Source organism: Melozone crissalis, unplaced genomic scaffold (assembly GCF_028551555.1).
Source record: "Melozone crissalis strain CALT ecotype California unplaced genomic scaffold, PUWL_Pcris_2 ptg000019l_1, whole genome shotgun sequence".
Classification (NCBI taxonomy): domain Eukaryota; kingdom Metazoa; phylum Chordata; class Aves; order Passeriformes; family Passerellidae; genus Melozone; species Melozone crissalis.
This window is the reverse complement of record NW_026535797.1, coordinates 15313635-15385723: the sequence shown is the minus strand read 5'-3', so window position 1 is coordinate 15385723 and position 72089 is coordinate 15313635. Positions and strand designations below refer to the sequence as shown.

The 72089-nt window shown below is 36.2% G+C and overlaps 1 protein-coding gene across 4 annotated transcripts; it reads left to right on the top strand.

Annotated features, from left to right (window-relative positions):
• The first annotated feature begins 26021 nt into the window (after window positions 1–26021).
• Window positions 26022–66794, top strand: LOC128937214 (heparan sulfate glucosamine 3-O-sulfotransferase 1-like). 4 transcript variants are annotated; one of them, XM_054276639.1, is made up of 3 exons: window positions 26432–26900; window positions 42211–42348; window positions 65263–66794. In XM_054276639.1, the coding sequence occupies exon 3, from the start codon at window positions 65376–65378 to the stop codon at window positions 66303–66305; it is 930 nt and encodes a 309-aa protein (XP_054132614.1). In that variant the 5' UTR covers window positions 26432–26900; window positions 42211–42348; window positions 65263–65375; the 3' UTR covers window positions 66306–66794. The 4 variants fall into 4 exon arrangements, with proteins under 4 accessions (XP_054132615.1, XP_054132614.1, XP_054132613.1 ...); XM_054276641.1 differs by lacking the exon at window positions 26432–26900 and adding an exon at window positions 41773–41847; XM_054276640.1 differs by lacking the exons at window positions 26432–26900; window positions 42211–42348 and adding an exon at window positions 26022–26281.
• The last annotated feature ends 5295 nt before the right edge of the window (window positions 66795–72089 follow it).

The following is a 72089-nucleotide window of genomic DNA, read 5'->3' as shown; positions in this document are numbered from 1 at the left end:
CAAGCAAAGTTTACATGGATTATGATTGCAAAAACTTTGATCTCAGACAGAATATGGAGACTTTGAATTTAAAACAAAGGACAAATGGATGCAACATTTGGGTTACTTGCACCCTAAACAGCCCAACGTAAATATCTGTGAGAATTAGTGCGTAAGAAACTCACATGGCTCAAGTAAGAATGTTTTATCTACATTAATGCTTCCTTAGCTTTGTGCATGATAATCAATCAAACCAGATTTGTGGGGGTTTTATTTCATCATGGATACAGAGATTTCTGGTTTTTCTTATTGCAAGTTTAATAGGAGTAGAGATATTTCAGGTTTTTACACTTTGCTTTTGTTATTATTAATCCCTAAATACTTGAATAGTTGCCGTCCATAAAATGAAACAAAATAACTTTAAGGTTTCCTGTGTGAAATTATTTTTAATAAAGGTGCAATTTGGAGAAAAAAATTGCATGGAATTCATTGTGGGACTCAATGCATTCCTGTAAATACATAGACTATAAATTAACAGACTACAATGTGCTTCCTGACAGTTTCAATGATTAAGACACTGTGAAGAAAAACTTACTCCTTCTTTTTCCTAAAAAATGTTATGTAATTTACTAGGATCAATCAGCACAAACTTCAATTTGAAATGTATGAAAACTCTCTAGTACATTCACCAGTTCATATAGTCAGCTTTTCCTAGGATTTCCCAGTGGTATCTGATGTGTAAAATGTCCATCTATATACAGCATTTTTAGTTTTGCAGAAGCAGAACATTTTCCATGCTGCTTCCTGCAGACATGAGTTATACAGAGTTTGTAGGCAGGAGAGTTTACTGTGCAGAAATGTGAAGATGATGAATGTTTTTTATGTGCTTTTCATGCTTGGTTTCAGATTAATTTATTCAGACTGAAATGCATTTCAGTTCATTATGTCATTTTAGAGTGATCAAAAAGAATGATCTTTCCTTTTTAGAGGCCCCCTAAAGGAATAATTGCAAGGGCAAAGGGTGACATGATATGGTTAATAAATATCCCTGTATGTGTGACTGCTGGGCATCTTCAAATGCATACAGAAAAATCCTCGTGAAAGATGAAGACTGCCTAGATTCTCCCAGTTGCTGTATTTGGTAGTGAGAACTCCGAAGTTCTAATCCATCCTGAGAACAATTGAAGTATTTTCCCTCCATTTCCAATGAAACAGTAATGGAAAATTCTCTCTTTAAGCTCACGCTGCTGCCTAGCAGCTGGCCATTTCTCACCATCTGTTAGTAGCTCTGCACTGATGTGCCTGTATCTCACACACCTTTCTCTGAGAGGGGCAAGGGGCACCTTTACCTTTAGCAGGTCCCTGGATTTCAGTGTGATCACTGCCTTGCAGCAAGGGAGGATGTGCAGAGCACTGCCTGACCCACAGTAACAGAAACTGTACAAAGATTCTGTCACTACAGGAATCTCTTTGCACTGTCGAAGTAACTGAAAATCATATTTTGTGCTGTGCAGTCCGATCCTGTGATGTTACTCTTGAAGCTGCTCCTGAGTTAAACGTAAAACCTACTCCAAATGTGTTTTGTTGAAGTAACATTTGGCATTTCAATAGCCAAGATAAGTGTCAAGAGGTGTTTCTGTTCCAACTACTTTTTACCTTAGGACTGATTTTTTTTTCCTAAGGTAATTTAATTGTTAAAAACACCTTCAGTTCCTATATTAAAATTGTATAATTCTTCAGAAAAGTGGGAATGACTCTACAGCTTCTATGCTTCTGGGGCACCTTTCTTTATATTTTATGGTTTTCATTTTTTATTTACACATTATTTTATTCACATGATTTCATATAAGCCCATAATATTTTAGATATATGTACTTCTGGAAAAAAATTGCTTGAAAAAATTAATAGCTCTTTATTGGCTTGCTGTTTCTTAAGGAACATAATACCACACGTTTACATTGCAGGAGTTAATAATTTATGGCAAATTCCTCAAGGCATTATCAAACTGTGTGAATTTGTGTATCTGATCAAATATTTATTAGTTGCAGTCTCTTCCTACACTGATTTTTCTTTTCATTTATTGCTCTAGGCCTTACTGCAGAACTCTTAGGTGATACTCATGGGCATATGCCCCCAAAAGTAAGGCAATCATTGAAATACCCAACTTCAAAACAACACACTGTTTGAATTTTAATTTTTGGGGGGGATTTTTTTTAAGTAAACAGAAACACTATTTAATTATCTTCTATATCTCATTTACTTGATCTATATTAAAATTAAACAGAAAAAAACTTTCATCATCTAAGCTGCTAATAGATTTAAATTTTGATGGAGTGATGTCCTAAGCTTTTATACTTACTATTTTTTTTATACTTCTGTTTAAGCTCTTCTTATTGTGCTATAATCCTACAGAGAGTGATTTGATTCTTCATTCATTGTTTACATTCTCTGTAAAGGTCTGCCCTCTATTATCCTTTTCCGTAAACATGGTAAGTGTGCAATGAGTCCATTGCACTCAACTAGTCTGAAACTTTGGAAGCAGTAAATGTAATAACTCACAGAAGAATATAAATGAAATGTTGATGAAAAAAGAAATGCAAAGTGTGCAAACATCTCCACCACTCTGTTTCAACTCTGAAATGCTCCTTCCAAAATGTTCATTACAAGAAGGTTTTTCACTTTGTCATATTGGATGGCTTCAAAGGATAGAGAAGTCTCTTCTGGACTGTGATCAGTTATGCTTTGCAATAGGACTTTGCTTCTCTGGGCACCATGCAGCAAGTTTTCAGGATCTCTTTTGTAATTTGAAAATCTGTATGACTATTTTTAAATTGATTGAAAGAAAAAAAAATCCTGGTTTTGTTCAGAAAAATAACATGTCCTGCACTCCTTTAGAGGCATAAGAATCTCTGGAGTAACCTGTTTTCAGTAATTTTGCCATAGAAAATTACCTGTATATAGGGAAAATCAGAGGCACTATCTTTATATCTCATTCTCTTTAATGTTCCTTATAGATTCTCATCTTACCTCAGAGCATATAGGCCAAAATAAGCCATGGAGACATTATGTAAATAATACTTCTTATAATATCCCATAGTCTCTTAAATAGAGACATCTTCAGAATTAAGTTAAATTGACAGACTGCTGCAGAATGCAAACTAATGCACACAGGCAAAATAATCCTGAGTTATGCTTACAAGAATTCACATTTCATAAAGGACAAGAGGGAGAAATTCTTGGGGTAGTGCAAAGACAGACTTGTGAGAGCTATGCATTATTTAGATTCATACAAATAGATGAAGAGGTGCTAAGCCTATGATGAGCCCTAGGCAGCCTTGGCAATTATGAATAAGCATAAGCATCACAAGGAATGAAGCACCCTGCAGCACTCACTGCCATCACAGCTCTGAGTGTTAGACCTTACAGCAGCAGGAGACAAAGAAACCAAGCCCCCCTTGTCCCCTTCTAAAGAAGAATTTTGGTGCTGGAAAAATGATGCACACAATATTGGTTATTTCATTACTGAAATTTTCTTTGTGATAGATGGATGGATGGATGGATGGATGGATGGATGGATGGATGGATGGATGGATGGATGGATCTCCTGTGTGTATAGACAGTCTTTATGAAATGTGAGAAATAATGGTCTGCATTTCCATTGATCACTAGTAATAAAAAAGAAATGTCTACTAAATAATCACTGACTGATACTTTTTATAGCTACATAAACAACATCTGGCCTGATATGCCAACTTTTAATGTTTTTTTTTCTTTTGTATTATCAATCAAGCATACCTATAGACAATTGATATAGCTAGAAGAAATTTAACATTACTCCCAAGATTCCTTAATGACACAGCAAGGTAAAAGAGCTCTAGTCTACAATAATAAGTCAGCTTGGAGAAATAAAAATTTTAAAATTTAAATTGTTAAGAAAACAACAGTCATGCTTATGTTATTCCACTAGTTTGGCCCTGGACACTGATATAAAGGGGGCAGGAAACATTTGGTAGATCTGTTTGTATTTCATGGAGTGTGCTATAATTTTGTAAACTAAGCTGAATTTAATTCCAACATGCTTAATTTCTTTCTTTCTCCAGAGATGTCAATGTGCTTTGTTTTTCATACAGAGATGGAGAGATGATTACTAAATTACTTTCTCCACCTGTTTACATGTGATACTTGGTCTCTAGGAAGATTACTTAAGGATTTACAGGAAGAGTTTCAAAGGTAGGAATTGCAATTAGGTATCTAACACAGCTGAGAAATCCCCAAGAACTCTGTTATAGAAACTGATAAAACACTTGCTTTTCCATAAGGAAAATGCAAATAAATTTATTTATTTGAATTTTCTAATATGAGCCCATGTTTCTAATAAATTCCATCCTATAACTGCTGTAAAAATGGTTTCACATTGAAACGTTTCCTTTATCTATACAGCTATAATTACGGAAGAAGCCTAAACAAGATGAGGGGAAAAGTAGAATTTGTGATTGTAAATGCTTTGGTCAAAGTGGAGAAATGCAGACATGAGCACTCTTATCTCAACATTGGCTATTGTATTCATTTACAATCATGATAATTCATAATTTGATAATTATATCTCATCTTGCAAATGCTGTTAAATTTTTTGAATGTAAAAAATTGTTATATGAGACGAAAAAGGAATGTGACACTATTTCATAGAGGGCTGGGTTTAGATTTTTTTATGAATGTTGTTTTTAATGTTTACTACTTTTTTAAAATCACACTTGTACTTTCATCCGGAAGCATTTTTGAGAGCAAAACAATAATAAATTCCACTTTCTTTGCTGGAACTGTGTGTTTATCCTGTGAAAGGAGAGAAATGGTGTTGGAGTGAGACACTAGAGTTCACTGAGGCTTTCCTCCCTCACCACTTTTAGCTGAATCAAAGAAGATGAAATAGGAAGCTGAGATGATGAAGACACTCACTGTTCCAGAGGAGAGGGCTACAGGCAGTATGGAAGTTACAGGACTAACCATGTTCCTCTCTATCTCCCATTGGGGGGAATCTCCTGAATTATCTGTTCTCTCATCATTCCTAGAAGCATTCCTAGAAGAAATATGAAGAGAGCAGGATTGCTTTTGTACCTTTTTCACTGTTCTGGCAGCAGCAAAGAAATGGAGAGCTGAACTAACTGGCCAAATCCTTAGCTGACTAAAGTTTTGCCAAGAGGTGTCGTAGATACAACTCTTCTGGCATTCCCTGGTTTGTGGTGAGATTAGGAATAAATTATGAAGCAGCTTTGTGCTAGAGGCTGGTGTAGTAGAAGGTCTGAAGAATGACTGATGTCTTTTCCTTTTGGTGTCTAGGGCAGACCTAGGGCCCTTGCCCTCAATCCTTCCTGAGTTTCTGCAGCAGGTTATTTGGGTAATAAGGCTGGGCTGACAAATTACAGTCAAAGTAGCTGGAGTAAATCAGTAACTTTTGTTTCCTCTAAGTGAACTGAACCTTATCCAAAAAATATGCTACAGATCTTAGCACAAGAGGCATAGAGAGTTTTAAATAAAAATTGAGTTGTCATGACATTACAGATCCTATAATATATGTAACAGTATGGCAGAAGTCACAGTTAGGAGGATGTGCTAAAAGTCTAGGTGTAAGGTAATATACTAGCCAGCTTTTGTTTTCCCATTTCTCCTCTAAAATATGATGCCCTGACATGTTTTGGGTTTTGTGGTGGTGGTGTTGGTTTCTCTGTGAGTTCTTACCATTGGCATTCAATTGTATTTTCATTCTGGAAAGAAGCACCTCACATTGGTATTTCTGCTGGTCAGTCAAAAGCTTCCTTCTTGGCAATGTATAGGTGACTACCTGAGCAATTTTGGATGGGTCACACAGAACAATGCAAGGCTCATTATATATCTGTGCTTGTTCTGAACCAGTAATCATGGGCGACAGAAGTCCCTAAAATATCATTTCTATTCCAGGAAGAAAGCAGCAGTGTAATATACTGTCCTCAGCCTCAGCACACAATTGTGATTATGCTGTTCTTAAAACAAAAGCTACTGTCTGTATATTTAAGTATATTCCAAATGCAGTAACACAGTTCACTGGGCCTAAATCTCTACTGTCAGGCATTCAGAGATGCCCTGTGAAATATTTAAACTTGTCTTTTGATGATGTATTACAGTGCATACAGAGGTAAATTATTCTTAAATCTTGCAGGAGAATGTAGATTTGGTCCCAGTTTAGCTTTTCATGGTGAATTTTGTTTTGATAGAATTACTCTGGTATATGTTTATTTGTAATATCAGGGATCCTGTGGCTTCAGCTAGCATCAGAGTTCAGGAAATATAACCAAGTTTGTGTCTTTGCTTGAAAAGGCAGCTAGAAAGCTAAAAGCTCAGTGTGAATGGAAATGTGAATTTCTGTAATTAGGAACATGAGCATAGTAACCTTAAATGAAGGTCATATCCTTCCAAGGAAGTTTATAATAAGGGTGATGAGTACACATGCTGCTGGAACATTACCCTCTGAACTGTACTGCATAGAAGTTGTTGTAATGATTCCTTGGGTTTGTGGAGTTTTTTAATTAATTCAGTGATGGGTGAAATCTCTCGTGTCTTGCTTTTATTGTCTCTTTGTGACCTTTGCCATATAATTATCATCTTTTAATGTTTCACAGGATCTCCCAGTTATTTTCAGTTCCTGGTGAAATCATTTTCACTGTTGGTCCACAGCATCATGATCGACTCTTTAAAGAAATTAGATCACATTTGTATTGTAGCACAGGTCTTTTTTTTTTAAACATGAGTTTAGAGTATTGCTTGCTGAATAGGAATGGTAAAAGTCTGGCAATTTTACTACTTTTCCCTCCCTTTGCAGGGAATTATTGGTGGCTCAGCTGAGATTCACCAATGAAGTCTGTGTTTTCCATGTTCTTTCTTTGCTCAAGTTCCAGTGAACCTAAGTCACTTTGCATTGAAACTGATGAAGATCAGTCACACTCCTCCTCTCACGAGTCCTGCATTACCTGAGAAAAGGTAACAACTTTCTACATTTCTTTCACCAAATAACTTGTGTTTTTCTTATCAAACCATTAATTGGCAATGTCGCATAAATTTTTGAAAGTGTGGATGTGGGCTAATAACAGATATCCCTTTACTAATCACATTTCTCTCCTCTCCCAACAAGGTCAAGCTCCTTTTGTGAATTTCACTTGGCCATTTTATAACAATTTAATCTTGTTTTTCAGCACTTTCTTTCACAACTTACTGTAACGATCTAGTTGCTGTGGTAGTATCCTAAATTTGTATCAGGTGAGTCCTTTCAGATCCTTCTCTGTGTTTACAGATTCACTGATACTAAATATTTGGGGAAGAATATTCCAATTTAGATTTTTGAAAATGGTCCAAAGAAATTAGAAATTCTGAAGAGAATGGTGTGAAAAGTAGATGTGCATTATAAAGGCATATTAAGTAGCAAAAAGATTAATAACACTGGCAAAGTTTATTCAGCAGAAATGTGTCTTATACATTGTTGGGAAGGATTATGGATGTCTTTTATACTTGGCAGAACTAATGGCTATGAGTCAGGCCTGGCTGTAAGGTTTTATGCATGTGCAAGTTTTTTTAAGAAAACCAATTGAGAATGGAAACTTCATTAAAATGACAGCTTTTTTTAATCAGTCCCCTTCACACCTGTCTTATTCTAAAGGGTACGAGAATGATAGCTGACCTTCTGGATATAGAAATGACATTTAAAAATATTAAAAAGTACAGATTAATCAAGTTATAAAAGGAAAACACATTATATCATTTCTTTGTCTTTGGTATTACTGTTTTGCAGTGATAACCTGTCTCAGTTGAAATCTGTGGGAATTTACAATTGATTTTAACTCAGCAAAATGTGCCATCTCCTGACACGAGAAAAAGACTGACAGAAGAGCTTAAGGTATCTGTAGAGTTTTATTTTTGGAAAGAATGCAAATGGACTTCCTGATGTATTCTAACAAAACCAATGTATACTGGGGCTGCTTTTTGTTACTGCTGTAAGCAGCTTTCCCACACTCTGGTTCCAAGGATGTATGCCTGGCAAGTGGGAGGCATACATTTGAATTTGCAGTGGCTAAGGAGAACAAACCCACAGTTTTTATGCTTTTGAACAGATTAGCTTAATTTATGAGTTGTTTTGAAAAAGGCAGGTATCATCAGCCAGCTAATCTTCAGAAGAAAGGAGTCCCAGCTAATTAAGTGCCTGTCTTCAGATAATTTATTCCAGAGTGCAGAGGATGGATGTGTGAAGGTCCTTAATAATGCTGCACTGTCACTGCTACATTTGGTGGCACTTTTGGCTCACCTGCTATGCTGACAGTGATTTCTTTTGGCTAGAACTGGATATCTTCACCCCCTACCCCTCCTCACAGGGTGGGTTTTTTCTGTTAGTTTATTGAGATTTTTTTTCTGTCTTTATTTACTTCTGAGGAGAACCTGGGTACCCAACCTCCCTGGATCATCTTGTAACTCCTTGGATCAACCTAGTAGAATCAGCCACCTAAGTTTTTGCTGCTGCTTAAACTGGATATACTTTTGCCCCTTTCTTTTCATCCTAAGTTAATACACTTGATTTTCAGGGAATTATTTTCTCACTGTCTATAGCTACATCTGTTTTTTTTTAAAAAAAAAAAAGAAGTAAATAATTTTTATATACTACCCTTCTTGCAGGGGCTGGAAGTAAGTCAGATGAACTTGATAATCACAATTGATGTGGTAGTAAGAGTTGTCCAAGTCTTGGCCTAAAATTAGAAGAATAAACTGGAATCAGCCCTTGATTTTTGTCCCAGCTGCATTAATAGTGCTGTCACAAGTTCATTTGTAACAGAGACTAGGCCTGGTTGGAAAAATTCTAGCAAAACATTTCTATCAGAGAGTATTAGTTTGTCAGGACAGGGTGGAAATGTAGCGATTCTGTTCAGTTTTTTAATGAAACCAGACAAGTTTCTGGTAAATCTGGTGTAGCTTCTCAAGAGTTCACCTGACCTCATTGTGTCTGTGGTAGCCCATGGGAAATTGCAGACCCAGGGACTGTGGGGGAATGAGAAACTTTGGGTTATCGATTCCCAGATAACAGACTATATTTAGTTTCCCAATCATGAAAGCAAAAATCCCCATTTAAAATAAAAATTAAGTCTCCAGCAGTTTTCAATGGGAATACTTTTTGCAACAAAAATTTTTTTAAATGCATATATTTCAGATTCTGGAATATGAAATCTCTTTACCTAGAGGAGAATTCAGGGGTGGAGGGGGGGTTGCAGTTTTGTTTGTTTGTTTGTTTTCTTTTCTTTTTTCCCAAAATTCTTGAGGGTGGAGAAAAGGCTGTTGGGTGTTTTTACCCCTGTTATTGATAGGTTTTAATTTTTTGACAGAGCACTGTGCTAGCCAAGTTATCTTATCAGAATTTTGTAACTACCTCCTTCACGCTGTCCTTTATAATTACAATCATCACCATCAGTTTAGTGAGCTTGAAAATGTGCAGGGATTTTTGCTGTATCTCCTCCCACCGAGTGTGTCTAACAGTAGCTCTAAAAAGGCGTTGAACAGAGAGCATGGTAGCAGTCTTAGTATAAAGAAGTCTGCATTTTGTTAAAATATGCTTTAACAAAAAATGGAAAAGAGCATTATCGTTTCCTCTCCTGCTTCCGTAATGTATTTTTTTACTAAGCTGGTGCTTAGGAATAAAACATAACAGGGGACAGAACTGCTCTTGCTTTACATCTGCAATATTAGCAAGAAGAAAAAAAATTCCTGTGATTTTTAGGCAGTTTCTGTTAACAACAAATGCATCAGTGAGTGGTATTGAGGGTTTCATTTCAGTAGTTGAATCAGCTGATAAACTATGGAAACTTTTTTAAAGTGTGAATGTGATTATAAGCAATTCTTAGCAGTAGGAAACAGGAGTGGGATTTGTCAGAATCTTAGCCCACAAATTGTTAAATTATAGTTCCATCAACTTCAATTTATCAGAAATTTTAAGGTAGTGGAAGTCAGTGTATGCAATGTAAAATACCCCAGTGTAAAAACTGAGCTGGATTTTTTCATTTCCTCACTTTTCCATCAAAACTATTGTACCAGTGCAGAATATAACACATTATTGATTTGGGTTTCTCTGCTACCCATTCAGCACCAAGCCAGCAGTGTCCACATTTTCTTTTACTGTATCTCCTAAAAGAAGGTCTGTTTATGCCCTTAGCAGCTGATTCACTCATTTTTGCTCAGCAAATACAGAGAGTTTAAACTATTCTAAGACTGGCATAATGGTTTTAGATTTCTAATATTTTTCCCACTTCAAAATCTACCCATTTATTACAATGAGAAATTACACAAGGTTTCAGTATCTTGGCTTGACACATATTTCGAGCTAGCAAAGCCTTGCTCCATACACATATTTTTCTATACATGTGTGTGTATGGGTAATTTTTTTTTTTTTTTGCATTTTGTGTAATTAATTAATGCACAGTAATAAATGCCTTATAAACAAGCTATGGTAGTTGTAGTCATTGCAACAGAGATGACAGAGTTCTGTGGCTGCATTTAGCTTTTTGGCCTAAAGCCATTTAAAAATAGTTAATGGAATTTCATTTTTCACCCTGATATTTAAACATGATGAATTTTCCCATTAAAGATCCCTGACATTCTCATGTGACAGTAGATGAAGCTGAGTGACATAAGCCTCTGCCCTCTTGTGGCAGATCAGGCTGATGAAGAAAGCAATGATTGGAGATATTTTCTTCAACACTGTCTCTCTTCTTTTCCACGGTGTCTCTATAAAACCATAAAAAGTTTTAAGGGTTCAGCTCTGCAGATGCAGAATTCCTCACCTAGCTCCTAACGGAATCAGGTCATAGGGAGAAAATGGCTGGAGTTCCTGATTCATCTCTGCTATTCAAACTGTGCTTTGAAGACTGGTATTTTCACATTTAAGGAAAAAAAGGAGTTCCTGTGTCATGGAGATGGGTAAATTCTGCCTGCAAAAGATGACTCATTTTCTGCAGCTTTGCAGAAGACAAATCATCAAATATAGGATTAAGTTGTAACAGTATAATCCCATCTTCTAAAGATACCAGGAAGAGTTAAATGAAGGCATATTTGATCAAGGTGTACTTTAATGTAAGTGTTAAACAGAGAAAACTAGAGTGTGAATGTGAAAAGGAATCAAAGGAGTATAATTTGGACATTTGGGCAAGGAAGAAACTCTTCTCTCCTTTGTTGCCCTAGCAGCAAAGTATTTTCCAATAGCTTTTTTCAAGGCACTTGCTGATTCTGCAAATTCCCTTTCCTGTTTCGAGTTTCTGGCATAGTTTGTAGATGGTTCACTATGAGAAGAGGTATAATAGTAGAAAATTACAGTGGCACGCTGGTGAACAGAAGTAGAGAGTCAGGAAGAATTTGTGAGGACAAGCTGAAAAGCTCTGGGTGCATCAAAAGCTATAGGAGGTTATAGTAAAAGAGTGATTCTGGTTAAAATGTAGAAATACAGAAAAACATAGCTAAGGGAGAATGAAGGTCAGGTTTTGCTTGTCAGTGCAAAGCTGCCCTTCCAATTCACTCTTGGAACAAGATCAGAAGGGTCATCTTAGCTCCAACTCAATATAATAAAAAGCTAAGAAACATTCTGAGGGGATAGAAGGAAGAAATAAGAAATTATCTTCAAAAAATTAAATCAAAACGACTCACCCCCAAACAACAACAAAATCCACAAACACAAACAAACAAAAGAATCAAAACAAGTGTCAACCAACCAAGCAAACTACTCCAGGTTCAGCAAGTAGAAAAATAAATTGAAGATAAGTATAATGCTGTGTAAATATATTTATTTAGTAATGGATTTCATTCAAATTTTGTAACATTAGTTCTGTTTCAATCTGGGTTTCAGTTCTTTAAGGTCAGAAATCCCTTCTGTTTGATGAATAAGATGTGACACTCATGTAGCAGTTGATTGTTTGAGCTCAGTAGTGCAGAGATCTCTCCCTCAGATGCCTTAGTGACCACCAAGTACTATGATGTGCTATGACTCAATATCAGCAAATGTATCCACCATAAAAAAACCCCATGAATTGCCATATAACCATATGTTATTCAGATGTCAGATTGCTGAATAAAACTGTCTATATCCAAGGTAAAACAAGAAAACAGCTGAAACCCATAAGAATAGAAAGTAAGAAATACGGGTACGTAAAGTTTGTAAGGCCAGTTTAACAATGTAAAATTTTTTTTTTTTTTTTTTTTTTTTTTTTTTTTGTAAAGTAGCATCTGCTGAATATCCTAGGTAGTCAATGCCAGGAATCAGTCAACAGAATGCTATTGATTTGGGGCCATATGAGGTAAAACAAGAACAAAAGGCAAAAGAGAGGGCAGTGGAGCTTTTGGCATTTTGTGTTTTGCAGAATGTGCTATTTGCCATGTGTGTGTTGGCAGCTTTAGTATTTCTGTAGTTCATAATGAATGGCACATTAATGCCATACTATCCAACCTTGCCACTCTATGTTGGAGAATTTAAGACATCTTGACACCAAAATTATTATCAAAGAAAGAAAGAAATAAAGACATAAAGAAAGGGAGAAAGAGGAAGAAAAAGGAAGGAAGGAAGAGAAAGGAAGAATGAAAGACAAAGAGTGTGTGCATAGACTGAAAATAGGCAGAGTGCCAGCTGACAGAAGAAAACAAGGGCTGTGAGGAGGCGCTGGGACTGAGAGGGCCATACACAGCCAGGGTAGGTAGGAAAGCAGTGGAGAGAAGTGAATGGAGAACACAGAAAAGCCAAGAATTACTCCTGTTTGTAGTAAACTTGCTTACAAAAAGTATTTGGGTTACTGCTGGTTTATACATTTAGCTGAAAGTTTTTTTAAAAACCCTACTGTGGATTAGCATCCATGTAGCTGTGAGCATATTATTATTAAATCCCTCTTCTTCATGTCCTTTGTGTACTGCTACCATGAGCAGACAGCCTATTTTTCAAACATCTGTTTTGATAAACTTGTGAATATTTGCTTACAGTTGCATATATTTAACATTCAAGCACTTTCAGCAACTCTTTGATACAATTAGCTCATAATGAGCAGCTTCCATGCTAGCAACCTATGCTAAAATGCTTATTAAAAACTTTAAAATGTTGAGACTGACTTTAACAAAAAAAGGCCACCCAATCATCAGCTCGCTCCTGGGAGTCTTTCTGAGGTGTTGTTTCTACAAAGCCAAAAATAATTGCTGCAAAAGTTCTGTTTCACTTTAAGCTGTTGTGCCAGGACAGTACCTGAAGGTACCTCAAAGCCTGCTGAGGTTGAGTGCTTTGTGACAGATTCCTGAAACATCATTTGAACAGAGCTTTGACATGGTATATCATAAAAGGTATTTGGAATTTTCTTGGCCTTCTTCATGAACTTTTATCTCGCTTCCTTCATCATCATCAGGCCCAAGGTGCTACCCTGACCTGACAATCCAGCTGAAATAACTAGTTTTGACAAGATACTCATGCCAGGTGAAAGAAGGGAAGGCAGAGTGTGCTTGCTGGCACCACCTGCTGCAGAGAAGGCAGCTGGCAATGGGATCTTGCCACAGGCACAGACCATCAAACAGCGGAACTCGTGCCCCAAACAGGCTTTTTCCTGTGTTTCCTGAACACAGAAGAGCGTTGCCAGTGTTTGAGAACTTTGCCTTAAATCTCTCCTTGAGAAGTGAGCAAGATTTCTTGGTGCAGATCCCTCCTAGAGATCCCAGGAGTCTTAAGAAGAAAACGCAAGCAATAGAAAAAGACTTCAGCCTTGGAACTTGAATTCTTTAGTTAGCTGAACCACAAAAATATAAATAAGTAAAAAGCCTCCCCTTCTCCCCCCTAAACTTCAGGAATGTTTATTACTGCTTTAAGATGCACACCCTAAATGCACTTAATTTGTACTTTGTAACTTCTAGACACTGCAAAATCAAAAAATACCTAAAAGGGACATACTAATTTATATAAACTCTTCTATTAGAGGTTTTATTTCATATAAAATATGAGTAAGAAGGAGTTATTTCAAGTTATGAAATATTTAAAAAGCAAAACTGCTATGAAAAATATATGGAATACATCTGTGCGTGGAAACCCAAGAGATTTAATTTGCTATTGATAGGCCCCTTGGTCCAGAAGCAGCCTTGGTGCTTCCATGTACAAGAAGCAATTTTTGTCTCGACTTGAGTGGCCTTGTGTATTCAGCTTAGATGCTTTACTCCAGCATCCTCTATCTTGGTTCTTTTTGTCTTATTATGTGAATTGCAGTGTACATCACATTCTGTCCTATTGAAAGTTACTGCACTTATGAGGAAATGAAAATTTAGAGACACTTTTTTATAGAATGTGGTGTGCAAATATTTGGAAGTACTTCCTGTTTTCCTTCATATTCAAACACATTTTAGACACTGTTCTAAAATATGCATTGAGAATCAGAGTGATAGAATGTTTTCCCATTTTCTAAATAGACAAGAGTTCTAAATTGTTCAGATTCTACGTACATAAATGAAATCACCAATGCATCTTCAGTATACTTTGTTTTCTGTGATTAGCTACATAATTACCATAATTGCCCATTGTATTCAATGCATCTTGGTAACAGTCTAACCGCTGTTATATTCCTGAAAATGTCATATTACTAGTCATTGTCAACCCCAGGGCATATGTGCTTGGCATCATAAATTATATATCATCTCAAAGAGAAATAATCAGTTTATCCTTGGTAACTTGGCTAATTTGGGGGTAGAGGAGGAATCTACTAAAAATTTTCTCTCTCGAAGCGTCTGAGTATTTCTTTAGATCATGATTTTGCATATGTCATGAAATAAACTTCTGTGAATAACTTGAGCTAAATTACCCACATTACTACTTGAACAAAACATCATCTTCCTCAGCAGACAGAAAAATAGGGTACACAATAATTTTTCTAAAAACCATCATTAAAAAATAAGCTTTGGTCATTAATATTCAGCAAAAATTCTGAGGCTGGTTCTTCCACTGTTAGATAAATTAATGTTAGCCTTTAAAGGCAAAAGTGATTTTTTCCTGCCCTTTCTCTGAAGCAACATGAGCCAAACATGAGCCATGAGGTAGCTGCAGAGCTTCAGTAGCTCCAACACTCACAGCAGTCCACAGCTCCTGTTGGGAAGATGCTTTCCTCTATTCAGCTCAAAACATACGAGACTGACACTGTGTGTGTTGGTAAAACACAGGGTCAATATATCCTCTGTCAATATCATCTCATTTAGTAATTCATTTGGCCATTTAGTCATTCATTTGAACTCAGTCTTTTAGTTGGTTCAAGTCAGAGTTCTACATTTGTTGGAGATTTTTCATCTGTCAATACACAAGACAACAGCTTTGCATATTCAAAACTCTCAAGCACCCAAAACTCTCAAACACAAACAAACAAACAAAAGAAACAAAAAACCAAAGTAAAATTAAAATTTTACTACTTATGTTTATGGTTTTTAAGTGTGCTTAATACAGTTAAACTACCTTAGTATAAGAACATTACTCTTATAATTATTTAATGTACTTATTAAATGAGGATGAGTACCTACAGTTACCACTCCAACATCAGCTGGGTTTTGAGGCACTAACCAGTCTGAAAAATGAGAGTTTGGATATGGTTGGATATGTCAAAATTAGGTTGGATATGTCAAAATTGAAGGCATATGTTTAGATCTTTGTAATTATCTCTACCTGTGGAGTTAATAAGCAATTAAGTCTGTCTGCAAAAAAATCTGAGGCAAAGAGATCCATTATTTTCTGTGTCAACCTGCATGGTAGCCTTTGCCTATGAAATATTTGTAGTGGAGGGTTTATTTGCTCCTATGAGTTTAGTTTTGTATCCAGAACACTATGTGGTACCTAAAAACCTGGGAATGCAATTATTCTTTGTGGTTGTTGGAGGGGACCTAATTAAGCAGGTCTCCACTGTTACAGGCACAGATGTTAAAGAATTGACTGTAACATGAGCTATGTATCCCAAACTGAAAGCCAGGTTGGTATCTAGAGGATTATGTTTATTATTTGACAGTAGAATCAACAACAAAGCATATAATTAACATCAGAAGAAAAGAGATACCTTTATTTTCTTGTTTCAAGTGAATCCTTTTTCTTTGACAAGTATGGTAAGTTGTTCTTTTAAGGTTAACCTGCTCTTTTAAAAACTGAAATCATCACTGAGTAAGCGTCTTTGGTGGCTTAGAGGTCAAGAGGGGTGGATTCTATTTAGTTAAAATATTCCATAGTGCTCTGAAGTGTTAAAATGACCCAATTACTGTATATACTTACCAAGAAAAAAATCCAACTGAAACCTCAAAAACTACATTAAAACTATTGCAGTGACCTAATACCAAAACCCAAATGAGTCAAGGGCCACACTTTTGAAAATTACTGTCATTTCCTCAATATAAAATGTGTGTATTTCCTTGTTCACCTCCAGTGACCAATGGTTTCAATGAAAAAGTCTCAGCTGATTTCTACAAATGCAGACAGAGATCTGATATACATGTAAACAAATGAAAATGTGTTCAATGTGAAAGCAAGACTTCCAGAGTTGAGAACTCTTAGCTTTGAAACCTGCGGTGTATTTAAGGAAGTGTGGCAGATTCAGTCTCTAGGCTACCATAACATGGACTAAGCCTATAATGAAGTTTGAGAGCTGAACAAAGTGTAAGTACCTTACCTAGAAGTCTTGCATGTATTATTTTTTCATAATTTTATTTTTAGAATAAACATATTCTACATTCATTCAGATTTATTTAATCCAGAATGATTACAGCTACATATATGAAAATGAAGGCCACATGGTTTTACGCACTAAATAATTGGCTGTTTAGATAAATTTCTTTATTCTAACCATGAGCATTTTATTTTAAGTGTATTTTTCCTGAAACTTATCTGCTACAAAGCCTTTTTTTCAGTCAAGGGATTCAAAGTTTGAGGCCACGAAGGAAAACCACAGATTTTTTTAGAAATCCAATTAACGAACTGTTAACCCAGCCATACGGATAAAGGAACTTTAAATGTTCTGAACTTTACCAACATGGAGAAGTAAGAGAAAACACATAAAAGATGGAGTGAGTAACATAAAGGTAAGATTCTATGATTATTCTTAACGTAATCATCTCTCAGTCTCTGTGTCATATGGCTGATTAGTATGACTACACACTTGAAACTGTAGATTTACTTAGTTCTTTGTGTTAGTTTCATCTCTTTCTTCTACTGTCTAAAGCCATAGTCAGTTTTTATCCTGATAAGAACATGCTAACCATCCCATAATGTTTGGATAAATAAAATCCCCATGCAACATTCCTTGTGCACCTATAGGAAGAAAGCTTACTTTTTAATGCAACTTTAATGCAACTTTCAGTTGCATCTGAGTTTAATGCAAGTTTCAGAAAACACACTAAATTGATAAGGAATTTCATATTTCTTAATAGATCATGTTTTCATTTTTCTGTCTATCAAAAAGACACAAAATCATCTGCAAAAACACCTAACCTGAAATTGTGCCCATCATCTTTTCTCAGTCCTTATAAAGTGCAAAGCACAGTCCTTCAACTACGACCCCATAATTTTATGGGTTACCCTTTGGTATTCCCTGTATTCAGAGCTTCTCCACAAGGTCATACATTTGGAGTTAGGAACTTTTTTCTGATCCTAGAGGCCCATACGCCAATAAAATTTAGCTTTGATTCATGGCGCCTGATTCCCCATTGTAAAATGTTTGCAACCACCTCAGTTGTTTTAGGAGCCCTGAGAAAGGATCCATCTCCTTTCTTTCAAAGCAACCTGTGGTGTCACACAGTGCTTACACAACAGGCTGCTGATCTCAAGGCAAAGGTGGTCCTGTAAGTTATTTTGGTGTGAGTATACTTCTTCATATTTGCTGTAATGCCCTTTATCAGAAAAATCTACTGGAATAACAGTGGCAGGGACAGTAACTTTCTAACAGGGCTGCCTGAACTCTGCTCAGAATGGATCTAAGAGCAAATTAAAGAGTTGTAATAGACTAATTACTTATCTATGTGATTGTTACCACTATAGTCAAAGAACTGAAACAGAAAATGTTCCATCATGGATGGATTTAATGAGCCAGCTCAGGTTATTCAGTGTTACCTCAGCAATCAGACTGACTGTATGTACAACACTTTTCCATGATTATTTTTGAGCCTCAGTAATAATCAGTTATGCATCAGTGTAGACTGACTAACCATCCCATATATCTTGCATTACAAACTAAACAGATGGTTTTAAATCCCTCCCTTTGAAATCTTCATGGCCTCTGGAGTTCAACAGTGTAGAAGATGATAACAAATCCCAGGAATGATGGGGATGAAACTTTGTAACTGTTCCTTCAAAATACAGGAGTTTATTATATGATGAATGACTATTTATGGTTTGTATTATGCCATCTGTGTGAATAGCAATTTGTGCCATAGAAACTAACAGGCTTGTAACTATCCTGATTTTCCAATGTAATACTGAAAACTCAGTGGTCAAGGTTAGCTTCCTTCTTGCCTTTACAACATTTTTAGAATCACTGTAGAATAAATTATTGTCAAGAATGAACTAAAAGGAGCTAAATACATTGAGGAATTATGTTGATACATTGCAGTACATGAGAGCAAAACTATTGATACAGAGCGAAAACCAGATTTCCCGGACTTCAATTGGAATTTTGCTATTGGATTCCACATTGCCAAAACGTCACTGCCAGCACAGAGTTTGGCAATTTTTACCTTTAATTAATGCACCATTCATCTGTTTTCCTACCCTTCCCCACTAATTTTCTCCTCTTCCTACTCTCCCTCTCTCCTTACCTTTCTTTGGTCCCTGTCCTACATCTGCTGCATCTGCCAGGCAGTTAAATTTTAAAATAGCTTTTCCCTTTGAAGTGCTAATACCAGCACTGCTATTTCTATAGCAAGTAACTTCACTGACTGTTGTGGTTTGCTTTTACTCTTTGTTTTGTGTGTTTGTACGTGCATGTGAGGATGTTATGTGATTTTAAGAGTGAAGAAGTGCAAAAAATGGAAAGAAAGAAAAAAAATCTCCCAATTAAATTTTATAAATGAGAGTTAAATCCCAGCTGCTTCACATCAGGCTGTGATTTTGTCAGATCTCATGAGCTAAGCAGGTTGAACTTGGTGAGTAATTAGATAGGAGACCTCTCAGGGAAGCCCAGGGTGCTGTATGTGGTGCACAGAAGATTCAGGAGCTGTGACAGTTCGTCTTCAGAAAGGGTAAATCATTGCTTGTGTTGTTCTTCCTTCATTGAATCCATGCATGGCTATGCAGAAAATCTGTTTCAGAAAATAATACTTTTAATACTTTAATGCTGCCAGAAGGTAGGAGGATGTTCTGAAAGGACCACTTTGTACACACACTCACAGCCTTTAACCATCTGGCCAAGGATAGGAACGTAGATGAACTGCACACCAGAGACAGAGTACTGGACCTCTGATCAGTTCCAGCATGTGAAGTTTTCCATTTTTGTGTATTGAGCACTTGAGCAATCACTGTTGTCTTCTGCAAGATGTCTCTTTTTGCTATTGCATATGACATGAATGTGTGTTTATTTTAAACTGTCCTTCTGTGACCATTTTACACTGTACTGTGCATTTATTTAGCAAAGTGAAAAAAATGCATTCCAATCTTAGGTGTTAACCTTAAGGATTTTATGAGTCCTGACTGATACTGTGAGATTTAAAGAGCTTGGAGGTGGACATTTTAAATATTCTTGCTTCATTCATGAGTGTGTTGCATCTTCCACTTAAGTTTGTTCATTGATTTGCAGGTATAGAAAAAAGCCACTGACTAATAATGAAGTCAGAAGTGACATGTGCACTGAGAAAATGAATCACTTGCACTATGTGGATTACTCTCAGAGTTTCCTTTGGGAAAGACAATTTGAGATAACTTTTTCCTGGTCTTTATAAGTCAGGAGTGCACTTATACTTTGATGAGCTTAACAGTGGGTCAAAACTTGATGGCTTTTGTAAAGCTAGGTCCTCTTGTATGACTCTTTATTTACAAAATACTACAAAATCTTATTTCCTTGAACAAGGCACTGGAGTATTTCTTCACTTCTTGCTCCAAGCCACTTTCAGTCCACTACCCCAAAAGACTCTCTCCTTTTCTAAGCTTCTTTCAAGGCACCTGGGGGCAAAGTCAACAGATACCTGCCTATATTCTCTTTGAAGAATATAGGCAGGTATCTGCTCTCTTTACTTTGCCTATATTCTCTCTATGAACTTGCTGGAGAAGGGATGTAGATGTGTTGGGGAGGTTACAGACACCTAAATCTTCATATAGAAATTGAGAATTAAAATATTTTTCTCCTGTATAGGAATGTCTTTGATTTAGCAGGTCCTTGGGGTATTTGAAAGGTGGATATAGCAGTCACAGCTCCCAATGTGTAAATGATACTCAGGGAACTTAAGGGAATGCACATCTCTGAAAATACAGGGTGGGAATTCTGAAAATCAATTAATAATGATATGTATATTTCTAGCTGAGATTTATATCTTTAATAATAGCATGTATATTTACATCTGAGATCTGTCACTCTGTCACACAGCTTTGTTACTGTGTCCAACAGCTGGTCAAAATTTGGAGATTTTTTTATTATTTCCGTTAGATAGGGGAGCTGTTAATAGAGATTGATTTTTGTCAGTGCAGTCCTATTTCTAGGAAGCAACATTTAAAAAAATCTTTCTTTGAGCATAGCAGAAATTATGCATATTGAAAAAGCTTTTTATTTTTCAGAGATTCAAATCGTGGCAGTTTGTGCCAGCAGCCCAAAGTCTGTCTAGATTTGTTCCTCAGTACCTGTTCTTCAGCATTAATTTGACATGAGCTTCTACATATTTCCTCTTTCTCCATATTTATGCATGTCCTACATGCATAGCCTACATGCATTGCGTCACTTTCATTTGTATCCTTCTTAAAAAAGAGCAAAACCACTCCACCCACTTCATTCTCATTCTGACCTGACTTTTTCAAGCTTTTGTTTTGCACAGAGATGTGTAATTGTGTTTGGGGTTTGGAGACTAAAGTCATTTCAGTTACCTGTTTCAGCAAAGGAGCATAATGAGTTCTTACATCTATCTTAAATGAAGAGGGACAGCTATACCCAAGAGCTGCAATGAGGTTTACCTGACCCATAATTTTACAGCATTATAAACCACATTTCAGCTGAAACATCAGAGCTAGCAAAACAATAATGGTCTTGGTTCAGTATTGTGGTGTAGTGAGTTTTCCTTCCACTGATTTCATGTCTGTTCCTTCAGCAGCGGGAAATGCATTGAGGTTCTGAAGGGCAAGCCTGCAAACATGCTTTACTCTTTAGCAAATTGCACAGCTTCAGGAGGGTGCTCAGAGGGTGTACACTGTAGACACCAGCCTCGTCTGCAGCTTGCCTTGCTTTGTACAGATCATTTTGGACTGTTTTCAGGGTGAGAGAACTACAATAGAAATTGCACCTTAGTTACAGTCTGCTCTGAGACTGCAAAAGGTACAGCTCAGCTGGACTAGCAATTTGGAGTAATATGGTTTTTTGGATCATCTTATTTTTTGCTGTGATTTTTCAGTCACCGTTCCCATTTTCTCTCTTTCTTCAGTTCACTGCCTCTGGTGCCACAATTTGAGGGAGCACAATTGACATATGAGTGAGGGTATTTAAAACTGAGGGCAATTTCAAAAATCAGAAATAATGTATATAGCAAAATGTTTTGGAATGCCTCAGCATTCCTTCAAGAATGACAGAATTTCCCCTCTTTCACAAAATAAGTCTGTCATCTTTCAATGTTATTGGTGTCCTACCAGTATTTTGTGTCTATTGCTTTACTGCTACTAAGGATTTCTAACAGCTTTTCTGAGTTCAGTAAGAAAAAGTTATTTCATGAAAATTAAGATGTCAGAAATTACAATCCTCAATGACCAGATAAACATGAGAGAAGGTGCGCTTTTCTGGAATATTCCAGAGTTGTTACTTTATTGAATAACAGAGGTTGCCTATGTCAAGCCCTGAGCTTTTATATGATATAGTTCCCATAAGTTTTATAGATATTGAAATCCACGTTTGTCTACATAATCTGACTTTTATAAGGCTGAGAAGAAAAGTTCTTCGGAGAATGAGGAAAGTTGAGTCAAACTCACTCTTAATTAACACAAGTGCTTTGAATTACAAAAGGTAGACCTGCCCCCTTATTTGTCAGATATTTAATTCACTGAAAATTAGTTTAAAATCAAGGCAAAAGACACTCTTTATGACTTGAGTTTTAGTCTGTGCCTCAGACTGAAAAAAAATAATCATAATTCATCTGAAACCACAGTTTCCAAGTAGTAGCCAGAATTAGTCATAAATCAGACCAACTTCATGAACCTTAACAGATGAATAACTATGACCAACCTTTGAATATTAAGCCTTGAATCAAGAAAATGTCATATGGCCTTCAGGCCAGGGATATTTCATAGAGATGTACTATTATCATTTGCTTTTAGTTTTACTGTATCAGGATTGATTCTATCGTGCAATGTTCTTCCTTCAATATAATTTATTTTCTAAAAATAAACATAGACACATGTATGCTTATATTTAATATAAGCTGCTGTAATTAAGGATTTCATGTCAAATGTAGTGAACCCTCAGAGAAAAATCAGTGAATGCAGTCCTAGCCTTGATGAATTGACTAGAAGAATTTCTTTTATTTTTGTGTGATTGAGATTTCATCCCAAGACTTAGGCAGAGATACACCAAGACCAAATGTGTAGATGTGGCAGCACTGAGACTTGATTCACAATATAAAAATAAATACTACTTGAAATGTTTTTAATGAATCTGTATCCATATAACTTCAGATTTTTGGTAGTGGAACTATGCATCCATCTTTTCATACCAATAAGGTATCAGCAAGGATATTAATAATTTAATAGAAACATAAATTTGTACTTCAGTAAATAACAATAATAAAAGAAATCCAGCATTGAAGTTTTCCATACTTTGATAGTTACATAGTTCTACCACTCTCAGTAAGATGACATGTGAATAAAATTGCCCAGGCAAGTGAGTTCTGTAATAAAGAACCTGGAGAGTTTCCAGAAATAGAAGAAATGAGTGAACAGCATAGAGAATAGGTCCACTCTCCCCCTCTCCAGCCACGGTGATTTTTCTTTGAACTGTAGTACTAGGCCATTTTTAAGTTGGAAATGTAGCGCAGCAGATAGATGACTTTTACCAGGCTACTTATGAGTGGTTTTATCCTTTGCTTTTAATTGTACTACATCTTTGTCCCAAACTCTGTAACAGTTGACCTCGTACACCATCTCATTTAACACCTTTGCTTTCTCCAGAGTTTAACTTGAAAGCAGTCACCTGTGTGTGGGCAGCTATTGAAATGGAAGGCAAGAAAACCTGTATACAAATTGTGAAGTGGATAAGGACCTGCAAAGGAAGAGAGTTTATGCTGAAAAGAGATCAATGCATAAATGGAATTTGCTAGGTTTGTTCAGTTCTTATTATTTCTGTATCCCCTAATAAAGTAATTAATAATCGTAGAAAATGAAAAAATGTGTAATTTGCTGTTGATTTGCAGCTTGTCAATAGCACACACAAAATACTGGAGCCAAGAAATACAATAACAAAATTCAAGATTATGCACCAGAACCTGATAAGAACTTCTGGTATAATCTGGTGATTTGAGAGTCAAAAGTTGTATGGCATGAGAAAGACTTGTTGGTATGGAGCACAGGAAAAACCAAAAGCTATGACATAGGAAGGTCAAGAAAGAAAGTGAGGCAAAGCCCACCTTTCTCAGTGCTTAAATGGGGGTGAAGAGACCATTGTGGGCATTACTAATAAGAGTTTACTGGAATGTCATGTATAAAGCTCTGTCCATCTGTCAGAGTTTAAAAATTACTAATTCAAATTGTAATAGGTCATAGACATCATCAGGGGAAATCCAGAACTTGATTTATGGAAAGAGATTGAAGGAGAATCTGTTTCAACTGAAGAAAAACGTGAGTGTTGTATATGAATGTAGCAATAGGTGAACAGAAGAGAATAATACTTAGAATGTTCTGGGGAGAGAAACAAATGGGACAATTTCTAATCAGGGGAGCCAGTGCATGTTCAGGCACTGCCTTCACTAGGAAGAGTGAAATGAACTGATTTTAAGATGAAGCACTGGATTACAGTAGACATTAGGTAATGTCTGCTGAAAAGCAGAGTTTTGGACTGGTGATTCAGAGGTTTTAATCAAGTCCCATGTTTTTTTGTTTTCAGACGAGTACATCAGTTTTTGCAGGAAACATTTGATTCTGATAAAATCCTTTAAAAAAAAAAAGTAGGTAGAACAATTCAATCTGCTATTATGTAATTATCTTGGGATGCCAGTACCAAGTGCAATGAAATAATACAGTGGATATAGTCTGTGTTACCCTATTTCTACTTAATTTTAAAAGTTCAAAATCAGCTTTATTTGTGTTCTTTTCCTACAGGATGAATGGCTTCTAATATACACAGGAACCTTCAGAATTCACAGATGAAAATGGGAAAATCTGGAAAAAGAGGACAATTAAGATTTTTCTCTGTAGAAGGCAAGTAAGTATTATGTTTTAGAAGAAAATTCAACTGAAATTCTTATATGCTATTGTGCTATGTAGTCTAAATGCAGCTTTCAAGTATTGAACCTAGAGATTTTTACTCCCGCTGTAAGTGGAAACCACAACACAGCCTTAACTGTGGAGTTAATTATTCTTTTGTGTATGAGCAACACAAATCTGGAGCATAATATAAAAGGAAAATTAATGTGTCATGTAAATGAATTTTTCCCACAAAACTGCTCTACTTTTTCATTTGTTTTCTGCTTCCTCCTTACACAGCTTTAAACCTCTTTGCCTATGATTACCTATCAGGTCTTGTGACAATTTGAGGATCTCTCTATGTAAAGCTTATGAACTCTGTCTGGTACTTGGCAATCTCTATATATAGCTATGTCAGCTTGGAGATTCTTTGCTAATCTAAAATCCACAAGAGGTGATTTTCGCTCCTGGCACATGTTCAATAAGGAACTGTTAAACCACGGTAATATCCTATACAAATACATTCTCTTGGAGTATGACAATAGGTGGGCAAACATGGTTGTACAGATCAAGTGAGGCAGTGATAAGGAAGAGATGTCATCAGTTCTATGCAAATTTCATCACCTGACTAGGGACCTACCTGACTAAGAAGTTAAGGTGGCATCTTGCTTGGTGTTGTAAAGTACGTCTTGCATTAAATATTGGAGGGGGATGGTGGACTTAGAGGACTTCTACCTATGTTTGGAGTGGAAAATGAAGGCAGAGAAATGCAAAGGGTTTCCTGCATTTAACAGCTGTTCTGAAACCCTTAAAATCACAGAGGTGTTGTGCCACTTCTGTGGAGAAACTCAAAGTCCAGCGTACTGCTAGTTTAGCAAATGGTGTTTGAAGAAGTCGGCGCTGCCCTCAGAAGACCGGGCAGCCAAGCTCTGTGCCGGAGGACTGGGGAAGGAGCCGGGCTCGCTGCCTCAGCAGACCACGGCAAGCTCACATGGACGACAATGATGTGTGGCACGGAAAAACCTGGCTCCAGCAACGGGCGCGTGGCCGAGCCGTTGTTTTCACCGAGGCTGAGGAAGGGTTCGGACACATTTGTGCAAACGAGCTTAGTCCTGCTGCCGTGATCGCGGCCGCACGGATGCCCGGGTTGCCTGTACTGCTCGGGGGCCCCTCCGTGCCGGCAGTTCGGGCCCTGCTCCGCCGCCAAGGCACCCGGAGACCAGGAGGGGCTGCATCTCCCTGCCGCGGAGCTGAGGATGCTCCCGCTGAGCGGGGACTGCAGCCCGCCCGCTCCGTGCCGCGGAGCCTTCCCAACTTCCCACGGCTGCCTCGCCCATCCCCGCCCGGCTCCCAGCGCGGTCCCGCCGGCCGTGCTCTGTCCGGGGAGGGGACATCCCGCCTCGCTCAGGCCGGGCAGGCACGGGCACCGCGGGAAGCCGGGCGCGGCATCCATCCGTCCCTCCGCGCCGGCGGGGCCCGGAGCCGGGGCCAACTCCGGGAGAAGGGACCGTCCCGTGCTGCCTCTCCCCAGCCCCCGCGCCTGCCTCCTCCCCTGGTCACTGGGGCTGATGAATTAATCATGATGTGGCTGCTGTTAATGCATTTATGTGGAGCGGGCTGTGCCGGCGGCTGAGGGAGCGCGGGGAGCGCCGGCCCCTCCGCTCCGCTGGGCCGCGGCTCTCCATGGCTCCGGAGGAGGTAACGGGAGTCGGGACGCGCTCCCCGCGCCCCGGCAGCCCGGGAAGGGGCAGGGCGGAGGGGGCGCGGGCAGGGCGGCTCCAACTTGCCGGCAGGGGGGACAGGAAGGCTCGGGTTGCCGCGGGAGGCGTGCGGGGTGTGTTCGCTTCGCGTCCCCGAGGCTCCTCCAAATCCTGCCCGTGGTTTAAAAATCGCTCTCTTGGCACAAGCGCGCGGGAGCCAGGCTCACTTTGTCGCCGCTGACGCTGTCGAAATCGCTGTGGCTCCAGCAGTAACGACAGCGAGCCCCCTCCCCGCATCCCTCCCTCCTTCCCTCCCTCCGCCGGGTCACCCGCTCCTCGTGAGGAACCGAACGCTGATATTCCATCAGCTTCATCTTCCCCGCTTACGCGAAAGTGAGGAAGACTTGCTAATTAATTTACATACGAGGGAATGATGTCTGAAGGAAGGAAAAAACACCCCGTTGCACCTGCTCCGCCGAGACTTGTCATCTGAATCTGGAGGAGAGCTATAAATCATGTAAAGTGTTCGCGGTGGAGTCGGCTTCTTCTGAGAGCTGTAGGATTATGTATCCAAATGCTGAATTTATATTTCCCACTAGGAAAAGACTGAAACTCAGGTCAGATATAAACTACATAATTTCATTTAAAACAAAACTGTAGTTATTTATTGTAATTCTAGGGGGGGCTTTTCTTCTCCCCTGATTAGATAGAAAGTACTATTAGAGCATGTAGTAATGATTTACACATTACAGCCTGAAATCTCTTGCAGAGTTGAAGGTGGTGGTGTGTAAGGATGGTGCTTTAGAACCACATGTGTCCTCTTATTTTTGCCACACATGAAAAGACTGAGAATAACCAGGCTGGTTTGCCTTGTTTTTAGTGTGCACAAACCCACATTTTCTGAGATGCAGGATGGGGAAAACTTGGACAAGGGGTAGCACAACTTCCATTGAAAATGTTGACTTTCTCAACTACAGCAACTAAAATCTGTGTGATGTCTTTTTTTATTATTTCCACCTTCTGAAAAACTTTAAAAATGTCATAAGCTACTTCCAAGAATTTCACTTACTGCCTCTAAGGCAATACAGTATTTGTTTTTGACGCTTGTCTGCTAAATGAGATGAACTGGGGAGACCTACTGTTCAGTAAGATGTTTGTGTTATTCATGTGCCAGGTATTTCATCATAAAATACAAAATGACAGCTTTAGCCTGATAAGATAATGGTTTTATATTATAGAAGTTGTTAATACTTAATTTTGTGACTTTTCATATATTTCACTGGGTTTGTTGCTGGCAAAACTAGACTGAGGTTTTGTCATTTCAAATGGAACTGATTTAGATTGAGGTTAATTGCTTTAGTAGCCTAGCATATTTTTGACCAAACTGTGAATGGCAAATATTACTAAATTTTTGTTCCACTTATGTAAAAATACTGCTTTTTGATTAAGAAGATGTTAAGTGTTATAGATGGATCCTGTACATTGCTTTAGAATGAGGAAACTAAGGAATTTGTGTGCTTTGACAGAATGTGTGGTTTGCAAGTTTCATAAGTTGTGAGCTTATTGTAAAATTGTGTGTATGTGTGTGGCAAAAGACTGCTATGCTACTAGAAGAAACTAATAATAACACAGAAATCTGTGAGGTAAGCAAGAACATATGAGCCAGGCTAGCCACTCAATATGCTTACTTTGAAAGCAAGCCTGGATGCAGTAGTTTTCACATCACTGTTCTACAGCAACAAAATAAGGGAGACAAAAATAAGCACAAGCCAGAAATAAAGACAAAAATCTAAAAGACTAGTCAGGTGGGGAAAAACATTTGGAAATCAAGACTTTCTGTCAGATCCAAGAGCGCAGGTCATTGTTAAATGAAATCATACTCACATACACAGCATTTTTATGGCATTTAAGGCGGGAGCCTTGGTCTAGACTATAACCAACCAATTAAAAGAGATTCAGTTGTTGAGAATCTGGTTTGTCACCAAATAAGAGATGGTAGCGGTCAAATGACAGTCAATAAAAGTGGAGTTCATCTTTGAACTTGGAACAGGAGAATAATTTGTTTTCTTTTCCAAATCTTCTGTGTCTAACTGGAAATGCTGTCATGGACACCAGTCTACAAAGTGGTCCAAATTTATTAATTAGTGAACATTTCTTGTTCTGAGTTACCATTAAAATAGAAATACTTTTTTTCTGTGTAACTGGCATTCTTCGGGACAGTGCTTTGGCTTTGCAAGTCATAAATGAAATTTGCGAGTTCTGATTTGGGGTTTGAACAATGTATGTCACTGTGTAAATTTCAGTCCAGTGTACATTTTTAATTGTCTGTCAAGCATTGGATTCACTTATATTGGAAAAACATTTTCTTCATTTCTAAAACAAAGTGTAAAAAATCATTTGTCAGCCAGAGGGAGGTGGGGAAATGTGGTAATACCAGATTTTATTGGCCTTACAGTACTGACTTGTGTTTGGGGATTGGGGGATTGGTGAACGACAGACCCGCCTACATTTTCAATATTTGCAACAAGCTGAGCATGCTTTTTGGGTCAGGAAGCAGAGTGCTGCTTGTTTAGTGATGGATCTTTGAAACGAGCTGAATGGAGAAGAGGCGGCTGTCTGCAACATTGCTCAATATTCACTTGCTGCTACACAAATGATTATGTGACAACTGGCCAGTAGCTAGAGACATGTGAATATGCCCTCTGTCTTTTCTGTAGCTGTTTTTGCTTTACCCACTGCCATGGAAATCCTCTGAATGGGTTGTTCAATGATTAACATGTTACCATGTTATAAAGGGTGAGGATAATTGTATGTCTTAACAGACAGGTTAAATTACATGATTCTGAATAGTGACTGTGTTTGAGGTGTATTTGCTTGGAGTACAATCAAATTCTCTCTTTGACTGTTTATATAGTAAGCAGGAATCCATTAAACTGGCCAGGAGGACAAATATTTAATGAAGACTCAAAGAGGTAATATAATTTCTGTATGTTTGCAGTGCACTGCTCTGTTTAGGTGCTGATTAAATCTTCTGATCTCAAGGAGGTTTTCTAATCATCTGCTTTGATGCAATGTTCCATAAAACCATTTAAGCTAGAGGGGTAGGAGTTTAAGTCTTAAGATTGTTTTCTCTTAAGGATAAAAATGGCATGAGGTTCTCTCACAGCCCTAGTTGAAATCTAGTGGGAATAGTGTGAAGCAAGAAGTCTGGGAAGCAGGGGAGCAGAACCAGGAACAGTTGGTCACAGTAGTAATTCCGGGCTGAAGAAAAGACCTTTCTGAGCTAAACAGCAATCTTATCTAACTTCAGTTACAAAGTCATCACAGTCTACCTTTAAGTACATTGCCCTGTTGTTCTTTCTGGATGTTTCTTAAGATATTTCAAAACCTCTCTCCTAATGCTTAGAGCTTTCTTTGAACTTTCAACCTAAATACATTCTTTGATTCCTAATTTTTAATCTCTCTATATTGTTATTTTAAACCAACTCCTTCCTCGGTGTGTAGCCCTCAATAAATTATAAACATCGATCATGTGTCTTCTCAGCTTTTATGTGCTAGGATCAAACAAGCAGAGCAAGCACCTTTTAGTCTGTGTGGCAAAACAGAATAAATAGGAAGATACAGAGGCTAGTAACTTGATTCTCCTGTATTTGAACCTTGTACCTGAAGTGTTTGCTCAAAGTCTTGAATAAGACTGCTAATACTCTACTTGGTCTTTTGAAAATACTTTGTCAGACACTGGTGAATATCAAGTTTGTTTTACAGATAGGCCAAGTTAGTTTAATCTGTTAATAGTAAACATGGGTGGGTGATTTATCTTTTTTGTGTTGCTTTCAAATGCAAGAGAGATAAATAATGAGAGACCGTCACAGAAATAATCAGAAATTCTGCTATTCATAATCATGTGGCTTTGAAAAGTAGCTAAAGGTTTTCCCATTTCTAATCCTGTGCAAATGCTCCTCCAATTTCTTCTGTAGGTTAGCAAGAACCTCCCCAGTATCAAGAGGGCTTCCTGTAACCAGTTTTTATTAAAACACCTCTGCTTTTTACCGTGTTTATAGACATGTGGTAAAGTGAGTGTGAAGAACGATTTTAAAGTCCACTCAATATGTTACCATTAGTCATCAATAGTTACCATTAGTTATCATTCAATAGTTACCATTTGTATCGACTTTATTTTTGTGTTATGCTTGTATTTCCAACTCAGTAAATAATTGCTGGGTGATACCATATCAAATTCCTTAATGAAAGCTGGAGAGAGTGGATTTTGAATGTTCCTTCTCATAATATTTGCTTTTAAAAGGATTGGCTCCTCCCTCCCTCCCTCTCACCAAGCATTTATAAATACTGATTAAGATCCCTTCTGAGACTTCTCCAGGAAAAAGTAATTCAGCTCTCCCTTCCTTTCTTCAAATGACAGATGGTCCAAGACCCTTATCTTTGTGTCCTGAATGGCCATACTGGATGTACACCAGTATGTCCATGCCTGTTCTGTACTGGGGAGCCCAGAACAGGAGGCAATATTCCAGATATGACTTCACTGGTGCTGAGGGTCAGGATCATCTCTCTCATCCTGCTTTTCCTAACACTGTTTTTCCTAACACAGAAAGTGTTTGCTTTCATTGCTACATGGGCACCTTGCTGACTCATGTTTAACTTCTTGTCCATTAGGACATTCCCCAACCTTTAGTGCTCAGCTCTTTCCCCCTGGCTGGTCCTAAGACTTTTACCAGTCCACAAAGGTATTTCTCTCTGGGTGGAAAATGTGTATTTCCTTTTGCCGAGCTTTATTTCTCCAACCTGCTGAGGTCCCACTTAACAGCAGCACAACTGCTCCTTATTTCACACACTCTCCAAATTGCTGAGGGTGCCCTCAGTCCCCTTATTCTGGTCTTTAAGGCAAATGGCCCCAATATCAACAGGGGTGTACAATTAGTAATGTTCCCAGCTGAATATTTTGTGGCACTGATCACAATCCTCTGAGCCCAGTAATTCCACTACTTTCCATTTCACCTCACTTTCATGCTTCATTAATAATAATGTGATTGTTAGTAATAATAGTTAGTAACATCAGTAATAATTTTACTACTGCTGTGTGACCAGGAAAATTAACAGGTAAAAATATCTCTCCACCATCTTTCCTTGCTCTGGTTTCATAGCACTGGCACGTGTGTGTACACACGTGCACCAGCTGACAGTTGTCTGTTTGTCTGTGTTTGAGTGTATGAGTGTGAATTACTCATACCATATGTTTGACACAGGGAAGATACTATTTTACATGTCATAGAGGCACTGCAATTTTTTTTGCATTAGATTTAGTTCCCCACCTCATTCTTTATAGGTCAAATGAACCTCTGGACTTGTTATAGTTACGGAGAATTTGAAATATGTTATCTTGAAATTGATTGCAAAATACAGGTGAATTAATTGCTCTATAGCTGATTTTTCGGAAGCCAAATGGTCTTTCATTCAGGTGAAGAAATTGTGTACCTTATGTTAAAAAATGCAAGGGCTTTTTTTATGTTTCCTTCAAATACCAAAAAAATGTTTTGAGAAAAATTGCTTTGGTATTCCCTATTTTGTCTTGCTATTCACACTCACCTGCTTTGCCAGCAGCAGTGAGAAAAGACACTGAACTACCCTCATTGCAAGCAATGCTTAAGATTTCTAGGGTGAGACTCAGGGCTCTGTGTTTTGGTTCAAAATATTTGAGTTTGGTCTAGGATCAAGCAGTTTTGCTGCAGGAAAATTCATGCAATATTGCTTGAAGAGAAGGAGTTTTCCATTTTTTTAGCAAGTGACTGATACTTTTGCTTTTAGCTAAAGAAGATATATTTTATTTGTGTGTGTGCATATAGAAGAGTGATGAAAAGGAACTTTGTAATCAAGTGGCTTTCCATTTACAGAATACTGCAATGATAGCACTTAAAATACTGAAAATGATGATTCTCTTTTTTTCCCCATGAAATGAGGATATAGTGTCCTAGGGACAGTGATGAGCTAATTGTACTTACAACTTAGTACCTTGACACTGATTTTGATAAGCAATCTAGTCTTTCCTGTTTGATTCTGAATTCACATTCTGCAGTAACTCCATCAGAAAAATGGGAGAATTTTCCTTCTCTGTGTGGTATTAAGGCCTCCAGAATTTGGAGAGAAGTGACCCTTGGCATCCAAGCTGCAGTGAATAGGTGGGAATTGAAAAATTGTGAATGGGCACCTGTGCAAGTATGCAGCTCTAGCCCTTACTTTTATTTCCAAAATCAATATAAGTGCATAAACGCTAATCATCTGAATTTCAGAAAAATAATTGCTTTAGTTTTTTTCTTTTTGTTGTTGTCTATAATTTCCTGTTAACACTGTACATCTGTTTAACTTGGAAAGGCAGAGCAAACCCTTTTCCACTGAGGTTATAAAAGGTGCAGATATAGTTATTAAGTAAAATGTTACACATTACCTGCAGAACAATGTAGAAAATGATTTAATATTTTGTCCTACTACAATTCTCTAGATTGCTAACCAACCATTTTGTGTCATGTAAGTTTCTGCAAGTAAAGAAACTCAGGGTTTCAGAAATTGAGAGGTAAAAAACATGTTCTACTTTTGGTAAACTGCAAGGAGTAGACTTTTTTTTCCATGAAACTGGCAACAGAAAAATATGTTCTGAGGTTGTATTTATTTACAATGGGATCTTACAGTGGATAGCTGAAAAAAAAATTGAAGTGAGATATTAGGGATTTAGATTATTTTGATAAATGGCAAAGTATCAGTTAGTAGAGATACTGGGTTTTAGATATGAATTAATAAGGTAATTCAAATACAAGCAAAACATTTTAGCTTCTGGAAGGAGATAAACTGGGCTACTTCTGTCCTTGTCATAATTTAGCACTTGTATAGTGTTCGCAAGGTAAGAACTCCTTGTAGACACTGATGATCTTCATTACACCTGAAGCCAGGTAGGTGTTCTGCAAATTAATGGTATATGACCAATATATTTTAGACCTAGAAATCTGCTAAGAGTTTGAGTTTTGGTATAAATTCTTTTGAAGTTTATAAAGGGCAGACTACATCCCTCAGAATCCAGAATCAGCTCTTACAAGATATGCTTTCATTTTTAAGGAACAAAGGTACAGGGCTTCATTGAGAACACTTGAATAACATCATGTCTCTTTGATAACAAAGTCTAGTCAGACATAGTTTTTTTCTGAATAAAAGTGTTGAATACTACAAAGAACATTTTTTTTAAAGGTTCACACAGAATAGATCCCTAATTTACAAAGATTCCATAATATTCTGCTTCCATTTTGTGGAAAGGTATTTACACATGGAAAGAGGGAGCTTGTCTCTCCTGTCTCCACCCTCCTTGGCTGACAGACTTTCCCTCCAGCAAGCAGTTGACAGCAATCAGTTTGCGGATTATTTCTGGGAGGAAAAAGTTTACAGCTTTTCTCCAACAGTAAGATTAAAAATAAAGTAGCTGTCATCTATTTCCATGGCTTAACTAGTTAAAATCATAGCCACAAAAATGCCATATTACTCAGCTAAGCTGTTCACTGCAATTTATACAGTAAGCAGACCTTATTAAAGAGAGGCAGTCAAGCCTTGCAAACAATAGCTTGTAACACAAAATTTTTAAAAATTAAATTTTTACTGGAAGTTCAGAATTTGTTATTTATCGTTTACATACACATACACTAAGTGTTTAAAATAAGCCTTACACAGACATTATAATAAAATACTTATTTTGATGACCTTGTCACATATGAAGGGCATGTAGGTAATTCTCAGGATGAAAGAAGTTCGTGTCTTATGACAGCCAGATTCTTGAGCATCTTCCAGACTTGGCTCACATTAATCCTCACAGCACTGTGTTTTCCATTGCACCATTTATAAAGGTAAATACTGTCAAGTTTAAGATGGAAAATAATTTGCATTTGTCAGCTTTGACACTTTCTAATGCTAGATTCTTGAGATGCAATATGAAAATAAACATGTAAGGGCTTTCTTTTTCTAGACTGCTGCAGTCAGAAATCTTTTAGACCTTATCCCCAAACATTAGGCTATTTCAGTCTCACAAATTATGACTCAGCTTCCTTTGCACCACATGCTACCTTCAGCTTATTCTGTAAATAAATAGTTCCATTTACTTAGATGGTGTTTTGTTGGGCTTTTAAAATCTGCTTCATTTACAGAATCTTGTTGTATGGGTTTGATTTTGTTCTGTACTATACAATGTGAAGTCTTCCAGTAGTTTTAGCAACCACATCACTGATTTCCTGGCTATGGTAATTTCCGTCCTTTCCTATAGTAGAGTAATGAAATATCCTTACTATGTGTAGACTTTGTCGTGCTTCTAGAGTTTTCTAAATTCAAAATCTGCTATGTGCACAAAAAGAACAAAAGTCTCATTATTTTCATATTCTGCTGCATTCTTACCTTAGCTCTAAGTTCCTGGATCCTAAAGTAAGATTCGTGCCTGTGCACTGCAAACAATCCTGAGAGCTTAGGCCTCTTTAGCAAGTTAGAGACCTGAACACTTGTGTTGTTTCATTCTTTTTTTAATCCCTCCTCTGCAAAATTATGGAAGTTTAGGACAGTTATTTCAATGGTTAATGGCTGGCTTTTTATGCTTGCAACTTCATCTCCTTTATCCCGAGAGTACAAATAGTGCCAGTGATAGAAAACCAAAGTTTCGAAACTAAATTTATCTTGAAAAGAGAGCTGTTATGATAATTATGCATAGAGCTTTAGAAAATGGAAATAATATAAATCTTCACTAAATAGTCATTACTCAAAGTTAGATAATCTGCTATTCCGAAAAGAACACTGTATCATTCTTCTTTTGAATCCTTGTGTGGTCACAGGCACAGAACATGGTGCTGTAATACTCCAAGGAATTGTTCTACTTTGCTTCTATAGGGAAGCACTTTCCTTTAATCAAATGGAAGCCAATAGAAATACACGAGCATTGAACAGGGCTCTCTGTAGCCTGCTGGGAGATATTTAAATTTGTGCTAGCTTGCACTAGAAGGAAATGCTGTTAAAGCATTTTGTTTTGTTTCTTTAAGAACTCTAATATTCAGTGTGTAAAATTGCCATTAAAAAAATCAGATAATATCATATATACTGATTAAGGCAATTAACTGTTCAGCCAATTGTGGAATAATACCATAAATGTTTTAGTATGTTTATTCCTGTACAAGCTGATCATATTACTTTATACTATAAATAAAATATATGGGCTACTCTATTGTTTCTACTTTACTTTTTGTGATCCTGGGGTATTCTCATTTAGTAAATGGAAATAATCATATATATATATGTGTGTGTCTATGTGTGTGTGTGTGTATATATATATGGAAGGAAATAATGATATAGGTCTTAAATTGCAAGTATTGTTTCAGTTAAGATGATTTTGCATTTATCTATGAATGATTCCTTGCTAAAAAGGTTAAGAAAAAGAAGAATGTTCAAATTACAGAGTAATTTTTTTAAATTATGAGTCAAAAAATATCAGTTGTCTCTGCATATGGTGTATTGTAAGTGCATTAGTATTTTGACACATTCTCTATCTGTTCAGCCATGTGCTGTTGATCCTGATCCCATGAAATGTGTTATTTGTGCATAGCTATTAATAGCAATAGTTACTTTAAAATTTTTCTTTTTTGATTTTTTTGTTGTGGATAGCAAGATTAAATTTATTTTTTCCATCTTGTTATAATCTCATTTTCTTAAACAGATGGAGCAACCAAGCCTATACTGTGAGTTGTTACATAGGAAGATTTGGGTAAAATTCAGAATTAAGTTTTGGGTTGGTAGCTATTGAATGAGACATTTTCAGTATGAGAATGTATCCCATGTCCAGTGGTTTAGATGTATTGTGTAATTGAGGTGAATTTGTTCTTAGCGCTTTAAAATGTACTTATGTCAGGCATGAAGAAATTTTAGGTATTGACCTGGGGTTGGTGAGAAACTTTTGGAGGGAATGTACCTGTCTATTTCAACATAATATTACCTGAGAAAATGTTGATTATGTTTAAATAGAATTACTCACTTCCTACTCCTAACTAAGTTTAAGAGAACTACAGGTTTCAGGAAGCTGAGCTGTAGGACAGAGCTTACCATGCTGGCAGCAGGAAATCTGTATAAGTAGTGGAGTTTGGTTCACCTAACATAATAGAATTTTTTCTTTTTTTAACAAAGAGCTAGGGCAAAACTTCTTTCCCTTTCTACAAATGACCTGAGGAATTTTGCTCCCTAAACGAACTAATTTATTTTACTACTGGAGCTTCAGAATTCCTCAGAATACAAATTCTACCTTCCAGTTAGTTAGATAAGTATCCAAGTATGAAATAATTTCATCTTGACCTTTTAATATCTAACTTATTTGAATTTTGCCTCTGAGTAAATACCTACTTACCTTTAATACATTCCTGTTTAATGGGGAGTGGCTCTGAAAAGTGATTGCCATCAAATTGTTAAGGTAATAAAGAAAACGTTTTCTCTATTTGAAGTTTTATACATTAGTTTCTTCCTATTTAATATCAAGAGCATGGGTTTAGGAAGGCTGAGTGAAATGGGAGGAGCTATAAATGGTTTTCCTCCAAGATAACTAGACAATCCTTTCAAAGTTTAAGTGAACTAAGAATTTTAAAATTTTAATAATTTTAAAATCTCATTAATTCAATAAGTATATAACACTTCTCTCTTCTCTCCATTCAGTGTATTTTACTGAATGGCCATTATATTTTTTAAGAAAATATCTGTACACCCAAATCAATATTTTAGATTTAATTTGGTTGTATATTTCAGAGTTTTCTTATATTGATGTGACCTCAGATCCTGGCTGGCAAAGTAAGGTGTACTCTGTGTGATTGTCTGAGAGTAGCTACTTCATGTGCTCAAGTTGTAGATCCACATTTTCTCCCAGTGAAAATGCAAGCAACTTAAAAATACTGTTGTATTGTCTTGCCAAATAGATTTCATCTGCTGCACGTGAAACTGTTATTTTGTAGAGTGTAAATAGAAAATAATAAAAAAATAGAATAGAAAAAGTAAATAGAATATTATTTAAAAAAATCATGTACTGTTCTTTCTGGGGGTAGCAGAGGATATGAAACACATTGAACAAAAGGGTGGAAAGATAAATGCTCCTGTTTTAATGCAGCCTAGGTAAGAGAAATGCCTGGGATTAATCTAGTGGTAAATTACTTTCTATCCTACACTCATAATCTGTGTTTATTGGACTTGTTATTGTGTGGTAATCCAATTTCTCCATATGACACCAATGTAAAAGAGAACTGTCTTTGCCTGCAGAGACCAGTGCCATCTATTTTCCTGCTCATCTCTTTCGCAGAGCAGAAAGTGATTGTACACTGCACTGCATTTCTAAGTACAGCCTTCTTTGCCCTTCATTTGGTGTTCTTTGATTCTTCATTTGGCACAGAAAACTCAAGAACTGAGTCTGTCTTGATCTACAGGGCTTGACTTTATAGATGAGGCTCAGATTGGCTGTCAGTGGAAAAGCTGAGTTTTTTGCTCTGAATAACCAACAGTTGGCCAGCAGCTGTATGTGGAAAGGGCTCAACTGTAGAGCCTTGTTGTGAAAAGCCAGTGCTTTATCATCCGTATAATTGGTGACTGAAATCCATCTGCAGCCAAGTGTTAGCAGATAGCTCAGGTTAGAAATTAACAATCTCTAGCACTGATAGCCAATTCCTGGAAAAAACCAATGATGCTGGAGAAATTAGCCACCGTCTTTCATTTAAGAAGCCTCACAACAAAGGTGTGTTACTCAGTAAAACAGAATACGTGCAGCTGAGGGGTTTTGCTGAAATAAACCTTAGAAGAAATGAGAAAATGGCACAGAAGTGAAAAATGAAGCAAATGCTCATGACCTTCTGTAAATGACTATTTGAAGTGTGAATTCAGACACTGCTTTGTGAGAGGTTTTAGATGGAATGGTAGATGAAGGAAAATAGTAAGTAACAGAAAACTTGCTTGCTTGTGATTTGTTGTGCTAAGAAAAGCAGAAATTTACCTCTGTAAATAAGAAAGATTGCACCAGACACCAAGTTCCGTCATCTGTTTCTTTTCTTATTCAGAAAAAACTTGGAGAACTGTGTAATTTTATGTACAGCTGTCTAGGTCAGCTGTAGTTGAGCTGATTCCACCTTTAGCAAGAACCAACTCTTTTCATGCTAAAATAATCCAGAAAAGACTGGAAAAGACAGGACCATCATGCTTTGAATCATTTAATCTCTGATCTGTGTAATTGGCCCAAGGGATTGCTAGAGAACTTCCGTTTTCTTATTTATATTTTTTTAGAGCACTTGAGTCTTCTAGCTGGGGAAGGAGTTATCAAATCTGCACGGTGCACTCTAACTCACTTCTGAAGGACTTGCACCTGCTTCCACTGAAATGTCTGAGAAGCCAGACAGGGCATTGCATGAGGAGAGGTCTGAGCACACTTCTTGCCCCTGACTTGTTAAACAACTGTTGAGCGACAACAGCTATAACTGTTGAAACCAAACCTGGTCATGTTGGAACTGGAAAGAGATTAATTCTAGGATGGAATGTTGATTTTTTATGCTGTGGGTAATACAGGTTTTTTTATCCATGCTTGCTTAAAAGTATGAGAACCTGTAACCTGCAGCAAGTGCAGTGTGTAAAATAATAGAGCCTACCAAAAAGTGTTACTTCCTGCACTGTTTTGTCTCATGCTGTATGTGTAGTGTAAAGCTTGCTACAGAATTAGCATTTAACATTTCTTTCTCTTACCTACATCTACTCTAAGATCTTTTTTTCTTATTCCCCATACAGTGCGTTATTTGTGATCATACAAATGTGTGTATTTATAGAAGATAGATGATGTTCTGTTTGGACTTTTTTGTTGTTGTTGTTTAACAGTGGTAGTGCTAGCTCTGACCTTATTCTGTTCCTTTAAAATGAATTATGAATACTTTTGTGAATACTTCTGTAAATACTTCACAGATTATAGGTTTATACAATAAATTCATGTTGGAAGATACCTCAGGAGGTATCTTGGTCCAGCCTTCTGCTCAAGAAATGTTGAAATCAGGCCAGATTACTCAAGATTTTCCCAATTTGGTCTGGAAAACATCTAAGGACAGAGACAGTACCACCTCCTGGGACAACTTGTTCCCATGCCTGACTGTCCTTAGGGAAAAAAATACTTTTCTTTATGGGCATCTTTCTTTCAATTTTGTTTTGTAAACATATTTTTAGAAACAACAACAAGACCAAAAAAAACCCGTGAGTACAATAAAATCATTAGTTCAGTTTTCCCCGTACCTTATCACCTGGCTTAGTTATTATTATACCTGCAACTAGGTCTAAAGAATGCTTTAATTCTGTTTCATCTTTAAAAGTTTAACGTCTCTCCTGCAGTCATAATTTGTTTTTTATATTTTAAGATTTGTTTTCAGGAGAACTGAAGAAACATACACGTATAAACTCATATTACAGATACATCTTCCTTCATATTAACAGTGTTAAATTTTGTCATATTGCTTTCTGTTTCAAATAGATCATAAAAAATGTTTTTAAATATCTTATCTTTTCCTCAGATTATCTTTTTGGGACACTGGATGCAGCTTCAGGCAACACCTTTTGCCATTTGATTATTGGTACCAGAGCAATGAAACTGAAAATGGATTTCTAAAACTGAATATCAGGAAGGACAGTGTAGGGCATGGATATAAAGTACTGCAGGGCACCTGGTAGCTGCTGATGTTTGTGTTCCTGAGCAGTTGGGGGTGCTTAAAACTGACACAGCACATTGAGATTTATCAGATTGATAACCATGAGTTCCACAGACGTGCTGTGGGCTAACAGAGACACGGTGAAGTCTTGTCAGGAATGAAGTGTCGTGGCTGTAATTGTAACAGACAGTGATCCCTACCAGTTCTACAAGTAAATAAATATATAAGCTTCCTATAATGAACCTTTTTGACAGCCTAAATGTAATGTATGTAGGCTCTTTTTCCTTGTCTGATAAATAGAAATTTTTAAGTATTCTGAGTTTTTGGGGTTTATTCTTTATTCTTTAGAAAAAGGACCTACATTAAAGGTGTCACAAACACATCCATTTTCTGAGCTGCTTCACTAAGTGATCCGTTTTGTAACATTGTACTTACAACAAGGCAATTTATAACTTCAGGCACATAGCTAATTTTGAATAAAAACATTGCTGCTAAAAAGATTTCATACCACTGGTGTTAAAGAGCAGTGCTTATTGTTTCAACAAACAAGGCTACCCTTTAGACACTACACAGTAATCTTTCATTTGTGTTTATATATACACCTTCAACTTTCAAATTAATATCTAGTTGATAGAACTTGATGAATGCATTGGTTTCACTACAGACTGAAACATTTTGCAATGGCTCAGAGCAGGCCTAACAAAAAGGTCACACGTGCTTTAATTGCACATTCTTCAATCCCAATCCACAAGTTTCCTTTTTCTTAGTTTCCTCCCATTTATGGTGACTGTACAGATACTCCTGTGGCACAAGTGGACTTTAAAGGTAGTTATTATCAATTATAACAAATTCATAAAGCAATAATAATTTAAAATATTGACTCATTATTATAAAGCAACAAGAGTCAATATGTTTAATTATTAACATCTTCACCCACACCTGTACCTCTTCTTTGTTGTTTTGAACCCCTGAATATGTGCCACAGAATAGATTATAAACTAAGGCTATTTTTACTGGAGGTGTCCATATTGCACATGGTTGGAGTTGTAGAGTATGGCACTTTTAATGAGCTAGATGTAGAGGTTTTTCAGCTTTCCCAGCAACTTCTGATGCTTTTACCTACTCTCATAACTTTGATTTCTGATTAAATTTAAATAATACTAACAATTGTTTTCTGAAATTCTTGCTGCTTTAAAACTGTTTCTAAGAGCATCAAAGACTAGAATGAAATTTATATTCTTTTAAAGTAATTAAAATGTTTTACTGCAGAATACTAAGCATAACCTTCATTATCAGAATGTGCATATGAAACAACTCAGTATTTAACTGCAGGAAAGAACTTGCACACGCAGAGAGATTCATGTGTAGCATTCATTGAAGATGATGCTGGAGAACTTTGCAGCTTGTTGTGAGAAGATCTGGCAACTTCATGTGTATCTGCCTATGCTGCTGTGACTGTAGCTCTGACTCTTCAGGGCTGTTTTGGTTATAAACTGTATCTTACACTAGCAGAGGATGTCAGCTTTCAGCAAGCCAAGATGTAGAAGGCAAGTGTAATCCCAAACTGTCTCCTGAGGCACTGTTGTCTGATAGCTATACAAAACCAGCTCTCAAATAACTAAAATGGAGATATTTTGTATTTTTTAAAAATACATTTGTTTTTATGCTCATTATTTTTACTTTTTGTCTTTTGCCTAGCAGTTGGCTTTGGATTGGATTGGATTGTTTTGCTTGGAGTTTTTTTTGGGGCGTTGGTTTAGGTTTTCTTAATGCTCCAGAAAAGTTCCATATTTAATCAAGTACAAGGAATGCCATGTCTTCAGGGCAGATACACAGCAAGGTGAGACCTAAAGCCAACCTGTGTTTGATTCATTCTATGCTAATGAATAAGAATATGACAATTTACCTGTATAGACTTCTTCTGTTTACCTATATTAATTTTTTGAGAATGCCTATAGTGACCATTTAGCAATATTCAAGTCCATGTGGAGCATCTGGCTCTTCTTTATGATTCAAGCATTTGATATATTAATTTTTGAATAGAATCTTATGTGGATTAGATGATCCAACCTTTTTAAAACTTCCTTTCTACTTCTTTCAGGGAAAATTCAGGGAAAGAGATGCTGATGCTTTGATATCTGTTTCTTCTTTCTTTTCTTTTTCTTAATTATGTTTCTGCAACCATCTGTTCTTTTTAATCTAGTTTGATGCCAGAAGGTTCTTACTCAGGGCAGAACTAGCTTCACAGACAATACTGTGTCATCCTTGCATCATCATAGACAGAATTGGATTTTTGCACAGGAGTAACATTTGTGCAAAAGTCTCCAACTGAAAAAAAAAGGTACTGGTGGCTTTCTTGTGACCTTTTTTCCATTGAAGTGTTTCTTAAAAGCATGCTTAGTAAAATCCTGATATTTAATAAGTAGCAGTTCATACTGAAAAAAGCTCAAAGACTTTTTATTCTTTGTTCTCCAACGCAGAATTTCATGTGTGAGGCTACTCATGCACTGACAGCACTGCCTGCTGTGACATTTTCTGATTATTAGTGATTATTGGCAGCACATTGCAAGTATTCCACAGCAGAAAATATTTCATTATAGGTGCAGCCAAAATCTTAGTCAAGAACTGCATGTCAAATAATAGATACCAATGAAGTGATGAAAAAGAAGCCACAACAGAAAAAAAACGAAAGAAAAACATGAAAATTATCAGGACTCAGGGATGACTTTCAGTACAACATCATGAAATTGAAATTTAGAGGTTTTCTAACTCTTGGGACTACTTTACCTAAAAATGTTGGTAGTTTATTTTTCTAATGTATTTTTCACTGTGCCTCAGTTTTGATTCTTTATTTAGCTCTTTTGTGAATTATCTCTAGAGAGTTTAATAGCTCAACCTCATTTGTTATTAAGAAACTAAAAGAAAAATGCCCAAAGGTCAGGGAAAGAATATCAGTCTTTAAAATTAAATCTTATACATACATTTATTCTGAAGCCTTTTTTCCCCCCTACTATCTCACCAGAGGATCTTTAGTTTGTCTCTAATAAGATAAAAATGCTTCAAAATAAACTCTGTCTAGTTTTCCAAGTATTTTCTTCAAAAGCAGGTTTTCAGTTACACTATCAGATGTTTTTCCTTGCAGAAGTTTGTTGCTGAAGTTATGCTGAGCAGAGTAGAGACATGAAGAGCACTGCAGAGTGTCCAGGCAGGAGAGCTGCTGCTCCCCTGCAGCACCCACAGGGACATCCCTGCTCACAGAGACAGGGCACCACAGCCACTGCCCAAAAACTGCCTGCTCCAGGCTGGGGGCTTCTCTGCCTGCCTTGGTTCCTCACCAGGAGGTCTCCTCTGGAACACAACAAAATTTCAAAAGGCACCCTTTTTTTCAATTGTGTAGAATATCTATTTTTAGACAGGATAATTATAAAGCATAGGTGGACAAGAACGGAAAAGTTGCAATTGCAAACTAGATATAATTAAACATTTATTGGATTGTATTTGAAGCATTTGAGCATGGCTTGTAAATGCTTAAAAATATGCTGGGATATGATAGTGTTCCTTGTGGAGTGGGTTTTTGCTCTGTGGGAAGAGGCCTTTCAGTCACCTCTGTTAGTTGCACTTATGCTATTGCCATCCTGAGGTTTCTATCAGAAAAGGTCCACTTCTAGTGGTGTGTTCTATTTCATTACAAGATTTGGTTACCAGCCCCTCCAGATTTGTCTTCCCTGCACACAAGGGGCATAACGTAAGAGTGAGATCTCAAGGAAACTAATATTTAAGGGGTTCTTTTATTTACTGTATTGCAATGTGTCCTGGAATTCAAGCCTGGGACCACTGGGTGGGGCTGTACAAATGTCAAAGACTTCTGCCTGTGACTTTGCAATACAAGCATGAGCTAAGGGACAACACATGGATACAAACCAAGAAGGAGGAGTAATATAAGGCAGCAGTGAGATGTGAGATGATCATCATTCAGCAAGAAGCAACTGACTTTTGAAGGTCAGGGAAGTAAAGAATTGACACAGAGCAATGAAGTGGCTTTGCTGATGCTTTCTAGGATGTTTTGTGTGCAGAAGAGCACCAGCTGTGCAATCCTCCTGCAAGCACAGCAATGGGCAGCGGACATGAAGGACAGCTAGATGATGAAAGATGTCAACAGAAAAGGATTGATTATGAACCAGTGAAGAAAATGAGGAGAAGCAGAAGACTATACAGATTTTTGGCCTATATTGGGATTACTTCAAATCCTTTCAATTTTCCTTCTCTTAAAGAATTTTTTTGTAGAACATCAGGGTAAAAGCATTCATCCTACTTACAGTATATTATAGCTTATCAGAAGAGTTGCATGTTAATCTGACAAAGTAATTTCTGTTATCTTTCAGTTCCAGTAACCACAGAATCCAAATGATTTAAAGATTGAAGTCTTCTGAGAATACACCTGATTCTTTCCTTTCGTGTGTCAGGTTGTTGAAAATTTCACTCAATGGCTGCTGCCATGCTTAATTAGCAAGCAGATCATAAGTGAAACTGCTTCTTCACCAACTGTGACCAGCAGGTATTGACAAGAAAGCCATGTAAACTCTACAAATGACTGCTGGTGTGCTTAAACCAGCAGAAAAATATGTTCACTTCAATGTCCCTGGGGCATTTAGCTTTGTATTAGAGAGCAGCTTTTACTGGAAATGTGAGCACAGGCCTTGTGAACTTGCAAAAATCTATAATGTTCCAGCTGTTTGAAAAGGTCCTCACACACTTATTGGTACAATGTTGTCAATATTTAACTCAGTAAGTTCAAAACTTTTCTTCTAGGGGATATAAAATCAAAAAAGAGATTGTCCATTTTTCCACTTTTAAAAATTGTTTTTGATCTATTTTTGTTACTCTTATTTTTTTCCAGATATTGGGACTAAAGCCTTAAAGCTGTCCTTTTCCCTTCACTGCAAGATCTTTTGCCCTCTACCACCATGAAAATTTTAATTTGTCTAGCAAAATTATTCTCACAAAGGAGAAAAAATACAACCTTGCAGGAAAAAAGTAAGAAGCCTTAGTAAATGTGTATTAAATTCTGGAAAGAGTTGTTGCCTTTGCAAGTAAAATCCTGCTGGGTTTTATGTTGTTAGGAGAGAATTAACTCTCCATCCTTACTGCAACCAACAGGGATTCCCAGCTCCTGCTTGTGAATAAACTGTATTATTGACCCTTCAGTGCCAGTCAGGATGCAGACAGGTGTCAAGAGCCATCTGGCTTGGCCTGACCATAGAGTCCTCATTTGTGAAGGTGCTAATTTCTTTATCATTAGAACCTTCGGCTTCAGCAGACCTAGACACCTGGGAATAGTTTGCCTTGGAAATCTGTATTAATGCACAGTCTACCCTGAGGGGATGTGTGTGTATATTTATATACATGTACATGAAATATAAATATATATATATCTTTATATATGTACATGTGTCCTGTTTCAAAATAATATGAAGTAAGATAAATTTATTTAAAATATACTATTGGAGAATTGGAGGATTCAATGTATTTGTAGCTTGATTAGTTGTGAAATTCTCTAATTTACTAATTTAAGATAATTTGTGATCAGTTACGCAGAATTTCTCTTTTTGTATAATTGGAATCCAATGTACATTTTATATCCCTATTCATGGAGATATATGTGCATAGCCATTATCTGCATGAATTCAAGAGTGCTGTATTGTGGATTAAAACTGGAAAGAATTAATCCTGCAGACCAGTGTCAGTGAGGACTTTTGCTATCTTGAACAGTAGCTGCAATTTTTAACAATATTTTTGTAGATTGCCTAAGGAAGTGATGTGTTTTCCATCACTGGAAATTTTACAAGATCAGGTTATGCAAACATCTGTCAAGAATGGTTTCAGTGTACTGATCAAGCCTAGGGGCAGAGTGGCAAACTGAGTGACCTCTTGAGGTCCCTTCCACCTCAGTACTCTGTGACTCTGTGGCACTGTGATGCCACAAATTGTAGATATGTATATAGAAGTTACCCACTTAGAAAAGTTTATTTCTACTATTTTATCCCACCCCCAAGTAGAAAAGAAAGGAGAACGGTTCCTAATTAATTATGGAAATTTTTGCAATTCAATCAGATTATTCATTTTGAGATCTACCTTGAGACTGAATGGAAGGAAAACATAAGCAAAGCAGCACAGATGAAGACTTGGAATTTGCTAAATCAATATTTTTTATTTAACTGATGGTATGTTTAGCAGTGTTTTAACCTTTTACTAACAGGTGATACAAATCACATGCTAATTCAGACTGTTCTGTGCTGTTCAAAATGTGCATTTGTAGCCTCACTTGTCAACAGGACTGAAATTGTCCTGGTGATGCAATGAGGGTAGACTTACCTTCAGGAGTCTTCAGAACTATAGATGCCAGCAGATGGCAACAACAATGCTCCTGCCTCTGCAGCTGCACCTGCAATTTCTTATCAACTTCCCAATCTCAAAAACTGAAATCCCAAGGGACGTGTTAATTAAACTGGAGTTGGAGCGTTCTGGATAGAAAAGCTGGGTAAGGAGGAGAGGACACAAGTGTTACTCTTGCAGTGGTCTGGTCTAATGGCAAATTAGATCTGAGCCAACCTAATTAAGTGCTTGACTGCTCCCCCTGAGCCCAGAGTAGTATCCTAACAGCAGCCCTTCAAACGCAGCTTAATGACATGGCACTCTTGTGAAATATTTAAGTGTTTCAGTTTTGGGGCTCTGCAGAAGGAGCATCTATTAGGAAACTTCAGAATGTAAGTGGCTTTGCAGTAGTGATCTTCAGTCCATGTTGTAGGTACAGTTCATACATCTTAGAAGTGATGAGAAACACAACATGGCTTTTTATTACAAGCAAAGCTAAGCTTGCTATAATTAACTGAAATTAAATCTCTTTTGGAAGTGAAGCAGTAGTTTTGCTGGTAGAACAGAACTGAGGTTTCTTGAGTCTTGAACAGTGACTAACATTTAAGTCATCTTTCAAGCTTCATAACAATTTGTATCTGTGCATATGCATGTCAGTGTTTGCTCTTTGTTGTTCAATTGAAGTAATTTATTTTAATTTATTTAATTGGTTTTATTTTGGGTTTAATATTAGTCAGTTCTTATTTTTTTAAAGTCAACATTATTTGATATTGTTATTTAATATTTCTGTCATTAAAATACATGTCTACTATTAAACATCAGCTCTTGAGAATGTTCTTTAAATACTACCATGCAATAATAGACTGAAAGTTTTAGGATTTTGAAACTGACCCATTTTTAGAAGTTTTTGCAACATTTGCAGATTCAGAATACAAACAGCTACACCATTTATAGAACACTCATTAAAAATGAAGTAGCAATTTAGAACAGGAATAATTAAGAGGTCAGTGAAAGTCCCTGCAGCCCAGGACTAAAGCATTGCCTTTATTTGCCATAGTACTTAAAATTTTTCATAATAAGATTAAATACTGGTAAAATGAAGGTAACATAAGCTGTTATTTACCTCAGATGAACATGCACAGTTAATTTTCTTATTCTGAGTGGACATATTAAAATAATAAGCGCTGATAATGTAAGCACATGTGCAAATATCCACTTTCAAAGTAACAGTGGGATAAAATACTTTCTCTTGCCTTGAAAAATATTTAGCACACATATATTTTGAAGTATTTATTAATTATATATGCTGCCATTCTTAGGTGTTTGTTGTAGTTATTATCAGCTGTCAGTCAGGTACCTGACTGTCCTTGTTAATATGGGCTGTATTTGTAGAAGTCTTGTACTTGGAAATCTTGTATATTAAAGGTTGTTTATGTAGTAGGGATACATTTTAATATTAATTTAGAAGGGATGCATTCAGATTTACTGAAAATGTCTAAAAAAGGTTGCCCTAAGTTTCCATGCCTATGGAGTCTTGAAATGTTGTGTGTCAGAATCTAATTTTTACAGAAAATTACTAGTTTGAGCCTTTTATTCTAGCTTGTTTTTGTTCTCCTTTCTCATTTGTCACAGTTAATCAAGTATTTAAGAATGTGAGAGTATTTCCAATGAATTTAGAAAGGGAGCTGTTTACATGAACCTGAAGATTTACCCTTGCTCAAGTGAAGTTCAAGTACCAGACACAACGATCTAGTTAAAATATCCCAGGACTTGATGTGGGAGATCTGCCAACTGAAGGCGATGTTGCTGAAATTGCAGCATGATAGTGGAAAAAAAAAAAAATATATATATATATAGCCTGGTTTTCTTTGATTACTAAATAATGTCAGCAAATACTTTTAGACTGAAATATGGTGCTTTTTACCCCAAGGAATTCTAACGTGTGCCTAAATTCAAGAACACAATTAAGAGCTTTATTTGATATCTCTGTTCAGTCATGTCTTGGATAGAGAGAAAAATGAAAATACAGTTCTTAAATTTAGCAGAGATACTGACAACTGATCTTCCAGAAATTACTGCTCGGTGTCAGAGAGGTTGCATAGCCATAACCAAATAATAAAATGTCAGATGTAAAACATTATTGGTTTATTAACAATTAACCCATTCTTATGAACTGTTCCAAAGCTTTTAAACTGAGTACAAATAATTCCCACTGGCAGGTGGGGTTTGTATTGTATGCTTATTGTAGAGGAGGTTTATTGCAAAAGCATCAGCAGATCTCAGCAAGTGAACTGATGCTTTCATCTAGGCCACTTCCAAAGCAGTGTATTGGCATATTGAACTGTGTGGCTGGTTTTAGTCTCGGACTTCAGTAACAAATTAAGATCCTCTCGAATGCAAAAATTTCAATTGGCTTATTCTAGTCCCTTTGATTATACATTAAATAGCTTTCTTCAGCTACTTTTGCTATACCTCTTAGAGATTCATTTAGTCTGTTCTAAAAATCAGATTTTGGCTAAGTCTTCTTACAAGGACACACCAACAAATCAGTATGTACAAAATTAAGGCACGCCTGTTACTCCATTATTCAAGAATAACAGAAACACAACATGAAACCACAATAGTGTAGATTACAAAACAGCTTACAAACCAACTTGTTAAAGACATAAGCATTATTTCAAATGCATTAGAACAGGAAAATTTATACAGGAAAATTTACAGCTGATAGTAAATTATTTAGACTAGGAGAAATGAAAACAAACTGCAAAGAAGTACCTCAGCAATACTGAGTGATAAAGTGGCAAGTGAAATAAGTGAAATTCACTGTCAATAAATTTAAAGTGGTTCTCAAAGGGTAAAAAAATATAAATTTGTGCACAACAATGGACTTCAAACTGACAATTATTTTTAAGAACTTCACTGTGAGATTATCTATTCACGGTGTATTCACTGTGAGCTATGAAAACAGTAGCAGCAAAGAAAAAAAATTTAATATTACACATTTTTAGAAAGAAATAGAATAAATTAGAAAACATCATGGTTACAAGCAGTGTCACAGCGCATTCAAGATGCACCTGCATCTTGAATAGGCAAAGAGAGAATGGGTTGGATGAGTAAAGGATGACTAAATAAATCTTTTAAACAAGGAACAGGTAGAACTACAAGCTTTCAGTCTGGGAAGAAGAAAACGGAAGGAGGCTCTGGCAGGTTTATTAACTCAGGAGTGGTGAGTAAATAGATAATGAGTGATTGTGTATTGGCTCTTTACAGCAAGGGCATTGGGCATTAGGTGAAACTAGCAGGTGGTGTGTTTGAGTTGAAGCAAAGGAAGTATTTTTACAGTTTCATGTAGTTCACCATGGAACTCCTCCATGCAAGCTGTGTTAACAATCACTCAAGAAGTAGTAAAATTTGCAGAATTACTGATATTGTCCATTAAGGACTATAAAGCTCATACTTCTGTTTCAGAGAGCTACTGGAGCTCAGACTCAGGGGAGCCCAGGAAAGTGTGCTTGGAAAAATCGCTGCGTGTTTGCCTTGGGTTTGTACAGTCCCTCAAGTGTCCCTGAAGGGCCCCTACTGGCAAGGGGATACAAGACAAGTAAATGCTTGGTTCAACCAAGTACAGGCTGTCTGAGATGAAGCTTAACAAAGGTTTCAGTTAAAAACACTGCTGAGATGCAAACATGCTCCAATTTGCTTGTAGCTTCAGAGATGGAGAGCTGGCTTTGTCTCTTCTATGTTTGTTTTACTTTTACTTAATCTGAAATTAGTATCTCCATTGAGATGAATGGGATGAATTTATAGATGCTTGTTGTTTGTCACATGAAATTATGTTCCTTTCATGGCTAATTATATTTTAATTTTCTCACTGCATATATTCATATCTCTTTTTCTTCATTTAATCACATATAAACTCTTGCCTTGTATTTAACTCCTGTACTTTCTTTTTAATACATTTTGAATGAAAGCTGAGGAGTTCAGTGTTTATTGGCAAAAAAGCAACATCAGACTGCACAATTTTAAAGCATAAAAACCACAGTAGGTGGTTTCTTTTATTAATTACTTGGGGTTATGGGAGAGACAAGGGTGACTTCAAGACAGGAAGGGTTCAAGGATACTGGAGAACAAGACTGCATCGAAATGCTGTTGCTATCTCCAAGAAAAGGTTTGCATAAAATAGGGTGCAGTTTAATAGAAGCAAGTATAAATAGAAAATAAATGTTTAACTGAACAAATCCCAAGTGTGGAGTTTTTGCCTAGATAAGACTTCTGCCCTGAAGAATTTCATGTGATTTGATGGATTAGAAATCGTTCAAGAATATATGCCACCTCCAAGCAAAAAAGCAGAAAAAATGGAAGGAGTATTTTCATGGACCATAATCTTGTTATTCTCTGTGTTAGTGGGGTGTGATCTGAGTAAAGAGGCCTAGAATTTGTTGTCTTGATTGAATATGAAGCAACAGAAAATTTAGCCATCAGTGAGAATGGCCCGAGTCTAGAACACATGACTCACAACCTGAAATTAAACGAACTGTGATTGTTATCACATGCCCTCTTGAGTTTAATCATTTAATCATGTTACTTTGTGCCCTGGCACCTATGAAATCAGAACCATCTGAGTTCCTAACTTTAACTAAGTGAGCTTGTTTCATTTTTTACATTTGCAGCCTTTTCCCTCTGGAATGAGACTCCAACCTGGCATGCTGCTCTGGTTTTCCTTGTCCTCTGTAGATCCAAATTTGCCTTTACTTTCAATGTAAATGTCAGACTGTATGCTCTGATTGTATATTTCCTAGTCTTTACTAAATTAGTGAAAGGCAAAAGTTGGGTTTTGAGATTGAGAGTGGAAACTATGGTCATTTAGTTGGAAATGGAAATTTTATTCTCTCTCTCCCTCTTTCCACAAAACTCAGTAAACAAACACATCCAAATGCATTTAAAATTATTTAAACTTTATTGATATGAAATTTCTTTGAAAAGTATCTTTATTAAGTTTTTAGTCATATTTCTGTATGACATACCTCTGAGCTATTATGAAGCTAGAAATGCAGTTTTCTCGAATTGATCTCTGTTTCACCTGCAGCTCTTGTAAAATCCACTTTTATAGTAGATTTTTTATATAGGAAATTTAATACTGTATTTTGAAATGCAATTTAAAATATCCTTTTTCTTTGTTGGTGGTTGCTTTCTTTTTGTTTGCGTTATATAGATCTGCAGTAACATTTAGTGGCAATGACACTCCTAGATTAATTGTGCATTGTTCAGAGCAATAACTTTGTCAGTTTTAATTTTGTTGCCTTTTTGTTTCTCTGAAATATGTTTTGTGAACTTGTGAGGGAATGAGCAAGGGTTATCTTAGTTCATTTATCTAATGCAGCAGTCAAACTACAGACTCTGCATTTTTTTACTATCTCCTTATATTGACAAATTATTTATGCTTGCAATCTTTTGTTGGCAGCCACCTCTGAACTCCCTTTTCCTTTTGAGAGTGATTGACCAGAACGAAACACGCTGTTCTAGACACTCTGAACCATTAGTTTACCCAAATGCATTCAAACTGTGCTGTCATTTTCTCTTACTGCTTTTGCATACTAATAAAGTGCTGGCCTTTGTCCACTGCTGTGCATCCATCTGAAATTTTCACTGAGATTTTTGGGTGCTTCATAACGAATCCTAAGGGTAGGGCTTTCCAGGAAGTCTAAGGGATCTAGGTCCATCTCTAATTTGAAATTCAAATTTCAAATGCATCAGTAACTGAAGCTCCTTGGGCTCTGAATCTCTCAGCCAGTATCTTTTCCTAAAGAGATGTCTGGTGCAAGCTTGTGAATTAGCTGGATGTTGAGCATTTCCTGTGCATTCCTACACTTTGCTTTCTGAGTGATTTTATTAATCCATATTGAATATTTGCTTTTTTACCCTGAAACTAATAGTGAAGTACTTTGTCAGAAGGCCAAATAAACTTTGTCAACCTGTTTTTCACCCCATGTTATTTAGCTTGCATGACCGATGGAATCCAAAAGCAGTGTAAAAATCTTGCTCAGCAGAGTAGGATATGTGTTTGTTCATATAGGAGGGAGGCATAATCTAAACAAATTGATTTAATTTTAGCACATCATCACTCCTTTCCATTTTCTTACTAATTTCAGTGTAATTTCTCTCAATTTACATCAATGACCATGATATTTTTGCTATTGTACATAGGCTTAAAATATCTCTCAACATGTGGGCTGATATTGCTTGGTAGTTTTTCAGCTCTGTGATTTAAAATCTCTCCAGAACACCTGGATATATTTCTAAACATGCATAGTGATTAGATATTTCCTTTATTATTCAGCTGTCGCAATATAACTCAGCATTTCAGTCTTAAGGAATTAATTTTATGGTTTCCTACATTCTTCTACCACCTGGACATTCAAGGTGGTTGAATTTGCCTTTGTAATATCACTACAAGGTGAGAAATACAATTCTGAAAAGCACAAGATGAGGAAGAGAGAGGAATCTTTCAAAATTTTCATAACTTTGTTATTAAGTAAAAAATACTATGACTGAATTCTGTGGGACTAGAATGAGACCTGCATAAATGATCCTGAAAAATTTCACTCTCTAGGCTTGTCTTCAAGGGGGAATTACTGTGAGAAATCTGAAGTGTAAATTATAAAACACATTAGCTGCTGAACATTAACGCCCCATGTGAATAAACAGAGTTTGAGTAAGTTGCTCTGTTTGGAAAGCAAGAAATCAACTGTAAATTCAAACTCCATCTCACTTTGTTATGGCATAACTGCACAAGTTATGTTTGATGCAGTCCCCACAAGAAAATCTGAAACTTGAACTCCAACTAATGCAATTTCCACTTGAATCTACTGCAATACCATCCTTAACCTTTGCCTCCTTTGTACATGCACTATAGTAGAATCTAAATTTTCTTAAGGTTTGATATGTTGTAACAAATCTTAAGTTCTTCTGCACTTGAACATTTGATCCTGAACATGTTTCCAGTGTACACATATTTATCTATTTGCAATCCACTTTTATGATCTACATTTATCAGCATCTGCTGCATTGCTCGTAAACCTACATGATTTGAATTCTTTAATCTGTCTATATTATTTTCTATTACTGTCTGTTCTATATTTCTCTGTGTGCTATGTATATGTGTGTTTGTCTTTGCACAAGTATAGAACTTAACTGTGCTCAATAAAATTATTAACAACCTGGTCTTTTCCTACAAATGCTCAGTTTTTTGCTTTTCATCACTTCCCTTGCTTTCTCCAATCCTTTACTCTTTCTCTGCTGGTTTTGTGGTGCATTTACTAGAAGATGGGTTTGCATTATAATTTAAAGTACTTCACATTCAATTTCTCTTGCATACTCATACATACACTGCAGATCATGATGTTTTATGAATAGGTTGGACTTCATGATTTATTTCTCCTGGTATTTTTATATTTGACAGAAATATTTCCAGAACTTCAATGACAGTTATATCAGCTACATTTTTTAAATGTCAGAGGAAATAGTTTTATGTTATTACTTTTTTTTTTTTTACGTGCTAGGCCCTAATTTCTATAATTTTGGTAAGTTCCATAGTATAGGAATCATGATTTTTTCACATTCAGTAATTGAATTTCTTATTTCTCACACACTGACAGATATTGTTTGATCCCAGCATCGTGACTCTGATCCCAAAAATTTGCTCTGAACTCTTTATTATCTATAAACTCAAAGTCACTTTTTCTGTTGACTATAATTCCTCTTAAGGTATTATAGTACCTTAGTACTCGTAATAATTTTCCAAGTGTATCCATATCACCTCCCTGGACAAAAAACCTTCCAGGGGAAATTTAACCTTCTCTTAATATTAATGTTCTTTCTGCTTGAAATTGATAGATGCCGTTGAGAATAAGTGGGACATGAATGTGAAAATATTTTAGCTAAGAAATATCAAACTACAAATCTAAGATGAAAATTCAGCATAAAAAATGTGAAATAATCTATACAATTTACAGTTTGTAGAAGAAATACTATCCTCCCTTGAGAGGAAAAGCTATTGTCAGTGCTTTAAAACAGAACTGGCATCAATAACCAGTAGCTTACAGTGCATACTTGCACTACCTTTTTTAGTATGCTATAAACAGGAATAACTATTCCATATTTTATAGCTACAAATTAAATTTCAAATCCAGATTTATTTTCCCTTGTGATCGCATATTTTAAGGTAAGAGGAATGAACACTCATAATCAGAATGCAGAAAAAAAATCCTTTATTGTCATGAAATTAAACATGATGTTGCTTTAAATAGAAGTACACATTTCTCACAAACTGGGCTTGGAGGAAATAGTATTGTAGCTATATTTTCAAAGCACTGTATGTGGCAGTGGCCAAACACTGAGATACCAAATCCTGAGAGCAGGAGGATGGATAGTTGTGTAAATAAATTGTAGATTCCACCAGAGATTCTCTTTCCCTAACTAAATTTCGTATTAATCTTTCCAAACTACTGTGTGAATGTGAGGCTTTTTCAAAATAATAAAGTTCTTATGAAATGGTACAAGGTTTGGACACAACCTCAGCTGCAAAGAGGGAGACTGCAAATGTCTGCAAGACAATCTTTACACATACTGGCATATGCTTCTTCCCTCTTGCTGAGTTGGAAAATTGTTGTATCAGTGCCTGAGAACAGGCAACCTTCAGTGGAGTTCTCAGCCATCCTCAAATGCAAAAAAAAAAAAGCCTCAGGTGCTCAAAATCTTTAAAAATTGCACCACAGTTTATGTAGTGAATTAAGATTCTCTAGTCTCAGCTTCAGCACTATCCAATTCCATCTCCATTTTATTAAAGGAATAATCTCCTATTCTCTGTGGTAAACAGTAGCAGAAGATCGGTCTGATTTTATGTGGTTTTTGGCAATCTGATGTGAAAGTGTTGATTTGGTGCTTTTTACTTTCTGGTTTTTATCTATGAGTCCCACTGGACTTGTAAATTAACTGGTATTCACATGATGACATTTGTTCTTCAAAACATTTAAAGTAGCTGCTGAGACACCGATGAAGGATGTTGCAGAAAATCTGCTAGTAATGTCCTGTTAACTCTGCAAAAACTCCAAATGCATTCCCCAGAAGAAAAAATAAAGTCAGAAGTAAAATATACAGTGAGATAGTGATTTTCTTTAAAATTGCACCATGGGTAGGGAGTGCTAAGGGCATTCATGGGGCAAAGAAACAATGATCAGGATGCACAAGATGTGTATTTTATGTTTAAAACCACCACATACTAACACCTACATCTTTGCTTTATATAGCAGTGTTGTACTGGTAATAGAGAACAGTGAAAAGAGAAATGAGTACAGATCATCAACTTTTCTTTTTTTTTAATTTCCTGAGGAAAAAAATAAGTGGACTAGAATATTATGGAATATGTGGCTAGAACATGGATCTAGGATCACAAAATTGATCATCTCCTCCTACAGAAAAAGTAAAGTTTGAAACTAAAATAACAAAATTTGGTGCTTTGAGGGTTTTTCTCTTTTATTTGGGAAGGAAGGAGACTGAGAGAGAAAATGTAAGATAATGGAGGTACCTGTCTCCTCTATGCTACATTGAAGGATTGGTCCTTGGGGAAATGTCCAGTTATTGTGGCACAATGAGACCAGTCTGCTGTCAGACTGTGTCTACTTGAGGAGCTAAAATCAAGGGATTAGAATCAATTAAAGTACATGTGTTGTACAGCCTACCTCGTCTTAAGAGAATGGCTTTGAACATTCTAACACTTTATTGCTCTAATTAATATGCAGTTAATTATGAGAATATATCAGAGCCCTTCCCTACCTCTGCCTCTTTCTCTGCTATAGGTATTCCTAACATCAACTCTCTGAATACTCATAAGAGCATTCAGATTTGAGGTGAAAAATATGAAAAGGTCATTATAAGATACCTAGCTGCAACAGATGTTTTCCAAATTGATTCTACATATTCAAATAAAAAAATGCTACTAAAAAAAAAATTATCATAAATAGCAAACACAGTATTTGAATCAGAGAGCAACTCTTACTGTGTTTTTATTTTGTGTCTGACCTCAGCTGTTGTAGCTCTTTCTAGTTAAAGTTTCTGATGTGACAAACTCTCACCATTTGTCACAAGTCTCACAAATCTGAAGTCCTAAAGTCCACATCCTGAATGTATGTGATGGCTCCTAAATATGATTTTTACCTTTAAGACTTAGGTGAAAATTGACAGACCTTAAGGGTGCCAAAAAATTGCTGTAGGCACTCTCAGCCATCAAAGAGCCTTTCTGAGAAGCTGTAATTGATTTGAAATGAAGCAGCACTAAAGGAAAAGTGTGGAAGAGGTGTTTGGGTGCACCATGGCACTGAGCTATGGGGCAGAAGTGATGCTGTGTGCTGAGGAGCGTGTTCTGCTGGAATTCACTGTGCTGTGGAATGCAGTGGTGTAACAATGGAAAGTGTTTTTGTGAGGGCACCTTAAACTTGTAGATGCAGAGGATGTTTTTGCACAGGTATGTCATCATAACAGTCTGGACTGAAGGAAAGGAATTGCTTTGTTTTCCACTGAAGTGTAGGAGTTTTTGACATGTACCTAAATCTTTGGTCTTACTACGGGCACGACTACAGGTTTGGGCTGTACGTCAAAGTCTGAAAAATTTGGACTGCACTGTAACTTTCCTAAGGTCTGTCTTTCCTAACTAAAAAGTGGAAAAGACAGTCAGGTAGGACCCTACTAAATGTCAGAAGTCCTGAAGAAAATCATTAGAATTTTGTGGTATTAGATGTCTTCTCTCGGACTCTTAAGACTGGTGAGTATTCTTTTACTGTACTTTAATGTGCTACTTTGGCACTGGAAAAAGGTTTGGTAAGGAGCAAGGATCTGCTTTCTGATTTTCCATAATAGCCAGAAAATAATCTGTCTTTTACTTACTCCATGTGTTCAGCCTGTCATCTTTGTCTCCCAGTAGCAGCCTGAGGAGCAGTGTGAGAGACACAAGTGTTGCACTCGGGGCTGTTTTATGTGTTTTATTCCAGTTGTCAGGCATTTCCAAATGTTCCCTAAATTGCTTTCATTCCTGCATCTGTACAGCTATCTGCTGGGCTGAATGTGCACATAGCTTGATGATGGAGATGTGTTGAAGTCATCAAGCTTCTATTCAAAAAATGTTATATCTATTTCTTTTCTAATATGTTTGCCTGTTCTGTATTGCAGTCTATTTGCCTTCTTTATTAGCAAGAATTTGCTTACCAGTGGAAGACGCAGTTTTGACCAATATATTTTTTTTACTGATATATTTTTATTTATTTTACTAATATATTTATTAATCATTGTTAAGATTTGGTAAGAAGTTGCTTTCTATGGTCCCTTCATGTCGTACTTGTTCATTTACTTTGAGAAAAGATGGACAATGAGGTCCTTTCTGTAGAATTTGCCATCCTGACCCTCTGAGGAATTTTTTCCTTTAAAAGACAGGTCTCTAGTAAAGCCTCTGCATCAAATTCTGATTTTATTTCCTAAACATCTATGAGTATTAAGTTATTCTTTGCGAAAATGAGTGGGGGAAAATTAATAATATTCAATTAATTATACCAGAGGCAGAGAGGCTGAAGTTTGACCTTTTTGCTGTACTGTAGAAATACACTCAAAAGCTACTTATCAGCCACACATCATTACATTTTACAGCTTTATAATTACATGACTACTGCTTGTTTGGCTGAAGAACTGGCATGGCATCTTTGTTACTTCAATTTATATTAATTCAGATGCTTAATTAACAATTAGAGGTGTAAGTTTAATTCAACAAAATGCTAATGCAATTCCATTTCAAATATGCCAATGTGATAAGTAAAATTGGCCTTCTCATCTGTGCTAATCTGATCACTATCCACTCTTTGCATCTTAATAGAGCTGAATTTTTATTTATGTTGATTTACAAGTATCCCTAGAATGTACCTGGTTTTATGTGCTAACATATTAAAGATCTTTATGAAACTGTAATTCAGTGACTTTTATGTGGAAGGTTTGAGTATGATATTTTTCAAAGATACCATAAAATATAAGTGTGTAAACTACAGCTGTAGAAGGTTTATTTAGCTCAGAAATTTATTAGTGTGTTTATACTGTATATATTACAGTTCTGCTACATATTTGCTGTCAGAAAAGGAATTAGGAAATGTAATGCTAGCCTTAGGGAAGCAAACTTCCTTCAAAACTCCTATCTGCTAATATCACCTGCCAGTGATTTAATGGCATTTATAGTTCATGCTAACATTTCTTAGCTTTCCTTTTTATCCATTATATTTTGTGTACCTGGTAGAAGCCTGCAGCCAGCTGCTGCTGCTTTGTAGCTCCCACCATTACACACCAAATAGCTATTTCCTTTTTTATTCCCTTTTTTTTTTTTATTTCTGTAAGGTAGTAACTGTTGGCTGTTATAAAACTGCAATCTCATTAGAAAAAGCTCACACATATAAATTCACTGCTGAGATTAGGACTTTAAAATGTTAACGTCTTTGTCTTTCTTTGTGCTTACATATATTTTGTGTTGATGCTTAAAGAGAAACCTTTAAACTTTTTCATTACCCAAAGAGGTGTTATAACAGCAAGGCAGCATTTCTGGACAGTCTGTGGGTTCATGGGTGTTTAGGTACTACCTCATTTAGGAAATCTTAGTGCATCTCCCTAACAAAAATACACCCACAGTTTGAGTAAAATGAAAGTGAACTAAATTCTTAAGTGCCTACAAGACTCTTAATCAGCAGTATGAACTGCTGCAATGCTTATTTGGCTTTGGGTCTGTGGTCCTTTTTGTACTTTGTCCTCTGCTCCTTGTATGAAAAGAGATCACTGAGCTCAACTTGCAGCTGTTACAAAACTCCAGTGTTGTATTTTACCCTCTCTTACTTTACTCTTCTTTGGAGCAGAGCATAAAAATGTACAGAGAAGTTTCCTGCCATATGAAGTGTTATCTCTCTGGGATAACTCTCCTTTCCTACATAGTCTTTAGTCTCATGGAATAGGTAATTTGGGATTCTTCTGAATGAAATCTCATTTCTAGGGCACAGCTCTAAAGTTATTAAATTGGCCCTGATTGATGTCATTCTAATATAGACCTAAAATAATTGCTCTGCTTGTAATAAAATTAAGACTCACAATTGTTTCTACACAGGAAACTTTTCCAAAATTTTTAATGTTTTTCACACTCAGAAATGTGCTCTCATTGTCCCCTAAACTCTGCCTAGGCAAATCTCGCATGTATGGATAGAAGTAGCTGAATTGTGTTTCCTTGGAATTAATATTAAAAAAGGATACTTTTCTGTTCAACCATTGGACATGTGCCAAGTATTTTCAAATGTCCATTATTTCACAAATTACATTATAATCAGAATTAAGGTATTATGAAGAGGACTTTTGATTATAGTATTATTTCTAACATTTAATGCTTAGAATTAATTGACTTAGTCATTACGTTATTGGATTTGAATACATTGATACTGGTTTCTCTTAAGCAATGTGTCTTATATGCTCTGGATAATTAATTTGCCTGTTTTTAAAGAATGTATAAGCTATACTGAGTGCAGATTTGCATTTGCTATGATATGTAACTAATTCTAGTTTTACTGAAGGAAAATCACCAGCCTAATTTCAGATTCCGAAACTTTTAGAATTATATTTTTGTTGTTGAGAATTATTCATTACATAACCCAATCTGTATAGGGATACTTTACATGGGTCTAACTGACATCACATTATGATTGTCCTTCCATAAATTTCTGAAGCTGTTCACCTTATCTGACCTTTGGGTGTGAATACATTTAGGCTGGAATTGTTTTTTTATATTTTCAGCATTAGAGATGTTCTTAATTATAGAGATATAATTGAGCTGTTCCAAGTTTGTGTGCCAGTAAGCCTTAACATGTTTGTATTGTACTCTTCTCAGTGATTGATCTTTGTGTCAGGATAAGTTTGTATCTAATAGGAATTAACAGGAAAAGCTGTACCTTTTTTTGAATCCCATTATATTTTTAAAAATCAAGACAAAAATTGATGCTTTGTTATATTTGCTCTGACTACCCCACATTGCTGTAGTTTTCAGTCACCAACAGAAGTATTTCTGCACAAAAGCCTTGAAACAACAAAATCCTGAGTTTGTAGTTAATACTTGATTCATTTTTTTGTTTTTGTGAGGAGCGAGTAGAAAGAAGCAGCTTTATTAAAAAAAAAAAGTTGATTTTTATGCTGAAACAATGAGAAACCTCTTTGCTTTTCAGTTTAGCATGTAATCCAGCTATAAGTTATCATAAGGGTTGGGAGATGCTGCTATGGAATGGCACGAAGTCGGAATTGAAAAGGGAATTGGAAGGAGAATTAGAAGCCCTGGGGTTTTTATTCTTGGTTGGACTATCAACCTGCTATGTGACCCTGAGCAGATCAGATTAGCCTGACTTTCCCAAGCATTTGCACTCCTGAACTGGATCTGTCCATTGGTCTGCTGCAATTTCCTGTAAGGTGGGAATGGTGCCTTAATAAGTTGCAGGCAGTTCATTAACACAGAGTGCTGCAGAATTCTCCAATGAAAAGCATTACAGGCACTGTAATACAGGAAGTATTATTAGGAACTAATAATGTTATAAATTAGTAATAATATATGTAGGTTTGCCCAACGATTTTGTACTTTACCCCAAAGCAAGATAAATCATAAGACACTTGGAAGTTTTTTCAGAGTACAGTGCCGCAGTTAATGGTGTTTAGTACAGTTCTGTAATATTAAAATGATTTTTCAGCCAGCATAACTGCTTCTCAAGTCTAGTCTAGGTTTTAAAAAATAAAAGAAACAGCTGCCCAAGGTAATATTTACTTAATTAGTCCTTTCTGCAGCACAAATTTCTTTCTGAACTACATTTCTACTTAATAAGTATCATATCTGTTGATGTTCCTTATGTTACTAAACAGCACCAACACTACTAAATAACAGGGAAAAATGGTAGTAAGGCACTGTAATTCTCATAATGTGTCATGGGGTTAGTTTTACAAGAATACTTTCAGATTCTTCATTGGTGCAGTGCACCAATGTAAAATATATTGTTTTCATTATAAAAGGCAGTTAATATCTTCTAAAAATGTAATTGCATAAAGGCATAAAGGCAACACAAAAATTATTCTAATAACATTTCAATTATATGTGATAAATCTGCTTTAAAACCTTTACATTTGTGTAGCAATTATAACCTAACCACAAGATCTAAAATCTTAGAGCTTCACTGAAATCAATCAAATGTCTTAGGCCAAAGCTGAAATGTTGTTGTGATAGAATTGCTCCCAAAGGCAACTTTGATCTATTTAGGAACCAATTTTACAGCACATTTTGAATTTGATTTTTTCTGTAGTATTTTCTGGGTAAGGATTTTTCCTAGCAATAATTCTAAGAAATTTTTAAAACAGCTAATTAATTTGAAAACTGGTTAAAATGGTTAATAATTAAGTTTAATTATTTTTTCAAACAGTACTTCAGGCCACAGAATATGCAGAATTCCTTCTGCTACTTGCTGTCTGAATGTGTCTTAAAGAGAACTACTGATTTCAGATGGTAAATTAAGCAGACTCTCACTCATATCAGAAGTGAACCTGAGAATATTCTGGAAGACCAATCTTTCCCCAGTGATAAGTATGATTTTCTCATACAGCTTACAGTCTTCTTTGGGTTTCAGTATTTGTACCTGATTCTTAGGTGTATGAAACTAGAAAACTCAGGGATGAAATAATGTTAGTGTGTTTGAATTATTTAAACAAAATTAAGAAGTGAATGTGAGAATTTTTTCACCTGTCACCAGATCTAGGAAGAGCACATCTCTGTCTATACTAGTGCAGAGACCCAGTATGAAATACTTATCTCTTTTTTACTCTGCTTTTAGTTTATTCCAGAGAAATTCCTGCTTCTTTCCTCTTCCTTTCTATTTTTTCAATTTAAGCTGTTAACCTAGTTAGTCTCAAGAATACTAATTCTCAAGAAATACAAAAATAGTTTTCTTTCAAGTTAAGTAAATTTGCCTAAAATACCTGTCTTGAATCAGCTCATGAAACTGTTTCAAAGTGGGATAGTTCCAGAATTTAAATCAGATAATGAACTGTATGTCTCCACCTTGGTATTTATAAGTAATCCCTTGCTTGGCAGACATTCAGACAGGTATTTCCTTAGTTCAAAGTACTTGTAATCTAATGTATAGATGTGTAAGTGCATTTATAATGTATTACATGCTGTATTATCGTGAAAGTGGTAAATTGAGAAAACCTGTAAGATTTTTATAAAAACAATTCCTCAGTCTTCCTGGAAGAATTTTAATTTAACAATGAAGATTAATAGAATGCAAACTAACACTGGGATTTCAGAATTAATTTCAGGTTAAAAGAATGATCAACTGCTCCCTTGTCCCCTGCTCCCAAATCCCAGCCTGCTGGCATCACAGGGCTGGAAAGATGCCATGGTATCATATATTGCTACTTCTGATACCATCTTATGCATTACTGTGCCTTTCCTCAGATTGAACTGTTCAGGAACCTTGTGAATTGTGGAAAATTTGGCTGGAAATTCTTAAAGCAGAGTCCCTTCTTTGAAAGCTGGCATTCCAGGAATCATCTGGGGTGCGACGCTGCACCTTTCGTGCTGTACATCCGAAGGATCTTTCCAAAACCAGCATTAGCTGCCATTATTGTAAAATGCATTTTAATCCTCAGCAGCACTGAACAGCATGGTTACCACTTCCCAAACTTGCCATCCAAAGGAATAGTAACTATAAAAGATTTTGGTATAAACATACCTGTTCTTCCCTCCTGTGGCTGCCATAGAAATTCTCGCATTCTTTCCTCTTGGGAACTTCAAACAGAACTTCTGAGTGAAGTTCCTAGTGGAAAAAATGGTTGTCTTTAAAATGAAACTTCCTTTCAAGTTCCTAAAGAACAGCATTCCACTCTGTGATTACAAAGCAAATTTGTACTTGGATTTTCCAATATTTAGTAATCATATACTCACTCTTCCTATTGAAACTATGCGCTTTTTGAAGAAGCAGTTGCCCTTTAAGTCTTGCTCAGACATAACAGGGAATGTTCTCTGCAGATTTCTTCACTAAAGGTCATAGTTTATTTTTTAAATAACAATTTTAGGGTTAATATTTGCTATATAACTGTGAGTTTAGTGCTCGTTGAGGCTGACTACAATCATTCCCCAGATATCCAAGAAGCTGGAGAAGGTTTCAGTAAAATGTAGAAAATAGATTTAATGAATCTGCTGCATTGCCTGGACTGTTATTATCAAAAATTTAAAGTCATTAAGCCTGTAAAGTAAGACTCAAAGTAAACAATTTTTAAATAGAAATGCTGAATGCTCCTCAGTGCCATGACAAATGGGAATCAGCTGTGTTTTCTAAGGTTGTTTCTAAGAGATGAAGTACTGTGACCAATATGTTCAGAAAAAGAAAGAGACAGTGAACACTGGAGAAGGAGCTAAGGTTGTAACATTTCTGAGACTACTTTAAAATATGTGCCATAATTCAAAATTATTCCAAAAATGGTTATTGCTTATTAAAGGACTGCTGCTTCACTGTACAAAACCCCCTTGTTTCTGCATGCTGCATTGAAAACAAAACAAGAATGTAGATATATCCCACAAATCTTTAAATCATATAATTGCTCAGAAATTGAGTGAAACTCAAGAGTCCTCTCAAAGGGAATTTGTCCTGAAGGATTTTCAGAGTTAAAAACAGGCAATCCAAGCACGGTGGTTCAAGTGCAGGTGTTGCATTGATCTGAATTTTTTATGTCTGTTGTTGTGATGGCAGATCCATAAACAATCTGTTTCAAATATTATGTACAAAAGTTACCCAGTATATTTCAAATTTTAGTAACACAGTTACATAGATGCTTGCTTTCACTTACATCTGCACATGCACATACCTGCAAGCATGAAGTTTTTGCAAATTTTGAAGATATTTGACATTTGCCACTTCTTAAAGTGACCATATGCAATGTGGATTAAGTAAAAGAAGCTGTTCAGCCTCAAGCAGACTTGCCTCCCTGCAGAAATCTCTCAGTGACCAGAAAGCATCTGGGTATGTCTTATATAGAGCTTTGGAGGAACTGCAGAATATTATCTGAAGATCTGATTTAGCCCAGACTTTCCCAACACGCATATGACTGTGCAGCGCAACACTTGGATAGTTGCAGAGAATCCATCCACCCGGCATCATTTATTTTTCCCACACTGATCCCACTTAGCCACTTTACTTTTGTTTGACAGAGTTAGTTTTCTGCTCTAATGGGCTCAGATTTCAAAACTTTGCCTCTATCTATGTTTTGGTTTTTTGTGTCTAAGAAAACAGAATTATTTTTGTGTGATTCATAGCTCACTAAAACCCAGATGGTGGCACCATCATCAAGGTCTGTTATTTATATGAGAATATACTATTCTAGTAGGGAATTTGAGGAAAGGTGCTGACGTTCAAATATTCTTTGGAATTATTGTTATCATATGGGGTACAGTATTTATAACAAGAGATGTGCTATATATGGAAGATAATTAGGGAAATCAAAGCAAGCAGCAAATGGTCAGGATTCAAAATCAGGTAAAAAATTCTAATCTGCTTAGAGGAAATAAAAGTTGTTGTAAGGTTAGTAACCATCAATGGTCACTCATGGTAAGGAGAAAAAAGCCCCAACACATGGGACTTTCCTGTCCTTCTGATATAAACTCACGGGAAACAAATAATTTCCTTATTAATTTCCTATTGGTATCACAGATTAGCTTTGTGAATTGAATTGTGCATTGAATTTTTTAACTCATGATGACTTTAGAATCACTGATTTGTCTTATTTTATTTTGCAGATGCTTCAGAAGCTTGCTGTGTGTTTACCACGGGTTCTGCCAACCAGAGGGGACTCACCTGTTCTTTCATTAATTGAGCAAAACATTATCTTGAAATAATTATTCCTCTCCACATGGCCTTCCTACTTGTGTCAGCTTATCTTCTGCTGACTCATGCTCGGGGTGCTCCTGTTGAGAATGGGGCACTGCTGGCAACACTGAAGTCACAAGTGGGATTATTCAGCAATAAAAGTGAGCACTATTCAGCACAGGTGAGACCTCCTGGCACGAGCAGACAAATACCTCAGACAATCATCATAGGAGTTCGTAAAGGAGGGACCAGAGCTTTGCTGGAAATGTTGGATATTCATCCTAACATTGTGGTGGCAGCTACAGAAGTCCACTTCTTTGACTGGGATGAAAATTATGTAAAAGGAATAGACTGGTATAGAAATCTGATGCCATTTTCTTATGGAAATCAAATTACAATTGAGAAAACACCAGGCTATTTTACATCACCACAGGCTCCAGGAAGAATTCATGACATGAATAGCTCCATTAAACTGCTGCTCATTCTAAGAGATCCCACTGAGAGAGTTATATCTGACTATACCCAAGTGTATTACAACAGAGTAGAAAGTCACAAGCCTGTTCAGCTCTTTGAAGATATTGTTATTAAGAATGGAGTGCTTAATACCAAATACAAAGCTATTCAGAGAAGTCTATATGATGTCCATATGGAAAAGTGGCTTAAGCATTTCAGTTTGGATCAGATTCACATAGTGGATGGAAATACTTTGATCAAGGACCCTCTTCCTGAATTACAAAAAGTTGAAAGATTTCTAAATCTTCCATCCCGAATTATGTCTTCTAATTTTTATTTTAACCAAACCAAGGGATTCTACTGCATCAGAAGTGATGGGAGGGAGAGATGTTTACATGAATCCAAAGGGCGTCCCCATCCTCTTGTTAACAGCACTGTTTTAGAGCAACTCTATTCTTACTTCAGAGAGCACAATGCAAAATTTTACAGGATGGTTAATCATTCCTTTGACTGGCATTAACACATTAGGGGTCAATGTTTCTTTAAAAGGCCCTGAGACACACTTTCAGACATACCTTTCTAAACTGTAAAGACTCGTATTAAGAGAATTAACACATTGGTTATATACTTCATTGGAACAACACATCTGTTACTCATTGAAAGGGTATTCTTTATGGTGGGAAAAATAAGTTTTATGTATTTGTATGATTACTGGGAGTCATATTCTGATCTTCTTTGTCTCACATGCAAATACATTAACTTCAGCAAACTTAGCAAACGTGTATCTCTACAAAATTTCTGCTGTTTTGGAAAAATGCATCTAACAGTTAAAAATGTAAATATTGGAAATAGTATTATTCTAACTGTTCTGTATTTTTTGTTGTTAGTATTTTTTATATCCCACATGATAATGGTGTTGATTTATAGAATTTTTCATAAAATAAGTTTAAATTGTATGTTAAAATAGGGGCATACATAATAGCTCCAATAAATTAATCATCATCTTTAATATGCTGAACTACTTAATTAATAATAGAAGGAATCTATTTCACCTGTAATTTTGAATAGGTGAGCTAGAAGCTACTGTCTGTATAACATGGGTATTAAACCACACTCTTACTATCTTGTGTTTTCAAAAAATCTCCAAAGTAAAAATATAAACTGTTTGAAGAAGGTTAAAGTGAGGGTTCTGAATGTAAAGAAATTAAAATATCCCAGGAACACTAATATTCTATACACTAAAATAAAAATCAGTGCCAAAAATATTAATGATTAATGAGTGACTGTGCTAATATTTGATTGCATAAATTTTATCACTTTGTTTTTGAATGGAAAGGCTCTTAGTACTACCATATGAATTATGTTTGTACTCTCTGACTAATTATTCTATTGTTCTTCTGACTTTGGTTTATATACCTCTATTGGCACAACGGTTCTTGTTAAAAACAAAAATTATTTACTTGCCCCTGAAGCATGGTGTAGTTTTATTTTGCCATTTCTGATGCAGATCATGGGATAGTCTCAACATTAAAAAAACCTCTTGTGTTGCATATCTCAGACACAGTGTTCAGCACTACATACTCAGGTTATATGTAAGAACCACAACCATTTCTAGCCCTGCATCAGGATTTTATTTTCAGTATTTTTTAACAAAAAGCTGATTTTTCTGCTTTTTCATGTAAACAATTTATTACATATCAATACCAAAGAAGAAAATCAACTCTGAGCACCAAACCCAATGAAGGTCCTGCATCTCTGTCCTTCTACCTAAGTCACTGCTCAGCCTAAAGGAGAGTATGTTCCTACCATGGGATTCTTCCATTTTCCAGGCTAAGAGGTATGTATTGCAGGGCTGACTTTTAGCTTTTAATACCTTATGAGTGGGCTACTTAGGCAGGTAGAAGTATTCTTCTGAAGCTGGATAGAGTCAGACTCTATGTAGAAATATCTTTCACCAAATATTCTCTCAAAAAATGCAAAATATTAAAAATAATATAATGAATCTTATTCTTTAGCTGTTCTACTACTTGCATATGTATATATGAGAGAAATTACGCTGTATATATGAGAGCAAATGATTTTCATTAATATATAATTAATCTCTGAAATTACATTTCTGAGGTATACTTACTACATCCCTGATTTCTACAGACGGTGCAAATTGTCTTTTACTTCTTCCACTTTTCTGAGATTGTGGCTTCTTAATCATTAATATTGATTAGATGTAGACAAAGAAATACAATGTCAAATAAGAATCTGTGGAAATACAAAATTTTTGTTTCAAATTAGTCAAGGAACAGAATGTTTATGCTGCTCTTCTACCATCTCTACAAGGGCATTGCATAGGTAAACTGTAATGACTACAGTTGTGCAGTCTAACAGTGTGCTCTTTGTCTTTTGTCAAGTAAAAGGTTAGACCAGAAAATGTCTGAACTCTGAATTTACAGTGTGATTCTATATCAGAATGGCTCTTTCTATATTGTGGGCACAGCACTTTAGTCTGATAACAGGACACCCAAATCCAGATTCCCAGTATTGTCTAGCATGGCTGGTTCTTTCTGACCAATGCAATGTCAGTGATAAACAAACTCCTTCCAATTTCAGAAATACATTATCAAAGGGAGCAACATAAATGCAGGTTATATTAGGCAAAAATTATTACTTTCTGTTTCTTATACATTCTGAAAATTTATTTCGAGTTTTTTTTTATTTTTTTCTTCCAAGAAGCAAATTTGAAAACAATGTATACTTTAATAAAAGTTTCAGGTAGGTTCTAGTAATTGAAAAACTCATACGTCTATGTGCCACATTAAATTTCATAGTCTTCCAAGAAAAAGGAAGGGAAAAAATTCTAATGTCTTTCTATATTTATGCTTGCAGGCATCAAGTCTTTCTTTCTTCTCTGAAGTTTACAGCTAATCTTTAAATGAGCTGAATGCAGGAGCACCAGTTAGCAGAAGCTGTATGCATCTTTGAAAATGCAAGTCCCTTTCTGGAATTTACATTTCAAGGAGAGCTGAGCTGTATGGATTAGTGATGCATATATCTGTTTGATTTGTTATCACTACTCATTCCTCTTCAGCATTTTGGGGAAGAACAGAGTTGATGGAATGAATTTAATATTATTTTAGAGTTTAGTAATATCATGAGAAGTATATAACATATTAATAAATATATGAATAAAATCTGGATGAGGGGTTGGTTTGGTTCGGTGTGGTTTTATGTAAACCAAGATTCTCACCAGAAATTTTATTTTAGTAAATGGTCAAAAAACTTGCACCTCAACCTCTGCAAAACAGAGGTTAGACTGCATTTTTACATTGCAAATTTCAATCAGTTTCTCATTTGTGGTCTGAAAAATACTCTTTCATGTTGTCCTGACCTTTTCCATTCTTACAGTGTTTAAGAAAACCCTCCTTCCCCTCATGCTTAGGGAGGGAATCAGATCAATTTAATATACAATCCACTGAGCCATACTTGAGTAATAGTAAAATAAAAAGTACTCAGTTATTGAAACTTGGAATTCAAAAGTAGTCAATTTTTTGGGAAGACCTGATGGCTTACAATCAGTATGCAGGTGTTATTAACAAGACAGTTCACAATTTTAAAATGACATATATCTCATGAATTTACACAATCGATAGCAAACCAGAAGTTACTTTTCTCTAAAAGAAATTACCATCTCATTGTCTGATACTCAAGTGTTGTTTGCAAAAGTGAATTTCATGTGGGAAGGTCACTTGAAGAAGTCATGCAGTTTTTTAAAGGCCTTTGGGAGCATCTGGAACAGATTATATAATTACATGTGCAAGACTACTGCAGAATTTATGATGGTTTGACTGACTTTTGGTGTTGTTTTACATTCCAGAAATATGAACATTTTGTTCCTTTTCTTTTTTAGTAAAAATGCCATAGTTACAGTTTCATTGATCTAATATCACAGAGAATTAACCATATCAAGCAGCTGTAACTGAATCTGTTTAGCCACAATAAGCAGCACACACTTAATGTCTAGATGAGTCTAATATCACCTCTTTTTTATTTTTTTTTGACTATATATATTATCTATAGTACATAAAAGAAATTACTGGGAAATTTAAAAGCTAGAATTTTTTCCCCAAAACTCCTAGTACTTAACTAATGAGAAAGAAATTAGGGAGTTCCTCCATTGCACTCTAACCCGTTCTTTTACCAGGAAAAGGGTTGGATTGTCATTGTATCCCCTGAATCCAGGTGCTCAAAATCCTTAGACCCTGGCTTCTGGTCTTTCACAACTAAGCCCTGAAAGCCTAGCATTTGGAGTCCCTCTTAAAGGATATCTGTTAAAGCAGAGATATTTTTTACTGTGGAGAACTTTACAGAGGACACACACATTGCATGCTGCTCCACATCAGCTCCTTTCTTGTCCTCTTGATACAAAACTGATACTCCTATAAAGATTTTCTGTTGAAGACCAATCAGATTGACTATTGTAGGGAAGCTCATCCACATAAGAAGTTTTCTGTCCTTGTGCACATCAAAAAGAAATTTTAAAATTAAATTGTTTCTATCAAATTTGACTTCTTATTGCCTTTGTCAATTCAGATGTTTTTGTGAGTTGGATAAAAAATATAATATTTTTATAATCCTTATAATTTCTAGTTTTATCTATGTGGTCAAAACCAAAAATAATATTTATCAGTTTACTTACACGGTTTAACTGAAAAAATTAAAAAAGAAAAAGAGACTTACCCCAAAAGCTTTGATTCATAGTAAGAATTGCACAATAACTTTTCCCTTATGAGAAAGGAAAATTTAAATTATTAAAGTATTATATTATGGTAGATTATTATTTTCTGTACTTGTGGATTTGGTCTTAATTTCTTTCAAAAGCTTGAATTTTGTCATAAGTGTGTAGACACATTGGAAATAAAATCAGTAATAATTTGCCTAGAACATTAATCATTGCCAGCAGTAAATGAACAATATTTAGCTACTGGCCAAAGAGTTTCCACTTTGATTATTTCAAGTTTCAATGTGACTTTATAAATTGTTTTGCTATTTTGTAAAACTAATTTAAAAGTTAGAAGCAATGGAGGCTAAACAGACTCTGTAGTATCATTCTGTGATTACAGAGGAATTGCATTGTCTTCCCTTTAAGGTTAATTAACAGTGACATGAGCTTACCACAGTTCCTGAAAACATTTGGAAACCAAGACACTAACAGAACTGCAATGTATAAATTAGTCCTTGAAGGTGAATCTGTGCTTAGGGGAAATACAACAGATTAAAACACACTGATAAAAATAATCGTTTTCTGTGAAAATAGATGTGATGAAAAATGCAAACTCTCCCATATTAGCCCATGTAACAAATACTGGGAGGTCTATTTTCTGATTCAATATAGTTTTACATTTTCACATTGTGTATTCTTTCAGTGCCATTAGAAAAACCTCTCAGTAAGTGTTAGAAAAATACCTTCATGTAAACTCTCAACCAGGGGTACAGTTTCTCTCTCAAAGGCCATTTCTCTAGTATTATATTGTTTCCTCTGAGATAAAAAGGTGGCTTGAGTCACCCTTCAATAAAAGTAGAGAGTTATATCAGAATTAATATTACTTCAATTTGCTACAGTTCTCAGTAAACACCACTTCTAAATAGGGACAGATAATAGCTTAACAGTCTCAGTATTTTCTCTCTCTTCATTACATAATACAACTATGTTCCAATTTTTCTTATTCTGATGAATGTTAGACTAAACACATTGTCACTCTAAAGCAGTGCCTTTTAGATTTAAATCAAGCGGCAGTAATTAAAGGGAAGCACAGGTAATTAAGGAGCCATTCCCTTTGCCACTCAGAGTGGATAAGGTTTTCTTTTTGTTCCATCATAAACTTTGTTAGGGATGTACCAACCAAACTTGCAATAGGAAAAAATAAGACAAAGACAACTAGAACAGGATAAAACAGGAGCTGAAGGCCTTCTTCTGTGAAATATTTGTTAACCCAATGTGGCACAGTTACAACTGAAAATTATGATTGGCCTAGTAAGACAACGCACAGGATTAGGATCCTGTTTCAGGGATTTAGCTATGTCTTCTACATGTCTGAATGAATTTTGTGCTCATTAGACTGTTGGGAATATACATGAATATACGTTTTCAAAGCACTATATTTCACCTTATCAGAGAGTCCTACAGTGCTGTAGGACAGGTTGAGTATATTATGCCTATCCTTGGCTGAAATTCTGCAGTGATACCCTGTTAAATTGGATGGGAAGTAATAACTGTCCTCGCTAAACTTTGGGCATTTTAAAATGCCTTGAA

Bases quoted from the DNA above. Each gene is read 5' to 3' on its own strand.
- LOC128937214 (XM_054276640.1), top strand. From the start codon at position 65,376: ATGGCCTTCCTACTTGTGTCAGCTTATCTTCTGCTGACTCATGCTCGG.